This window comes from Hevea brasiliensis, chromosome 2 (assembly GCF_030052815.1).
Source record: "Hevea brasiliensis isolate MT/VB/25A 57/8 chromosome 2, ASM3005281v1, whole genome shotgun sequence".
Lineage (NCBI taxonomy): Eukaryota > Viridiplantae > Streptophyta > Magnoliopsida > Malpighiales > Euphorbiaceae > Hevea > Hevea brasiliensis.
The window spans coordinates 119062107-119132999 of NC_079494.1; the positions used below are offsets into that span (position 1 = coordinate 119062107).

The window sequence follows — 70893 nt, forward strand, 5'->3', positions numbered from 1 at the left end:
GTTTACTTCAACATGGAACACATTGCAAAACTTGAGTTTATAGCACTTGATATTTTGGGCAAGAATTATCGCCATGGATTTTAAATACTAAAATTCACCTAGATGCAATGGGTCTTGGAGACACCATCAAAGATAAAATCAACCATCAAAACAAAACCGTGACAAAGCAAAGATATTCCTTCGCCATCACCTTGATGAAGGATAGAACATTGAATATCTCAATGTGAAGGATCCGCTTGTCCTTTTGAACAATCTAAAAGAAAGGTATGATCACCAGAAAATGGTTGTACTTCCAAAAGCAAGGTATGATGGGATGCATTAAAGGCTACAAGATTTTAAATCAATTAGTGAGTATAATTTTGTTATGTTCAGAATAACTTCTCAATTAAAATTATGTGGAGAAACTATTACTGATAAGGAGAATAGAGTTTTTAGAAATATTCTGAATTGATTTCATGCCTTCTTGTGGCTGAACAAAATAATGAATTATTGATGAAAAATCATAACAACTGACCAAGTGGTTCTATCCCATTCCCTGAAGTGAATGAGGCTTGCATTTACTATTCTAAACGTGGAAAAGGTCGTGGCCCTAGTTGTAACACCCCTATTTGCATAGCCTGGTATATGTTACTGTTCCAGTGACCGATATCGGTCCGGACAATTAAGAGGATTAGAACTATGTTTAAGACACCTCGAAAAGCCCTGAGCGAAAATAAATAGTGATTACCAGATAGAAAAGAAACAAGAGAAAAAACAGAATATAAAAGGTTAAATGAGCCGGGAGTCACAGCGATGGGTGACCTTCCTGAAGTGATCATGAGGTCGCCTAAACTCAAATTTCGACGAAAAATGTGACGCGGTCCTTAGGACTATTAAGTAACACAAAGTGGAAAAGAGAAAATCACAAAAATGAATTCTTAAGCCAGTCAAATAATTAGGTCAAGTATCTGAAAGAAATATTGAATTATTTAAAAACCTGTCAATCAAGTAGGGGCAATTTAGTCAATTGACCCGAGAGCCGACTCGACCTAATCACAAATAAAATCGAATAAAAGAAAATTTTTAGATTAATAATTAAATTAAAGAACTAATGGAAAAATAAATAGAAAAAAAAAAGAAAAAGGAAAAGTGAAAAGTGATGACATCATGCATGACATCATGCATGATGCAATAAATATATAATTAATAAATTTAATTAATTTAAATTTTATGGTCTTCCATAAGACTAAAAACAAAAAAGAAAAGAAAAGAAAAAAACAAAAAGAGTTATCTTCAACCCAAGTGCCATCCTCCCTCTCCACAAACTCCATTAAAGCTCATTTTTTAGCTTGTATATTATAAGATTTCACCATATAAAAGTAAGCCACCATAGTTAAAACTTGTCTAGACAACTTGAAAAGAAGTTTGAGCAAGGAAAGAAAAGAGGAAAAGGAAGGAATTGAGGAAGAGGAAACTCCAAGTTGAGGTAAGCATTAGATTGAAATTTAATGTTTAAATTTATATGATTTGAGTTACTTTAGCTTAGAATTTTAATTTAAAATGAAAAGAAAATTATTGTTGAGGGACCATATGTGAATTCAGCCAGCAGTAAATCTAGGCTGAAATGAGTGATTTTGATGCAAATTATGAAGTAGTTAAGTGTGATTGAATGTATAAATACTAAATATGAATTTAGAATTCAATAAATGTAATAAATTGGTGAATTAGGGTTTGGACCTAGGGTTTTGGAAGGCAAAATGTGAGAATTGGTCAAATGGTGTGTTTGACTTTGTTTGAGATGAAAAATGGTCATTTGTGACCAATTGAGATGCGTTGGAAGTGTTAGAAGTGAGTTTAAATTGATTGAAAATGGTCATGTCAGCAGCAGGACCAAGGTCCCTTTCAAGGACCAAAACTAAAACTTCACAAGTCCAATTGGTGTGAGGTCAATTGGGAATGAAAATAGACACAAAATGAAGCATTTTTCATTTAGGAATCATGCTCAAAAAGTGACCAAAACCTAGTGAACAAATTGACCAAATCCGATTTATGCAGTTTGACTCAGATAAAAATGACCAAATAAACAAAGATTTGTTCATTTGGCCATAACTTGAGCTAGGCAGGTCTAAATGACCTAAAATTTTACCAGTGGAAAGCTGAGATATAGACCTAAAACTTTTATGAAGAACACAAACCCAAATTATGTTCTTAACCAAGTCATTTAGCCACCCAAAATTGGTGACCTAAAACCGCTGTAACTAGTTTGGTGCCCGTAAATCAAGTTAAGTCCAATCCTGCAGGTATGATTCAAATGGCTATAACTTGAGTTACAAAACTCCAATTGGAGTGATTCAAAAGGAGAATAAATTTAAGATAATAGGGAACATTTTCTATGAAGAAAGCTTAGCCAAATTCTAACAAAGAAATGACCAATGGAATAGTGTAACATAAGATACCCAAAATTAAAAATTTGCAAATTTGCCTAAAAGACTTAGAATTTGAGTAAACAATCAAAACTAACAAATTTAGTAACCAAAATGTGGTATGTGGGTGAAGTTGGAATTCCCATACCTATTAAGCCTTAGAAAGTCAACAAATTGACTTGAATAGTATCATGAATAGTAACCCCGAAACACAAATTTTAAAGAATATCAAGTTTAGCACATTACAGCTAGGTATAAGTAGATTTGAATTTATTTTTAGAGTTATGATAAACGGTGTTACTGAAACACTGTGAAACTGTGTGTTTCAGTGGAAAAGAATACCGGGAAAGAACCCGAGACATCGAGTCAAGGCCAAGAGGCGACTCGTATAAGGTTTGTGCACAATTAACTATTTTGTTACTTTTCACTTCTAAATTGATTTGAACAAGTTTATTTTATAATTTATATTTTTTTTTTGTTGAGAATTTTAATTTGTTGAATGAAATTGTATAAATTAAATGTAAATTTTCTTTTGCATTTAAGGATTTATTGCATATTTTTTAGGATTGTAAATTTTAAGTTTGATGTGTTGCTAACCTTGAGCATGAATTTATGATGATTAAATATGTTGATGATTTATAAACACTTTGTAAATAGAAATTGTTTTGAATATGATTTAAAACCACAGTTGACATGGCAAAATATGTTGTGAATTCTCATTAGCTTGTCTAGTGAGATATCTCCTCCACTAGATGGGGCGAGTTCCTTTCTCTCTGACTTGCCAGTTGGGGAAGAGTTTGAATGAGTACTCATATATACTAGCTAGTCTTTGTTCCTCCCTCTTAGCCTCGGCTATTTGAATTTTGGGTCATGCTCAATCAGGTGGAATTGTTGGCAACGCCTTTAAATTATGCATAGTTTGATAAATTGTGGTTGAAATAAATAATTTGTCAGTGATTCAAAATATTTTTGTATTATTTCGGGATTTAAAAGAAATGTAAATAAATAGTTACTATTTGATCAAAATATTATTCAAATGAATAATTTGCATGAATGAAAATATTGATTTCTGAATGTTATGAATTTTGAAGAATTTAGAAATTTTAAATTTTTATTTGTTATGAATTATCAAGCATAACTTGTATTAAGTTTTAAATTATTAGTTTGTGCACCACTGAGTTCACTACTCAGCGATAGTTTTGTATGCTGTCGCAGGTAAAAGAAAATATAAAGCAGCTGAGCAAAATTACTAAAAGGCATAATAGTGAGACTATCTTCGGGTATATCATAGGTATACCCTTGTACTTTAGATTTTGATGTAAATCTGTAATTGTATGTATGAAATTTACTTTGAGCAGTTGTACCAACTCTTTTGTAATATATTTTTGGATTGTAATGAAATACAAATTATTATAAGGTTATTTTGAGATTTTATATATTTATAAAGTTTTGCACTACTAAATTTGTTATGATCCCATGAATGTAAATACTAATTTTGTTACCTTAATGAGAGGTTTCAATATTTGATTTAATTTAAACTGTGTATTGAATTGCTTGTGTTCATTTGTTAAATGAGATTGAATAATGGAGTTGTGATTGAGAAAAATATTGGGAGTATCTTTATTTTCAGGTTTTGAAGAATTGTTTACTCAAAATATTGACGGCACTCTGCCGAAATTTTTATAAAAATTACGGAGATTTTAAATATCTAAAAATTTGATTTATGTTTGGACTTTAAATAAAGGTTTTTAATATCTAAGAAAATTTTTACCCACCAATTTAAAAATGAACGAAAATTGTTTTAAAATCTCTTGTAGTATATTTAATGGGTTACCAATAGGCAAAGTACGGTAATTCATTAGGTGTACTACAAAGATGTTACATCTTACGAGGAGTAGGTGTGACACTGGGCCAGGCCATGGTCATGGTCGTGGTCGAGGAAAAAATATGTATTACAATCATAGTGGTCATAATTCATCAAAGCATAAGAATACATCTCACCACTAGAAGTGAAAAAAGAAGGATGAGAAATAAGAAACAGGACAATATAAAAATTCAAAAGAACTATGCTATCGGTGTGGTGTAAAAGGGTACTGGTCGCGTACCTGTCATGCGCCAAAGCATCTTGTTGATTTTTATCAAGCATCACTAAAAAGAAAAAATCAAAATGCAAAAACAAATTTTATTTGAGAAAGTGATGATACTGATGTTGATATCACACACCTCAATGTAGCAGATTTCTTTGTGCATCTTGAAGGAAAATTTGATCATTTGATTGGTAATGGGAATGTCCGTTAAAATCACTTGAATGTTTTTGTTCTTTTATTTCAGTTAATATTTTCATGTTATTTTTCGTATTTTACTTAAGGTATTTTGTGTCATGTTTTCTTTTAATGATGATATTTTTAATCTATTTCTTATATTGTATTTCTTTTCTTTCACTTTTGAAGATAATATGAATATGAATATTCCAAAGTTTTTGTTTGGATCAAAAATTAATGATGAAGATATGTGTTTAATTGACAGCGCAACTACACATACCATATTTAAACATCAAAAATATTTTTTTCATTTGCTTATCGATAAAGCAAATGTTAACATAATATCTGGTAGTGCAGATTTAATTGAAGGCTTTAGAAGAGTCACTGTATTTCTACCTGAAGGAACAAAACTCATTATAAATAATGTATTGTTTTTTTCAAAGTCTCAAAGAAATATATTAAGTTTCAAAGATATCCAATAAAATGAATACCATATTAAGACCATAAATAAAATGAATGTTGACTATCTTTGTATTACCGGTAATATCTCCGGTATGAAATGTGCATTAGAAAAACTGCCTACTTTGTCTTCTGGCTTGTATTATACCAAGATTAGTACAATTGAGGCGTATTCTATTGTAAACCAGAAGTTTACTAATCCAAACATCTTTATACTTTGGCATGATCGATTGGGTCTCCTAGATCTATAATAATGAGAAGAATAATTGAAAATTCATATGGCCATCCTTTAAAGAACTAGAAGATTCTTGCAACTAACGAATTGTTTTGTGTTGCTTGTTATCAAGGAAAATTGGTTATTAGACCATCACCAACAAAGGTTAGGATTAAATTCGCTACATTTGTAAAACGTATCCATGAGCATATATGTGGACCTATACATTCACTTAGTAGACATTTTAGATATTTTATGGTCCTAATAGATGCATCTTCAAGATGGTCATATGTGTGTCTATTATCAACTAGCAACCTGGCATTTGGAGATTGCTTGCACAGATAATATGATTAAGGGCTTAATTTTTAGATTATCCAATTAAATCTATTCGCCTTGATAATGCTACAGAGTTCTTATCCCATGCATTTGATGAATATTGTTCATCAATTGGAATAACTGTTGAACATCCTGTAGTATGTTCACACACAAAATGGCTTAGCAGAGTCATTTATTAAACGTCTTCAGTTAATAGCATGATCACTACTTATGAGAACAAAATTACTCATTTCTGTTTGGGGTCATGCTATTCTTCATGCAGCAGCACTTGTTTATCTTAGGCCAACGAATTATCATAAATTCTCTCTGTTACAATTAGCTTTTGATCATGAATCAAATATTTCTCATCTAAGAATTTTTGGATGTGCTGTGTATGTGCCAGTAGCACCACCACAATGCATTAAAATGGGCCCTTAGAGAAGGTTGGGAATATATGCTGGGTATAAATCACCCTCCATTATTCGCTATCTTGAATCATTAACAGGAGATTTATTTACAGCTCTCTTTACTGATTGTCAATTTGATGAAACAATTTTTCCAAAATTAGGGAGAGAGAGAAAGAAAATCAAAAGAGAAATTGAGTGGAAGGTTTCATCATTACTTTATCTTGATCCTTATGCAGCTTTATGTGAACAAGAATTTCAAAAGATTATTCATTTACAAAGAATAGCAAATCAAATGCCAGATGCATTTACTAATTCAAAAAGAATAACAAAATCACATATACCAGTTGCAAATGCTTCAATTCATATTGATGTCCCCACAGGACCACCCATTATTGCTATTGCTAATGAATCCAAAGAACACCTGAAGCGTGGTAGACCATTGGGTTCTAAAGATAAAAATCCTAGAAAGAAGAAAACAAAGAAATAATTACAATAGCACTATTGAAGAATCAAATAAAAAGGATCAAGACATCATTAATTATGAAATTCCTATTGAAATAATTCCTGAAGAAATTCATACACCTGAACCTCAAGGAAATAAGGAAAAATAAATAGATTTTGTTAGTGCAGAAAAAAAAATTTAAATCAAATGGCAACAGTAATTAATGATGTTTTTGCCTATACCGTTGCACTTGATATCATGAAAGATAATGAGGATCTTGAACCTCAATCTATTGAAGAATGTCGACAAAGATGTGATTGGCCAAAATATAAAGATGCAATTCAATCAGAATTGAATTCACTTGCGAAACGTGAAGTTTTTTGACTTATAGTCCAAACATCAAAAGGTGTAAAACTAGTAGGATACAAATGGGTGTTTGTGCGAAAACGGAATGAGCATGATAAAATTATGAGATATAAAGCACGCTTTATGGCACAAGGTTTTCCACAACGACCTAGTATTGATTATGAAGAATATATTCTTCGGTTATAGATATAATAACATTTCGATATCTCATCAGTATGGCGGTACATGAAAGTCTTGAAATTCATTTGATAGATGTGGTTACAGCATATCTATATGGTTCACTTGATAGTGACATCTATATGAAAATCCCTAAAGGATTTCAATTGCCTGAAGCATATAAGTCAAATTTTCAGGAAATATATTCAATTAATGTAACACCCCTATATGCATAGCCCTGTGCAAATCACTATTCTGGTGACCAATGTCGGTCCGGACAATTTAGAGGATTAGAATCATGTTTAAGTCACCTAGAAAAGCCCTGAACAAAAATTAATAGTGATTACCCGAAGGTTAAATACAAATCAGAAAAATAGAACATAAAAAGTTAAATGAGCCGGGGGTCACAGCGATGGGTAACCGCATCGGGAAGCGATTGCGACATCAGTTATAACCATAATTTCGTACGAGGCATTGTGACATTGCAGTCCTAGAAAAAATTGCAAAGCTAGTGGAAAAGAGAAAATCACAGAAAAGAGTTGATAAGTAGATCAAATAATTAGATTAGGGTTCCGGAAGAAATACAGAATTATTGGTAAATTGGATTAGTCCGGTGGGGGCAAATTGGTCAATTCACCCCTAGAGGTGACTCATGGCCTAACTGTCTAATAAAAAGTGAGAAATTAAAATTGTAAAATATATAATTAAATTAAATAACTATGGAAAAATAAAAGGAAAAAGAAAAGAAATTGAAAAAAGGAATTATAACATCACTAAGATGAGGTAAGCATGACATCATTAAACATTTTAATTTCCAATTATCTAAATTATGGGATAATCACAAATTAAACAAAAAAAAAAATATATATATATATATAAAGTGGTCTTCTTTCCCATGTTACCGTCCATGTCCCTCTTTCTCATCTCTTTCTTTTTCTTTCAAAACCTCTGTGAAAGTTTATCACCAAGCTTTCTAACCTCAATTTCACCATAAATTTCTTGGGAAAAATAGCATAAATTTCAAATTGAACCTCAAGAGTAAGATTGAAGAAGGAAGAAGAAGGAAAAAGTGAGGAATTAAGGAACTAGAAAAAAGCTTCAATTGAGGTAAGTGTAATTTAATTTCAAATTAATTGTTTGATTTGTGAGAACAAGTTGAAGTTAGTTGAAATTAGGAAGAAAAAATTAAAAAAAACATGCCTAAAGGTTAAGAAGCAAATTCGGCCAGCCTAGTTTGAAGGAGAAATTGATGTATTTTGTTATATTAAAACTTGAATATAAGCTTGGATATTAATATGTATATGACTGGTCACTTTGGTTGACATGTATTGTATGTAGCATGAATTAGAAATTGAGAATTAGGGTTATGACCCTGAGGCTCAAAATGGTCAATTGAGACAAATTAGGATGTGCTTGAATGGTTAGAAGTAAAACTAAATTTGGATAGGTAAGGGTCCAATCCTGGACAGCTTGACTTAAGTCTTTTTCAGAGTCCAAAACTGTAATTCTGCCACTCCAATTGGTGTGAGGTTAATTGGATATGAAAATAGACACATAATGCCACAATTTTTGTGTAGAAACCCTACCCCATAAGTGACTCTAAGTTAGTGAACAATTAGGTCAAATCCGGAATTGGCACACTGCCATCAGACAAAATGACCAAATAAACAGTCTGTTCATTTGGCTATAACTTGGTTTATGAAGGTCCAAATGACCTGAATTTTATACCGATGGAAATCTGAGACATAGCACTACAATTTTATGAAGAACACAAACTCAAATTATGACAATAACCGATCCAAAAAGTGAGCTGCAGTTGGAACACCAAAACTGCTAGAACCTAGAAGTGCCTAGAAATTTTGGGTTAAAACCAATCTGGCCAGTCTTAGGAAAATGACCATAACTTGAGTTACAAAACTTCAAATAGAGTTATTCAAATAAAGAATTAAAGCTAATATATTAATGAACAACTTTGATGAAGGACACTTAGCCAAATTCCTACAGTATTCAGACTAATGGAACAATATAAAACAGTGAACTAAAACTGAAATTTTGGATTTGCACCTAGAGAAATTAGAAATTGAACACTACAAGAAAAAAGGGAATTTGAAACCGAAAAATCGGTTTTAAATCAATGAAAATCGATTTCTAATTGCAATTAGAAACCGATTTGAAACCGAAATATTTGGTTTACAATCTGCTGGTTTCTAAATAAATTAAAACGGATTATGAGATCCGCTTTTAAATTTCAAACCATTTTAAAACAGATATTTCCGCTTTAAAATTAGAAACCGAATTAATTTTGTTTTTAAATCTGTTTCAAGTTAGAAACTGACACTTTTTGATTTCTATTGACCTGAAATGGATTTTCGTTTCTAATCAGTTTCTAACTTGTAATATTAATAAAACAAAAATCAAACATTTTTAAAACCGAAATACATTCGGTTTCTAAATAGAATCGGAAGTTTCGTTTCAAATCAATTTCTAAACATAAAAAGAAAAATCCTTTATATTTTAAAACCAAATGCAATCCATTTTAAATTACTGTAAATTTTTTTTTATATTTTTTTAATATATTATTTCCTATATTGAAGCATATAATAATGCTCAATATCACAATATTTACAATATAGGGGTATCAGATATTAGATATCAATCAATATTTTATATAGATAACATAGTAAAGAATTATGACGGTAATGTACTATATAGAAAAATAAAATATTATAAGAACAAAATAACATAAACAATTCAAGCTAGGAATTATTAATAACATAAACAATTTCCATTAGAACATAGCGTCTAACAAAATTTAGGACATAATAATAAAAAATAAAATAATTGCCTGACATTTGGAACTAAAAATAGCTCAAACACTAAATCCGTTGCTATTCCTCGTCCCTCTAACTCTCTCAAACTTCCTTCCCCTTGATCGCACATGTGGTTTGGTATGGCTGTGTAACACACCAAAAGCTGAGCCAATGTTTTTCATAGTTTCACAAGCATTCTTCGTACTTCTTAGGAGAACCTTTATAAACAATAGAAACAACACTTGAAACAATGTTCAAATATCAGACAACTCATATAATTAATGAGAGAATTTATGAAACCTAGAAAGTAGCAAATAACATAACAATCTAACAATGACCAATGCCTTTGATCTTACAAATACAAAGCAATCCATATATAACAAAGACTATAATAGACAAACACATGGACAAAAAACCCCATCTCATAGTAACTCTTAGTACTGCTATGAAGTTCCTAAAAAGAAAAGAAATACAAATATACAATAGACCCAAAATAAGAACTCACCACTATTTTCTATAAGCTTTGATGTATTCATCCTGCGAGAGGGCATAGAACTCAAGAGCCGCTGGTAATCCTGAAGCAATGACTAAAGGAAACACACATGTAATAGAAATAAGTCCTGAGATGAATTCAAAGCAACCAACAAAAAAGCAGTAAACCCCACACAAAAACCAGAAAGATTTTAATAATATCATTGTTTCAAATACAGATAAAACCTTTGGAATGGAACTAGTGTTGCGCAACTCCTCTGTTTTACCCAACTTGATACCAGAAAAGATTTCATGCATAAAACAACCTACGAATTAAATCCAAAAAAGAAAAGGCAAATTAGATTCTACATTGTGCCCTCTATGGAAGAAGTTAAGAAAAAGAATACAATACTCCATAAATTTAATGCCCTATCAGCCAATAAATTTTAAGAATACTCAATTGAACTTATATAATCTTTCCTCAACCAAATATGAGAGAGGCAGTGTCACACCCTACCCCTCAGTAAGGCATAACATGATCCCGTAGTATACCTAATGAATTACCAACTTCGTCTCATCGATAACCCATTAAATACACTACAAGGGATTTTAAAACTTTTCTTACTTCTTTTGCAGTGGTGAGCACTATTTACAGTGTTAAAGACTTTGGTGGTGAAAGTGAAATAATTAACTCATTTGGTTTATTTGGAATTTCTGTAAAAATTTTGACAGAGTGCCATCTGTATTTTGGATAAAACAGTTCTTCAGAAAACCTGTAAAAAAAGCACTTCAATAATTTTCCAAATCTCAACTCCACATTTTTCTCAACACAATATATTTCTACACTCTAGTATTTATCTACTCAATTTCATAGATATTTTTCAAATTCTGAGATAAGGAAATATAATAAAACTTTTACAAGTCAAAACAGCTCGTAATTATTTTACAACTTCAAGGTACAATTTGAATTTAAAACTGATCAAAACAAAAAACAATATGTACATAAAGTGTCATACATTCTGATTACAAAATGCAAAATATTGGTATACTCATTATACCGAAAAATCTCTCTCATTTGGAGGTATATGCACCTAGTCTGCTTACTGTCTCTCTCTACTGCGACAAGAATTAAAAGCTATCATTGAGACAATGTCTCGATGGTGCACAACATTAACCAAATACAATTTAAATCACAATTCATAAGTCATGTAAATAGTGGATACTTAAAATCATAGTTAAATTCAAGACAATAATGTCAACAAGAATTTAAACTCCATTTGTCAATATCACAATAATTTTCCATAAGTCAGATCATGTTTGAATTCAAAAGACAGTATATGTCAATGAGAGTTTAAATCAATTTTACAATCTCACAATACATAATAATGCAATTTAGTCGAATAATTTAAGAATACAGTGTTGCCAATTCATTCACAACTTAAGCCATGACACAATTTTCCGATCAATGCCGCGTTGTACACCACGACAAAGCAATAACAACCTCACTAATCGAAATCAATGAGGAAGGGGAGCTAGCTATATAATGAGTACTCATCCGATCACCTCAACTGGTAAACCAGAGAGGGAAAAATAAACGATCACGACTCCATAAATGGAGAAGGAAATAAACGATCACAACCCCATAATTGGAGAAGGAATGATACGATCTTTGTCATGCTAAGTGTGAACACAAAATCAATTCCAAACATTTTATTCAAATGATTCGTGAGAATCCAATAAATTTCAAAGTCATAATTTCATTCACAAAATGGCAACACAATTCATAATTAACTTGATTTTCACAAATCACACTAAACTAACTTTCCCACAATTTCAAACCATTTACAATGCTTTTAATCAATAAGTATCCATCAATGTCATTCAAACAATTTTTCTGATTTCAAATCATTCACAATATTTCTAAATCAATAAGTGTCCATCAAACTCATTTACACAATTTAAAACAATAATATACAAATAGTCAATATTTATTTCAATTGAAAATAATTCAAAAGAAACAGTTGTTGTGCACAAACACAATTTAAAACAATAATATACAAATATTCAATATTTATTTCAATTGAAAAATTCAAAAGAAATATTCGTTGTGCACAAACCTCTGATGACTGTCTCACAGTGCGGACTCGGTGTTTCCTTCTCTTTTCTGAGTCTTTAGTAATCGAGAAACACAATTTGAAGTGTTTCAAGATTAAATTAAATTGTCTCTAACGATAATATTTGGTAAATAATTCACTGAACTCAATTTTTCACTTAATCACCTAATATACCGACCCTCGTTGCGTTTTAGGTAAATTAGGTTTTAGTGTCGTTAATATGTCACATTCGATAGGGTTTTAGGTTTGGTATGTTTTACCAAAGTCATTTCCTTGCTTAGTGCATTTTAATGCAAATTGCTGGATTCCGGGACACTGGTTTGACCTAACCGGACGACCTAGTTCCCTCGGTTTTCGGGTCTCGGTCGAAACTACAAACTTGTAGATCTAGGTCTTATGGACCGCGGTGCAAAATTTCAGGTCAATCCGAGTTAAGTAGACCAAGTTATGGTCATTATACTATTGCTGGTCAAATGGTACCATTTTAGGTCAATTTTTGGTCAATTTGGTCAACTCTGGTTCGGCCAGTTTTTGGACCCGAACTTGTGCAAGTTGTTTGACTTGCTTATGGTCATTTCTGGGCTTTGGTGTCTTCATAAGACTTGTAGGTATGGGTCTTAACTATTCATGGTTAAAATTTCAGGTCAATTGGACCTGGTTTGAGTGAGTTATGGCCTAAACACTCACTGCTGCCCAATTGGTCATTTTTCAGGTCCTAATTGCACCTAATCCGAATTGGTCATTTTCTTAGGTCACCTTGCAAGCAGAATTTTGGTATGGTTTCTCAATGAAAGTTGGCACATTTTGTGCCTAGTTTCACCTCAAATTGGTCTCATACCAATTGAGGTTACACATTTAAGGTTATAGGCTAAAATGTACACTGCCCTCACTATGCCTTTCACACCCCACTTCAAACACACATTTAACTTGCAAAGTTTACTTCCATACCCTACCAATCTGTTTTGGTACATTACCAAAAGCATTATCTACTTTACATTAACATTATTTTGGGCAGATTACCATTACCCTCAACACACCAAATATCATTCACATTTACAATTTCTAATTACCATTATAAACACACCTAACCATTACAAATTTTACATACACTTTACAATATCAATCTACATACATCTCATCAACCTTTTAGGTCAATATTCTGCCCATACTTCCTTCAATATATACCATTACTCAAGTGTCCCCAAGCTGCCGCAAACCATTCTTCAACATCAAAGTGCCATCCAATTTACCAATTCCCATCCAAGTGCATAAATCACCATATAAACATGAAATAATTCACTAGGTTACTAATTCATCATGATCAACACCATTTCTCATCAATTATATGCACAAATATCTCATCAAAAACGTGACTCATGGCTGTCCAAAATGAAAACAACAATAACCCTTCAAACTCAAAATTTTCCTTCACCAAACCAACACCCATAACATGAACATAAACTTTAACAAAGAAATTCTCAAAAATGCAGACTTACCTTTAATTGTAACTTGCTAAACCTTCACCAAACTTCTCAAAATTGGTATCAATATCTTCCTTGTGATGTGTAGACCATTTTTCATAAAGCTACTTAAGGGATTGGAGTTGAAATGGAGGGAGGAAATCAAGCTCAAAACCAAACGGCAATGGAGGTTTCAAGGTTCTTCATTTCGGCAATTTTGAGAGGACTTGAGGAAGATGAGATTTCAGGTGGTTAGTGGACCTACATCAGCCATATTTCATGTTTAATTAATCCTATAGTGGTCCACTAACTAAAATTAAATCATATTATAAGTTAACTTTCACTTATTCCACATTTAACCTTTAATTTCTACTATTTACTTTAGGTACCACCAATTTAATTTTTCATTTTATTTTCTAAGTGTAATACTATTTATTTTTAATGGACATTTAGGTCAAAAGACAATTCGGGATGTCAAATGACCATAATGCCCCTGTTCGGGTTGCATTCCCGATTTTTCGGTAACACCGTATTTTGTCTGTTTTTCGATTTCTCACTTTTCTTTGTACTAATTATTTAATTTTTCTTTAATCTTTCTAATGAGATTTATACTTCAATAAGGGTCTATTTATGTCCTAAAAATGTTTTCCGTGGTTCCATGATCAGTGTAATCCAACGATCCACGCCGTGACTTCCCGGTGCGGTCACCCATCGCTAGGTTTCCGGCTCGCTTAACTTGGTGATATTTCTTTGCTATGATTTTTCCTTTGTTTTTCTTGTACTTTCTTTTCTTGTATTTCATTATTTTATGTCTCCTCACTCATATTGAAGTGTAGTTCTAAGCATCCTAGCTGTCCGGACAACATCGGTCACCTGCACAGAACGCACTACCGAACTTAGGGGTGTTACAATTCTCCCCCCCTTAAATAAATTTCGTCTCGAAATTTTACCCCATAGCCATCTTACTATAGTCATACGTTTATTTTCTCCTTTCTATATGATCGTATAATCTTCTTTTTCTCAAATTTGTATAAGACTTTTAACAATCTAATACAATGTTTGATTTGTTTGGATAACACCAATCTCCTCTTACTATTATGCTGTCTAATATTTCGGTTCACGTTGCTTCTTGAATGACCCTTGAGGTCATGTTAGAATCATTCATCAGTCATTGGTCCTCTGACCATTCTAATCCATAGTCTTCCTCACATTCGTAATATTTCTTTGTTACATATGAATCAACTGTTCAAATCTCTACTAGTAACTCTTTTTATCTCACAATATTCTATAACTTACTTCCTTTGTAATCGAATCAGTAACCTTTCGATATTCTAACTTTTGAGTTTTAGATCCCTAAGTAGGATTTTCAAACTTAATTCTAACAATTAGATTCTGTCCTGGCATAACTATACCAAAACAGATGCCGTTGGCAACTATTCTCATCTAGATGTACTATCGGGTAGTACGTAGCTCTACACAATAATCTCAAGTTAGTACTGTAATCTACAGCTTATTCAATAGATCAAACTTTCCTGTCTTTTATCCTTTTCGAATTCACTGATATCCGAACTTATTCTGATTACAATATCCATTAACAATTACTAACAGTAACATCTCTGCCTTCATCTAGAGCAATTCTATTTCTGTAACTTACTTTTACGTCCTCTTGCCTTACATTAAGTAGGCTCGCCAATTAGCTTATAATTTTATGGTGTGTCAGCAAATACTTTTCGCCGATAAACTCTTCCAAAACTAATTTCACTTGTTATCACAATCCTTATCCTAAAGGACTAGTCACTAATGCATCAAAATTTATTTCCCTGACCTCCTGTCCTAGCGGACTTGTTACTAGCACCTCAAAGTCCATTTTTGTACATGGAGCAGCAATGCAATCAATGATGTTAGCACACACATAAGAATGGGTAGAACCCAGATCAAATAACATAAACACATCTTGGTTAAAAGTTGAGAAGGTACCAGCCACAACATCAGATGTCTTGGCCTCTTCTCTCTGTCTCATCGCATAGACTCTGACCGGAGCACTGTCTTGCTCTGAATGTTTCACTGTGCCTTGGCTGCCTGCTGGGCTACCTCTACCCCTGCCTCTACCTCTGCTGGGTGGTTGCGAGCTTCTAGTGACAGGGCTTTGAACTGACCCTTCTGCAGTAGTAGGAGGTGGTCCAACTCTGCGACTACTGGTGCAGTCCTTGGCAAAGTGTCCTATGCCTCCACAGTTATAACAGGCTCCAATAGCCTTATAGCATATCCCACCATGATATCTTCCACAATTTTCACATTGGCGGGAATGGTAGGAACCTCCGGTACTCTGCTGACTAGATAGAGGAGGTTTCTGTCCTGAATGTCTTCCCCTACCAGACTTCTTGTCACCTCTGCTGTGTCCGTCATAGTTCTTCCTCTTTCCAGTGGGACCACTAGAACTCTGTTCTACTGACTTTCCCTCTTCATCTGTCTTCTCTGATCTCTTTTTCTCAGGAGCAGTCTCAAACTCAACTCTTTCCAACTCTAGGGCTTGAGAAACAAATTCAGAGAAGTTAGTGTGTTTGAAGCCGAGCACTTGTACTCTGATACTGGGCTTCAAGCCAGTTTCAAACCTCTTGCATCTCTCCCTGCTGGTAGAGAGTAGACTCACTGCATAATGGCTAAGGCGGGAAAATTCTCTTTCATACTCAGCCACTGATCTGTTCCCCTGTTTCAAACTTAGAAATTCTTGCAGCTTCTGGTCTACATAAGCATCAGGGACATATTTCTGTCTGAATTCCCTGAGGAAGTCATTCCATGTTAGCACTGCAGGTTCTACCAGACTGTGGGGAATGGTTTTCCACCAGTCATAAGCATCCCCAGAACAAAGACACCGAGTATTCAAATCAGCTCCTCTGTGCAATGCGCTTTCTTGAATACCCTATCCATCCTCTCTAACCACTGCTCACCTTCTAGAGAATCTATCGTCCCTTGAACTCAGAGCCCCATATTTCATCAATTTATCATATTGCCTCGTAGGAGACTGTGGTTGTACCACCGTGTCGGTATTGGGACTTGAGTAGGCGCATTACACACCATTTGTTGGAATATTGCACCATCTCACGAGCGAATCGAGCAGAAATCGCAGATCGCAGGCCGTGTTCTTGAACCACTAACATTTTGTAGGCCTGCGGCATCCCCTTGCACCTCAGCCTCAATAGACTGATTGACTGAACGATCACCCTCTTCCATATTCAATGCGAGGATTTTAGCTTTCCTGAACAAATAACACAAGAATATTTACTCTCGTTAGTGTATATTTATACTGTAATGTACTGTATGTATCAAACAATGATATTGTTCATTTGTACTATTCAGAAAGAACATTGAAATAACAGGTGTATACAGTATTTAGAAACTTTGCTCTGTTACCACTAAAACATGTCACACCCTACCCTCAAGAAGGCATAACATGATCCCGTAGTATACCTAATGAATTACCAACTTCGCTTCATCGATAACCCATTAAATACACTACAAGGGATTTTAAAACTTTTCTTACTTCTTTTGCAGTGGTGAGCACTATTTACAGTGTTAAAGACTTTGGTGAATCAAGTGAAATAATTAAATCATTTGGTTTATTTTGATTTTATGTAATAATTTTGGCAGAGTGCCATCTGTATTTTGGATAAAACAGTTCTTCAGAAAACCTGTAAAAAAAAGCACTTCAATAATTTTCCAAATCTCAACTCCACATTTTTCTCAACACAATATATTTCTCAACACAACAATTTATCAACTCAATTTCATAGAAATTTTTCAAAGTCTGAGATAAGGAAATATAATACAGCTTTTACAAGTCAAAACAGCTCGTAATTATTTTACAACTTCAAGGTACAATTTGAATTTACAACTGCTCAAAACCAAAAACAATATGTACATACAGTGTCATACATTACAGTACAAAATGCAAAATATTGGTATACTCATTATACCCAAAAAAATCTCTCATTGAGGTATATGCGACCTAGTCTGCACGCTCTGTCTCTCTACTGCGACAAAGAATTAAAAGCTATCACGAGACAATGTCTAAGTGGTGCACAACATTAACCAAATACAATTTAAATCACAATTCATAAGTCATGTAAATAGTGGATACTTAAAATCATAGTTAAATTCAAGACAATAATGTCAACAAGAATTTAAACTCCATTTGTCAATATCACAATAATTTTCCATAAGTCAGATCATGTTTGAATTCAAAAGACAGTATATGTCAATGAGAGTTTAAATCAATTTCACAATCTCACAATACATAATAATGCAATTTAGTCGAATAATTTAAGAATACAGTGTTGCCAATTCATTCACAACTTAAGCCATGACACAATTTTCCGATCAATGCCGCGTTGTACACCACGACAAAGCAATCACAACCTCACTAATCGAAATCAATGAGGAAGGGGAGCTAGCTATATAATGAGTACTCATCCGATCACCTCAACTGGTAAACCAGAGAGGGAAAAATAAACGATCACGACTCCATAAATGGAGAAGGAAATAAACGATCACAACCCCATAATTGGAGAAGGAATGATACGATACTGTCATGCTAAGTGTGAACACAAAATCAATTCCAAACATTTTATTCAAATGATTCGTGAGAATCCAATAAATTTCCAAAGTCATAATTTCATTCACAAAATGGCAACACAATTCATAATTAACTTCGATTTTCACAAATCACACTAAACTAACTTTCCCACAATTTCAAACCATTTACAATGCTTTTTAATCAATAAGTATCCATCAATGTCATTCAAATAATTTTTCACAGTTTCAAATCATTCACAATATTTCTAAATCAATAAGTGTCCATCAAACTCATTTACACAATTTAAAACAATAATATACAAATAGTCAATATTTATTTCAATTGAAAATAATTTAAAAGAAACAGTTGTTGTGCACAAACACAATTTAAAACAATAATATACAAATATTCAATATTTATTTCAATTGAAAAATTCAAAAGAAATATTCGTTGTGCACAAACCTCTGATGACTGTCTCCCTGGTCTGGACTCAGTGTTTCCTTCTCTTTTCCTGAGTCTTTAGTAACTGAGAAACACAATTTGAAGTGTTTCAGTACTAAATTAAATTGTCTCTAACGATAATGTTTGGTAAATAATGCACTGAACTCAATTTTTCACTTAATCACCTAATATACCGACCCTCGTTGCGTTTTAGGTAAATTAGGTTTTAGTGTCGTTAATATGTCACATTCGATAGGGTTTTAGGTTTGGTATGTTTTACCAAAGTCATTTCCTTGCTTAGTGCATTTTAATGCAAATTGCTGGATTCCGGGACACTGGTTTGACCTAACCGGACGACCTAGTTCCCTCGGTTTTCGGGTCTCGGTCGAAACTACAAACTTGTAGATCTAGGTCTTATGGACCGCGGTGCAAAATTTCAGGTCAATCCGAGTTAAGTAGACCGAGTTATGGTCATTATACTATTGCTGGTCAAATGGTACCATTTTAGGTCAATTTTTGGTCAATTTGGTCAACTCTGGTTCGGCCAGTTTTTGGACCCGAACTTGTGCAAGTTGTTTGACTTGCTTATGGTCATTTCTGGGCTTTGGTGTCTTCATAAGACTTGTAGGTATGGGTCTTAACTATTCATGGTTAAAATTTCAGGTCAATTGGACCTGGTTTGCGTGAGTTATGGCCTAAACACTCACTGCTGCCCAATTGATCATTTTTCAGGTCCTAATTGCACCTAATCCGAATTGGTCATTTTCTTAGGTCACCTTGCAAGCAGAATTTTGGTATGGTTTCTCAATGCAAGTTGGCACATTTTGTGCCTAGTTTCACCTCAAATTGGTCTCATACCAATTGAGGTTACACATTTAAGGTTATAGGCTAAAATGTACACTGCCCTCACTATGCCTTTCACACCCCACTTCAAACACACATTTAACTTGCAAAGTTTACTTCCATACCCTACCAATCTGTTTTGGTACATTACCAAAAGCATTATCTACTTTAAATTAACATTATTTTGGGCAGATTACCATTACCCTCAACACACCAAATATCATTCACAATTACAATTTCTAATTACCATTATAAACACACCTAACCATTACAAATTTTACATACACTTTACAATATCAATCTACATACATCTCATCAACCTTCTAGGTCAATATTCTGCCCACACTTCCTTCAATATATACCATTACTCAAGTGTCCCCAAGCTGCATAAACCATTCTTCAACATCAAAGTGCCATCCAATTTACCAATTCCCATCCAAGTGCATAAATCACCATATAAACATGAAATAATTCACTAGGTTACTAATTCATCATGATCAACACCATTTCTCATCAATTATATGCACAAATATCTCATCAAAAACGTGACTCATGGCTGTCCAAAATGAAAACAACAATAACCCTTCAAACTCAAAATTTTCCTTCACCAAACCAACACCCATAACATGAACATAAACTTTAACAAAGAAATTCTAAAAAATGCAAACTTACCTTTAATTGTAACTTGCTAAACCTTCACCAAACTTCTCAAAATTGGTATCAATATCTTCCTTGTGATGTGTAGACCATTTTTCATAAAGCTACTTAAGGGATTGGAGTTGAAATGGAGGGAGGAAATCAAGCTCAAAACCAAACGGCAATGGAGGTTTCAAGGTTCTTCATTTCGGCAATTTTGAGAGGACTTGAGGAAGATGAGATTTCAGGTGGTTAGTGGACCTACATCAGCCATATTTCATGTTTAATTAATCCTATAGTGGTCCACTAACTAAAATTAAATCATATTATAAGTTAACTTTCACTTATTCCACATTTAACCTTTAATTTCTACTATTTACTTTAGGTACCACCAATTTAATTTTTCATTTTATTTTCTAAGTGTAATACTATTTATTTTTAATGGACATTTAGGTCAAAAGACAATTTGGGATGTCAAATGACCATAATGCCCCTGTTCGGGTTGCATTCCGATTTTTCTGAATAATCGTATTTTGTCTGTTTTTCGATTTCTCACTTTTCTTTGTACTAATTATTTAATTTTTCTTTAATCTTTCTAATGAGATTTATACTTCAATAAGGGTCTATTTATGTCCTAAAAATGTTTTCAAGGGTTCCCCGGATCATCAAAGGTCCACGCCGTGACTTCCCGGTGCGGTCACCCATCGCTAGGTTTCCGGCTCGCTTAACTTGGTGATATTTCTTTGCTATGATTTTTTCTTTGTTTTTCTTGTACTTTATTTTCTTGTATTTCATTATTTTATGTCTCCTCACTCATATTGAAGTGTAGTTCTAAGCATCCTAGCTGTCCGGACAACACTGGTCACCGGTACAGCAGAACGCACTACCGAACTTAGGGGTGTTACAGGCAGCAATTTTAGTTTCATGGAAAGATATGCTACCCATTTACACCAAAACAAAAAGACAAGCTGCAGGTCTTACCCAAACCCCAGGAATCAATGGCCCATGGGGGAGATTTTCTGATTGCAACCCAGTCAGACTTAGCCAACTCATTGGTTTGTATTGTGGTCCAACAAGCCATTCATATTGCTGATGGAAAAAGAAACAATATCGGATTCTTACTAAATAGCTAGTGTTGAAAGAAATCCACATGAATCATCCAGAATGAATGATAGCAAGAAATCATAGTTTAACATTCATCATCATAAAAAATTTATGTAGTTGAGTATAAGAAGAACACGGAATAAAAATTTTATATAAAAATTAAGCGAAGAAATAAAAAATAAATTGAATTAATGTAATTGGGAAGGAAAAGAGTTTATGATGTTCTTCTGAACATAGTCATCAGGGATTACCCTACTCACAATTGTTGCTTAAGTAGTAAATTCAAGATAACTGCATATGCCATGCAGAAGTTAAAAAGAAATTGCAATAAATTGCTGACTCCCAATTAACTCTGTGCGCGTGTATGTGTGAAATACCCAGTCAATGACTAGTTATGACAGGAGCTTGAAATATTAACTTGTGGATGAACATAATGTACAAATCATCATGCAAAGAATGATGAGTAATGCATTAACTAGATTTATGTAACATACGAAAAGCATTGAAATTTGAAACCTAGAAAGGAGCACAAATCCAACAGATTACTAAAATTATACCTTTGTGTGCCTTCTAAACCTAGCTTCTTGATCTTCTCAGATAGTGGCATAATAGGTTTAGTTACCATATACAATGTAATCCTTGAGGTAAAACCATCAAAAGTTTCAACCTCAGTACTATATAGAAATGATATAATATTTGGATGCTTGACTTGAAAGGAGCAAGAGCAGCTTTTAATGTTTATTGGCATAATTCCAATAAGTAGAAAGACTGCATATGCCAAAAGCTATAGCACTCAAATACAACAATCCTCATCAAGAAGCATTCAAAACAAATTAAGTGTAAAAAGGGAATTTAAATGGTGCATCCAAATGACACCACTATTATGTAACCCATTTCTGGGTTTGCCTTTTGCTTCCTTTGCAACACAACAGATTGAATTTTACAAATCAGACATTCAAAATCAACCATGTCGTTTCCTAAATGACATATTTCTTTCTAAAGCAGTGAAATTGGAGGCTTGTCATTTAAAGAAAGCTCAAAACTGAATTCAATTAGAAAAAAAATCTTACCTCTGTGATTCAAATTAAGCAAATTGTCGTGGGTTGTAAAGAAATGATGGAGAAATTTCTGAAAATGGGAAGAGTTAGGGTTTCTTGGCTTTGATTTAAGAGAAAAACTCACTCTACGTGGCACCTCTCTTATCACTATGGTATCATATGGTGATGCGAGCAGTATAACGACTAATATCACAATGAAGTTTCTTCTTTTTTTTTTTTCTTTTAATCGAAGATAAGTTTCATTGTCAGCCCAAGGTTACAAAGCCAGATCCAACAGCAGCTCAACCACAAAGAAGAAACACAGTGGACTAGAGGCCCTAAAGAATTAAGCTAGCCCTAAAAACAGATAAGTCCCAAGTTCATCACACAAGAAATCCTAGGCTACCAACAGAACCATGAAGAGGTAGCGATCAAGGTGCCACCCGGCTCAGATCACATGCGGAAGAGGAAACATTGACACCTAGTTCCTGCAAACACCCAAGAAAAGCCAACAGTCTTCCAAGACATAACTAGCAGTAAGTAACTCTGTAGTAAGGAACTCACCTAGGACGGCAAGCACAAAACATAACTATGTAGTAAGGAACTCACCTAGGACGGCAAGCACAAAACATAACTATGTAGTAAGGAACTCACCTAGGACGGCAATCACTGACCATCCAATTCAATTGACTAGCAGACACATCAAGTGCCACCACTGCCTGCTCCTAATACTAGCAATGAACTTTCTAATTTCCTTTTTCTTTCCACAATTAGTCACATATTTGGTTGATATCGAATGGAGGAAAACCCAGGATGGAAAACCCGATGATTGAGGGAGATCTCAGATGAGGAACGTCATTGGGTGATTTCGGTGATAAATCCAGTGGAGGAAAGGTGGTCACAGTTCTAGTTAGGGTAAAGGGGCTTTATGGAGAAGGAGTAAGAGGAGATGAAGAGGATTTTGTAGGGCCTAATGGAGGCAGAAAAGGAGAGGATAGCAATAAGAATTGACAAGAGAAGAAGGCACTTTGGTTCTGGTGAAGCCATTGAAATAAAGGAGAACGCCAAAACGAGAACGAGCTTGCTTAGAATCAGAAAACCTAGAGGGAAATCTAAATTCCACAAATAAAAGATAGATTAAGCTTGAAACCGAAATCGGTTTCTAAATATAATTGGACAATCCTTTAATTTTTGAAATCGAAAGTAATCGATTTTTAAATATAAATAAAAGAATTAGAAACCGATGTAAATCGGTTTCTAATTTAATTTTAAAATATACAGTATATAAATTTTGAAACCGAAAGATATTGGTTTCTAAGTTTAATTTAAGAAATTAGAAACTGACAAGAATCGGTTTCTATTTTAACTTTAAAATTTAATAAATAAAATAGAAATTATATTGATTTTGAAACCGATAGAAATCGGTTTCTAAATATAATTACATTACCATTTTACTTTTTGAAACCGAAAGTAATCGGTTTCTAAATAACTTAAGGAATTTGAAACTAATATAAATCAGTTTCTATTTTGCCTTTAAAATTTACTAAATAAAATAGAATTATATTAATTTTGAAACTAATATAAATCGGTTTCTAAATATATTTTAATTTTTGAAACCGAAAGTAATCGGTTTCTAAATTTAACTTCTAGAACTAGTTTTGAGCCTTCAAAATAGAAACGGAAAATGATTATGTTTCAGATTTCGGTTTGTAATCGATTTCTAAACTGATATTAAATTTGCTACCAAATCAAGCCGTTCAATTTAGAAACCGATATGGTTCCGTTTCAAAATTCAGTTTCAAATCAGTTTCTAATCGGTTTCTGATATATTTAACATATTCTTCTCAATTTCCATTTCAAAATCCGTTTCAAATTACAAACCGACATAAATCCGTTTCTAAATTCAGTTTTTGTTTCGATATTTTCTTGTAGTGGAATTGGCAATCAATGCCAACAAAATTGACACCCAAAATATGGTATATGAGTGCAATTAGAATTAATAAACCTATTAAGTATGGAAACCTATTAAACAAATGATTTATATTATTGACAATGAATATTTTGATTTTTAAAATTTTGATGAATTTCAAGATTTCCAAATTATTTGCTATAATTTTGTTAATGTATATTATATTACATTTTAAACTATAGTTGTGCACCACTTAGTTCACCACTCAGCGATAGTTTTGTATGTTGTCGCAGGTGAAAGTAGAGCAGTCGAGTGAGATTTTCTATAGCTGCGCCTTGAAGACACATTCGGATTAGCTCCGGGTATCATAGGTATACCCTTGTACATAGATTTTGATATATGCATGTAATTATATATATGTAATTTATTTGAGCAGTTGTATAAGAACTTTTGTAATATTATTTTGAGTATGTAATTAAAATGCAAATTATTGTAATATTCAAATTTATTTTTGAGTTTTGTAATTAATGTAAATAATTAAATTTTTGTATTTGGTGAATGATAAATTATTTCCTTTTCTGAAATGAGATGTTCAGTGTCGGTTTAAAAATGTGCTGAGGTGATTGCTGCAAATGATTTATTCATTGTTGGGATTGAATTGTGTGGAGAAATAAATTTTATTGGGGTTCTGGTCGTGTAAAAATATTGGGAGCGTGTTTTTTTTCAGGTTTGAAGAACTATTTTCTCAAAATACAGCGGGTATTGTGCCGAAATTTGGAAAAAATTTTGTAACACCAGATTTTAATCGAGAATTTGATTTATGACTTAGTGTCAATTAAAGCTTTTTAATACTCGATAAAAATTACCCACAAACTTAAAAATAAACGGAAATTGTTTTAAAATTCCTTGTAGTATATTTAATGGATTACCGGTATGTGAAATAAGGCAATTCATTAAGTGTATTACGAGATCATGTCATGCCTTATAGAGGAGTAGGGTGTGACAATTAAATTACAAAAATCTTTGTATGGTTTGAAGCAATCTGAGCGCATGTTGTACAACCGCCTCAGTACATATTTAATGAAAGAAGGCTATATAAATGACCTAATTTGTCCTTATATTTTTATAAAGAAATCAATATATGAATTTGTTATCATTGCTGTATATATTGATGATATAAATCTCATTGGAACTCCAGTAGAGCTCTAAAAGGCAATAATTTTTTTGAAAAAAGAATTTGAGATGAAAGATCTTGCAAAGATAAAATTTTGTCATAGTTTAAAAATTGAACATTTAGCACAAGAAATTTTTGTTCATCAATCTACCTATACAGATAAGATCTTAAAATGGTTTTATATGGATAAAGCCCATCCATTGAGTACTCCAATGGTTGTTCGATCACTTGATGTGAATAAAGACCCTTTTTGGCCTCAAGAAGATGATGAAGATATTCTTGGTCCTAAAGTACCATATCTCAATACAATAGGCGCACTTATGTATCTTGCAACTATTACAAGACTAGATATAACATTTTCAATTAATGTGCTTGTAAGATATAGTTCCACTCCTACTCGGAGACATTAGAATAGAATATAACATATATTGCGATATTTAAAAGGAACAATTGATATGAGCTTATTTTATTCTAATAAATCTAGACCAGAGCTAATTAGTTATGCAGATGTAGAGTATTTATCTGATTCACACAAAGCAAGATCTCAAACAAGTTTATTTATTCACTTGTGGTGGCACAGCTATATCATGACGATCTGCAAAACAATCTATAGTTGCTACTTCTTCAAATCATACAGAAATAATAGCAATACATGAAGTAAGTTGAGAATGTGTTTGGCTTATATTCATGACTCATTTTATTTGAGAGAAGTGTGATTTATCTTGTAATAAAATACCTACAATATTATATAAAAATAATTCAGCATGTAAAGCCCATTAATAAAATAAAATATATTCCACTAAAGTTCTTTTTCATACATGATCTTCGGTCTTAATATATACTATTATTTTTATAACAAAATTTATATTAACGAAAAAAAAAATAATAATAAGTCCAAGCATCGCTATCGGTCAACTTTTAAAAAGGTCATCATCAACACAATTTCTTGGAGGGTCACCCTGGGCTTGGCTTTGGCTCTTCCTTCCCGCGGACCATTTCCATGATCTGAGTTCTTTCTCTCCTTTTCCCTTTTTCCTCCGAGGCGCAGACAATAACTGCCATTGGAGTCTGTGTCTCTGTCCACGAACTTTCTTCAGAGGACAAAATTTTAACTTCAAATTCAATCATCAAACCATTCCCTCGCATATTCACTCTTTCCTTCATCATCCTCTGTAAATGAAATTGAAAGTGAGTGAAAGAATTGCTTCTAGTTTTCCGTTTTCTGTTTTAGCTACAGTGCAACGCCGCCGCTTCCCATCTCTTTTTGCTTTTAGTTTCTGTTTGCTTTCTGAGAAAATGTTATCCCAACAACGACAATAAGGAAAAACTACAAGAAACGACCACGTTAAAAATCCTGTTTTTGTTGAGTTGACTGGTTGACAATTCTTTTGATTTTTTTTTAAAGTAAATAGAATAAACTTTAAATTTCTCATATTTTCTTTGCAACCAAACAGAAAAGTTTGATTTTCTTTTTGGACTTTTAAACTCCAATTTACTCGGTAATACATTTTGTATTGCAGGTTTGGCTTTTTGAATCGAGCGGGAGTAACTATTCAAACTCATGAGTATCAAGGGAAATAAATTTGTAAGGTTGGTATCTTTATTTGAATCTAATTATCTATGTTATAATTTATGACTGTTTTCAATGCATCAAACACTACTCTTGATTCATGTTTTGATCTAATGAATTAACAGAATTGGCTTTAAATTGCTGGAACTGTAAACTTTTTTTCTTTCTTCTCTGTTTGGGTGCAAAAAATGCATAATCAAGTGCGTGGAGATCATAGGCAGCATCTTAATACTTATCAATTCTGATCGAGTTACCGAATTTTTAGTCTTATTCACGGTATTGGATTGTTTTAAGAACAGAATTATTGTCCTTGGTACACACCACTTTACAATTTTTGGTACACACCACTTTACAATTTTTTCTTACTTGTTCTCGCCCAATGCAATTTTCTGACCTTTTCTTCAGGTTTGAAGACTGGAATTCAGAGATATCCTATAGTTCGGAGCGGCAATACTCCGTTGATGATGGATTTTATGCAAGAAGAGTCAGACCAACTATAATCGTGGTTTGGGATAGCATCCTCCGGCACTGGGAGACACGTTCTGACAAGTTCAGAAACCTGAGAAAACCATCAAGCTTCCACTCTGGGGGTGCTCAGACAGCAAAAGAATCAGGCACAAGAAAGAAAATTCTTGATCCCCAGGGCGCTTTTCTCCAGAAATGGAACAAAATATTTGTGCTAGCCTGCGTGGTTGCTGTGTCCATAGACCCCTTGTTCTTTTACATTCCGGTGATTGATGGCAGCAACAAATGCCTTGATTTGGACAAAAAAATGGAAACTACTGTTTGTGTTCTTCGAACCCTCATCGATGTTTTTTATATACTTCGCATAATTTTTCAATTTCGTACGGGGTTTATTGCCCCTTCCTCCCGTGTATTTGGAAGAGGCGAGCTGGTTGAGGATCCTAGCATTGTCGCTAGAAGATACATGACCTCCAACTTCATCATTGATGTCCTATCAATTCTTCCACTCCCTCAGGTAATATGTCCTTTTCTTGCTTAGCAACACTAATTAAATATGCATGTTGCCTACAGCAATTTGAGGCAATTCTCTTTGTTTTGCTCAGTTGATAGTTTTAATCATCATTCCTAGCTTGAAAGGTCCCGTTTCATTGATTGCCAAGGACTTGCTGAAGTTTACTGTTTTATCCCAATATGTTCCAAGATCTCTCAGAATCTATCCTCTGTTCCAAGAAGTAACTAGTAGTTCTGGAATACTTACTGAAACGGCATGGGCTGGAGCTGTTTTCAATCTCATCCTCTATATGCTAGCCAGTCATGTGAGTTTGATTTGATATTTCACAATTACAATACTTGACACCTTTCCAATTTTTCATTACAATAAAAGAAAACTGTTATCTAACAGATAATTGGAGCCTATTGGTACTTGATGTCGATAGAAGGCGAACATAGGTGCTGGCGTAGATTCTGTAAGGCTCCTCCGTGTATTTCTAAAAACTTGTACTGTGGAGAACACGAAAACAGTTCGGCAAACTTGAGTACATTTCTGAAAGAATCTTGCCCTTATATCAAGCCCGATGAAATTAAAAATTCAACTGTCTTCAACTTCGGAATATTCATTGATGCTCTAGAATCTGGTATAGTGGAATCATGGGATTTTCCAAGGAAGTTCTTCTACTGCTTTTGGTGGGGTCTGCGTAATCTGAGGTTTGTAAATGTACAGCTGTCTCATATGTTAATTTGCTATCTGCATGACTTTCTCCTACAGTTCTAGTCTTGTTCCTTAAACTGTTCTTAATCGTCCTTTTACAGCGCTCTGGGCCAGAACCTCAAGACAAGCACTTATGTTGGGGAGATTCTCTTTGCAGTTTTCATATGCATTGCTGGATTGGTTTTATTTTCGCTGCTTATCGGCAATATGCAGGTCATACTTGATTCCCTTATTCGATGCTTTTCAAATTAAAATTTTGAACCTATGCAATGATCTATTAACTTGAGCTTTTGACACTTTTCCACATTCTTGAAGGTCCTTAACTAATGATGTATTAATTGTTTTCTTATTGTACAGAAATATCTGCAATCCACAACTGTTAGAATAGAGGAAATGAGAGTGAAAAGGAGAGATGCACAGCTGTGGATGGCCCATCGTATGCTTCCTGAAAACCTTAGAGATGGGATAAGGAGGTATGAGCAATACAAATGGCAGGAAACCAGAGGTGTGGAGGAGCGGACTTTAATCCGTACTCTACCAAAAGATCTCAGAAGGGAGATAAATCGTCATCTTTGCTTCGATCTAATCATGAGAGTGAGTTCTCTCCTCAGCCTTGTTTTTATGATATGTACTCTATAAAATTGGTCCAACAAATAGGTAAAATATATATCAATTCCGTAGGTGCCAATGTTTGGAAAAATGGATGAGCAAATACTGGATGCAATATGCGACCGTCTCAAGCCAGCCCTTTACATAAAGGATAGTTACGTTGTTCGCGAGGGGGATCCAGTTGATGAGATGCTGTTTATCATGCGAGGTGATCTAGTGAGTGCGACAACGAATGGTGGGCGAACTGGCTTTTTCAATGCTGTTTATCTCAAGGGTGGAGACTTCTGTGGAGAAGCTCTTCTTACATGGGCCTTGGATCCCCATCCTTCTTCCCATCTCCCTATCTCAACTAGAACTGTACGAGCTTTAACGGAGGTTGAAGCCTTTGCTTTGGTGGCTGAAGACCTGAAATCTGTTGCGTCTCAGTTTCGCCGTCTTCACCACAAGGATATCCAGCACACATTCAGGTGAGTCTTGATATATAGAATTCCTGAAGTAAACTTTGAGCTTAATTTTGCAAGCAGAATTATATCAACAAATATTTTTCCTTTGAAATTTAACTGATGACATTTGCATGTGATTATTCGTTCATCTTGGTTTCAGGTTCTTCTCGGTGCAGTGGAAGACATGGGCAGCATGCTTCATTCAAGCAGCCTGGCGTCGTTACTGTCGGAGGAAGCAAGCAAATAGTCTACGCCAAGCGGAAGACAGATTGCAAGACGCTTTGGCAAATGAGGCTGCAACTACTCCTAGCCTCGGTGCAGCAATCTACGCATCACAATTTGCTGCCAATGCATTAAGAAATCTCAGGCAAAATGGGGGACGCAACTCTAGACTGCCACACAGATTGGCACTGGTGCCTCAGAAGCCAGCTGAGCCTGATTTTTCTGCTCACCATCGCTAGAGACCTTGAATACTCCAAGTGAATTTATCCTTTAGTTTTTGCTCATATTTTGCAAGTTCAAATGCAGTTGTACATTAAGCGTAATAATATCGTGGTTGTAAGTTTGAAGTCGATGTATGTACATCTTAATTCTACAAGCTTGATTACATATTTTGTTGGGATTTGAGGCTGAGCAGACTCTGTTTAATTTGTTAAGACAGTTTTTTAAGTTGTTAATTTAAGGTTGGATAGGAATTTTATTTTTTGCGAATGCAAGGCTCCAACATTTTTCAGAATGATGAAACCAAAATAGTGGATCAAATTCTGCTGAAAGAAACCAATTTGAGAACGAATATTCCTATCCTAGCTTCAAAAGCCTTTGTTAATTGTTACTTACCTCAAATCGTGAAGTGGAAAATCTCGAATTTTGTCTTATCATTGGCAGTAGCTAAATAATGCATCAACTATATATTTATTTGATAACCACAATAAATTTTGGCTGCGAAACAGACAATTATAAGAAGATTGCCACAGTACATGGCTGAAATTCTAGGACACAAGCATGAAGTTGACATTTGCTTCATTTGCTGTGCGCTTATTCTGTATTACTAGCAGTTATTTCAGTAGAACTCTTCCTGCAACATTATTTACTCCTTAAACATGCAGCAAATCCGAGGCTTAAAGAACCCTGCACCAAGAATGAATCCTTAAATATTTGATAATATATACAGACAAGAAAGAGAGAGAGATATATATATACACACTTGCTGCAGTTGGTGCCTGGATCGACCGGGGGAAAGGTAAAGGAAAATCCACATTTCATGGGAAGTCCAGGAATGCGACCAGCATCATATTTTATGTTTGATAATGCTTTCTTAACACACTCGCACACAGCTATCCTATCTTCTTTGGTTTTCACAAGGTCAGCAAGTCCGTTCACTCCACTACAACAAGCGGGTGAAGGTTCGTCTGTTTTGTCCTGTACATAATCCAGGCATGGACTTAATGAAGCAATCACTTTGGAGCACACAATTTGTAATGGCACAGATATAGCTGGTTTTGAAACAAGTAAGAGTAGGATTAATAGCCCAGCCAGGCGAATCATGGTCTCTGCCCTTGACATGGCTCAAACAAAAATGTATGCTATAAGCTTCAAATCCCAGTTGTGGCTGAGGCAAGCAAATTAGAAAATTTATATACCTCAAGAAGTTTTGTTTGGTTCATTTTCTTTTGTTATCACGAGGGGCTTGTGACTTGCAGATTGTTGTTGCTTCCTGCTTACTTGCTTGACTAAAACAAGGAACCACAATGCACGAAACTCTGATTATATACTTGCCATTTCCGCAAGGCGAAATTGAGTACATGGCAACTATCCAAATTGTCCCAGTTATAAATCTACAAACTCAGTTATCTCGGTAAAAGAAATTATGAATACAACCAGCATCAGATGTGATTATTTTTGCAAATATACAAAAAATCTAACAGAGAAGAAAATGTTTCCCATCCTAATCTTGTATCCAAAAATACAACGTCACATATAAAATGTGATTAGGATGACTTTAACTGTACCTATTTCTATTCACAAGTTAGTATGTTAACATAAATTGCAATTCTCTATCATAGTTTCACGGTTTTGATATGTGTCGAGATTCAGACTTGGAATCAGCACCACGCTTTCCATACGAAACTAACTGCTGGAACTTCAACACGTGAAGAAACCATTGCATTAAGAGGCTAAAAGTTTGTATTTCCAGCAAACCAATAGAAAGCCCATTTCAAATCGCAGAGAGTGTACTTGAGAGCTTTGGCCCAATTCTCATGCTTATGGAAAATCAGGGTAAGAGTAGGGGTGGCCACGGTCCGGTTTTGAATCGGAATCGAATCAGAATCGGTTCGATCAAAATCAGACCAAAACCGATCAAAATCGGAATCGACTTCGAACCGGACCAAAACCGTCCTTTTGCTGTTTGGTTCAGGTTCATATTTTTTAAGAACCGTGAACCGGCTGTTCCAAACCGGATTGAATCGACGATTTCAAACCGGATTAAACCGGCAATTTAAATATAAAAAAATTCAATAAATATGTTACATCACTCCTAATTTATTTATATATATCATTAATTCTCTACACAATTATTCTCTGCATTTTCTTCAATTCTTAATATTTTTTCAATTTTTCTCAAATTCTCTAAATAATTATTTTCTACACTCATTTTAATTTCCAATACTCTCTTAATTTTCCTACTTTATTATTTTATATACTTACTGAAATTTTCAATACTATATCAATTACTTTGTTATTACTTTAAATCCTCAATAAAATTTCTAATACCCTCTATTTTAATTTTTTTTTCTTTTATATTTTTTAATTATCAATTATTATATAATTTAAAAAAAAAGGACAAGTAATAGAATTAGAAAATTTTATTCCTCTAAATCCTAAAAGGATATTTAGGCAAAATTAAGTTCATACATTTTTTTCTAATTTCTTTAAAAAAAATTAATTTCATCTCTAGTTTTTTAATCAAATTCAAGTCTTTATTTATTAAATTTTTCTTAAAAATAAATTATTTTCTTTCTTTTTTTTTTCCTTTTTAATTTTGATTGAAAGATTTCTAAGAAAAATTAAAATATTTTTACAAATATAACTTAAATTTTGAATCAATAAAATTTTTCTCTAATTTTTTTTGTCTAAGCTACCCTTAAACCATCCCTAAACCACTTCCAAACAGTCCTCTAAACTGTCTTGAACCGTTCTTTTTCGAACCGCCCTTCAAACCCTTTTAAACCGAAACTCAAACCGAAACTGGCGGTTCAGGAACCGTCCTCCGACGGTTTGATTCAGGTTTATGATTTCATTGAACCTAAACCGACGATTCAAGAACCATAACCAGCGGTTCCTGAACCATAGCCACCCCTAGGTAATAGTGTGGTTTTCCACTTTGTCATTCTCAATCCTGCAAGAGTTATTTGACGATGATTATTGGAAGCATGCAGTAAGCCTTGCTTAAACAATCCGCCTTTTCTAAACCATCTATTATTGTAGATTGTAGTAAGTGATGGAAAATTCTAGGCCTTTTCCTAATACAGCTGAAAATATTAATTTAACTGTACCTCTCATTTGTCCATTGATTTGAGAAATATAATACTCTCCAATATATACCAAATGCTATCACAATCTAACAGCAAAACTAGAGGCAACTAGGTAATCAATGAGACATTGAAGACTCGAACAACTTTTAGTCACACCTGAAAACAAGCCATTTTAATTACCAACTACAAGACTTATATTGTCTGCTAGAATATATCAAACAATTTCATGCCACTTTCCACAAACATTTACCTCAATTATTACCTAGATCTTGAATCAGAAAACCACATTAATCTGAACAAGATTTCTCTTTTGGCAGGTATAATAAAAGACGAGTTGGAAAAAATTATTAGGCAAACATAGAATATAACTAATATGAAACTCCTCCGGCGTATTTCTTAAAGGCAATAAACTTAGTTGTATGGAAGTTTGAATCATTTCTCTGGAAGAATGTTGTTTTCTTGATCCTTCAAGTATGCAAACTCAGCAAAGTCCTTGAGGCATATTAAGAACAATGTCATTGCTTTGTCATAGTGAGTACTCCAAAATAAGTTCACGGGATCAAACCTGAGAAATATATACATGTATGTAATATGTTAGTTAACAAAATACAATAGGCAGTTGAAAAAATAAAAACTGAGATGTAAACCATATGGCAGATGCATGATCATGCACTTCCCATCTGACTTCCCACAAAATTAAGGACGCATCAATCAGATAATATTACTGATGATTTGAGGGAATGACCTTGATTCAGAGCTACAAAAACCCCTTTTGCTTTAAGAACCAAAACGCTAATCCTTTTCTCATATAGATGCTCATGTGAAGAAAAAGAGGGACTTCAACAAGGGTGGGAAAAACTGCATACCAGATATAAAGTTTTTATATACACACACACACTTGCTTGATATCAAGAGGGCTTATAAGAAATTACTTATATCAACAAATTATAGAAGACAAACGTGTAGATGGCTCATGGATAAAGGATAGTGAAATTTTTGCTTGAAATATTGACACATTGTGTGGAGGAGAAGACAAGCTTGGCCCCAAGCAGCATTTATCTCATCCCATTCAACCTGAACATTTCCAGAACTTCATAAGCAATACCCATGATAATCACAACATTACAGAATAAGTCCAACAAAGGGAATTTCAATTTTATTAAAGAATAATTCCAAGAAAATGAGTGAGAGTAAGATGAGTGTGAGAACTAGGAAGTTGTCATCCCACACTCTCTATCTTGTTTGCAGTAGAGCAAACTAAAGAGGGCAGAAGAACAAATTAAAATGTCATTGCACAGGAAGAATAAACATTAATATCTGTGTAAAATATAATATTAATGGTAATCCTTAATATCAACTTAAACATCTTATCAGAGAAGCATTTGCTGTATGTGATTAAACCAAGAGGATACGTTATTGGACTTTTCTTCTCTTCGGGGATATATTCTAACCAGGATTGCTTTATAAAACCAGCCAAATAAATCACCATCCTTTCCCTCTTTCCTGCTGGTTGATCAATGACCAACAGACGTGAAGAGCATTATTTTTGCACATCATGCCTTAATATGGTTTCCCAGTAGTATCTATAAATATGTAAATTGACCTATATGCCACATTCCATACATTGTCTTACAGGATAAATTTTATTCAGCAGATATGAAATCAACTTGTAATTCCCAGATATGAAATCAATTTGCTGGTTTGGGCTCAGCTAGATTGATGCTGCAATGGTAAGTTAACCATCTATATTTATCCTCCCTATTTACCATGCTTATATTTAAAAACCAAGAGAAAAGGAGTGAAGAAGAGGGAAGAGAGAAGGCCTATGACAGGTAGGAATTCTTGTTAACTTGTAGCCTAGAATGTATTGTTGGTTGATGATACAGTGCATTGTTTTCACAAATTTCCAGTTGCGCATTCCATTTTTGGAAGACGGAAAGAGATAGAATAATAATTCGCCAACAATAGACAATTGCTATAAAGAAAGAAAATGACAGTTGTACATTTGTCTCTTTACCAGAATCTTAGGAAGTCTTCCAAGCCGAAAATTGTTTATTGTTCCAAACTCTCCGTCATGGTGGATGGGGAAGGCATCATTGAGTACATTAGTTTGCTTCAACAACTCCAAATGCGCTTGTGAAACTTCAGTCTTTGCTAGAATTGCATCTCTCTCTTCCTGTTGACCAGCAGATTTTTGTCAATTGTGATGAAAATATAGTAAAGGGAGTAACTGCAAGAACATGTTGATTAATTCCCATAAATTGCTCCAACTTTGTCACTAGAGGGAGAATATGAACATGACATTCACCTACAAGGTTATTTATCCAAAAAAAAATCTACCTACAAATTTTGGATCAAAATGCCGAAATTAATTTACCCATAAAACAAGGAATTTTGTTGAACAACTGTGCATTCAATGCAATTAGCTTGGAAGAGAAAAAAAAAAAAGCAGAAAACAAATAATCAACAACAAACCTGATGTGAAATCAATTGAAACAGAAAATTATTGAACTCCTGCCAATACCTGTTACATATTGAATTCAAAGAAACATAAACAACCAACCATCAGGACCTGAAAGTTGTTAAATATAGTGCATATTTTGCTGAAACACATATTGGACTGAATTGTAAATCCGTCATAGAAAGTTTGGATGGGGGAATATCCAGTCACAGGCGTTCAAGTAAGAACATGCCAAATATTTCCAGGGAGGAAACTTACCTCTCTTCCAAATCTATAAAGCGCGCAGATTTTAATTCCAGTTCCTTCAGTTCAGCATTAACTTCTGTGTTTTGTTCTCTATTTCCTCAATTGCTGCTTCAAGTTTTCTCTCTTCTTCTTCAATCTAAACAGCAATGGAAATAAGCATATCAAATTCTTTACACCAGTTGGAAAATATTATAGCGCACAATATTATAAAGTCTGAAGCCAAGACAACCTCAGAGGTGCAAAGGATATGCACCACCCGGAAGTAAATTGAAACATTCCAATTTCTGTGATTTATTCATAATTTTATAGCACAATAATCCTTTCCGGCATGTTTAAAAATGATTGAATCAGGGTCAATATACGAAAAATAAATAATAAAATATTATTAAAAATAAAAATATAATAAATAATTAGACTCAAAGAAATCTAATACCTTGAAAATTATAAAAAAAAATTATTTTATTTTGCATTGATAAAGTTCATATCTCTATATAAGCAACTCAAAATCATTTTATCACATGTAAAATCATATCATTTCATATTGATAAAGTTCATTATTGAAAAATTGAGTAAAAAATTTTAAAATAGATAAACTTTTGAATGCACAATATGATTTTTTGTCTCAACTAACTTTAAATTTTATCAAAAAGAGAGTTGAGAATTAAATTTATGAGGGGTAATATATATAAATATGTATATGTACAAAAAAAAATTTTAAAAAATGAGGGGTCAATTACCCCTCCATTTTTTGCTATAAATCCGCCACTGAGTATGCACCTTAAGTTCCTGCTTAAGAAAATCAACCACACTAAGAACATCTTGTGTTTCCCCCTCCAAGCGCTGAAGGCAGTCTTCATATGCTTCAATGTCTCTGTTTCCATCTGCAACCTCCTTGTCAAGTTTATCAGACAACACCCTTATGCACTCAAGGCATAAAGGTGCTCAACCTGAAACACAAATTGAAACACACTAACACGGGGATCATGATTTGAATACCTTAATGACAACCTTCAATGTAGCTAATAGAGTCTAACCAAGCATTTGAAAACAGAAAACAACATGAGAAAACAAATAAAAATATTTTTGATAATTTTTATACCTCTGCCTGGTTGTAGCAATCTCAAAAGCACGTTTCAAGACAGTTATGGTAGACTGAAACCCAGTATTGTTGGGCTGCAACTGGCCATTTGGTCCTCCTAGTGACGGTAAATGCGTCCCACCTCCATCAGGTGCAGGCTCAGATTTATATACAACAACAAAAGACTCTTCCATTGCCCTTCCAGACTGGCCCGTATGAGGCTGAGCAGCTCCATTACGAGTACGTGAAGGGCCTCCCTGCACCTGGGGTCTTTGTTTTGGCAACACAACAAAAGAATTGTCCATTCGCGTTGAGCCTAGCACACTGTTGGCCCCATGCATTGAAAAGCCTTGCGTCGCTGGAAGCATAACATGATAAACAGAGAAAGCATCTAATGCCCATCACTAAAAATGTGTGTCAAATTACTGGAAATTTTACCAGATAAAAAATCCTAAACAGATATCACATATTATAAACATTAAAAAATAAACATAAAACGAGGAGCTCAAAATTCCGAAGCATACAAATAAACTCGCTGCAAACTAAAACCGCGTCCCGTTAAAGTTTCACAGTTCACAAAGAAGAGTGACAAAAATCACAACTTCCTGTTAAAAGATGTAGTTTGGAAAACAATTTTACAATCAGCAGGCAGACTGATCAAAAGAGCAACAAAGATCCGATTCCCGTCTACAATTGACATAGAATCATAAAGCAATTGATGATTTCATAATTAAAGAATAAAATAAAGTTGGCAGAAGCAATTGAAGAACAGGTTTCAGTAATCAATAGGCGCAAATTAGAGAAGGGAGTCATAAAATGCATAAGATATCAACAACAACTAATGATTATTCAGGAATTTATAATGATCCTAATCATGACTAATAAAAAAGGTGAAAAAAAAAGGACAGGAAGGAAAGTCTAACCGGAGCGAGAAGAGGAATCGTTTATGTAGGAATCGGCACCGGTGATGCAAAGGGAATGGCGGCAGTTCTGTTACCCCCATCGAGGAAGATTCGGATCCACAGGCAAGGTCCGACCGTTGTCGGCCATGTCTTCTTTGTTCATAAGTATGGCATTCGATTGCTATATTCGAGATACCTTTAGCACCAAGCAAAGGACCACTGTCTCCTTTTCTTCGTTTCCCTCTTTGCCGAGCTCACATAACATCATAACAGTTCTGGGTTGTCCTGTTTGTTTCCCCAAGAGAATTTGGGTGTACGCGAAAGGGTTCGGATCTGGTTCCTCCCCGAGTCGCTGAGTTGGATCCTATCCAAGTCAACGTGTAAATGGGAAAAAAATTTAAAAAGAAAAATTCTGAATTTATATTTTTCTTAAGTCTTTGACATGTATTATAGATTAAAATATAAATATATCATATTTTTAATAAAAATAAAATTAATAAATATAAAAAAATTTTATAATAAGTAAAATATTTTATTTTATAAAAATAAAAAATGCTTTTAAGAATTTTAAAGTTTTTGAAAAGATATATTATTTTTAGTTTAAAATGTTTTTTAATTAAACAGAATAAAAGAGATGAAGTTCAGCCCAGAAGTTATTGTTCCGTATCAAAAGTTAAAAGCCCAACATTGGCCCAATCATTGGTCGGTCAAGATCCTACGGGGACTTAGGGCTCTATTTAAGCCCCAAATTCATCTTACTTAGACCGTGTGCTCTACGTTCTCTCTGGTTGCTCGTCAATTTTGCAGGGAGAAAGGGTAGATTCTCCAAAGACGACAATGCAGGATAGCAGTAAGTTCTTCCAGATATTCGTCAAGCTTCTAGATGGCAAAACAGCAACCCTTAGATTCACGGCTTCGCAAGTTGATGGGCTCGCCATTAAGCGACGGGTCTTCGAGATCACCAAAATCCCCACTCACTGTCAGCGCCTTATCTACAGCGGGACACAACTCAGTGAGAGTTCCGTAATCTCCAGTCCCGAATGCACTGTCCACCTCTTGCTTCGCCTCCTTGGCGGCAAGGGTGGGTTTGGCTCTCTTCTGCGAGGAGCCGCCACCAAAGCTGGTCAAAAGAAGACCAACAACTTCGACGCATGTCGTGACATGAGTGGGCGGAGGCTGCGCCACGTGAACGCTGAGAAGAGGTTGGAGGATTGGAAAGCTGAGGAGGAGGAAAGGAGATTGGAGAAGATTGCGGAGGAATTTATTAAAAAGAAGGCGAAGAAAGGGAAGAAGGGGGCTGGGGAGGGAGAGGCAGAAAAGTATGTGGAGAAGTATAGGAAAGAATCCGCCAAGTGTGCAGCGGCGGTTGAGGAGGCCGTTAGAGAGGCGTGTGGGAATGGGAACGGAAAGCGGAAGCGGAAGATGCCAAATGAGGGATTGGAGGCCAAGAGGTTGAAGATTTGGTGAGTATCTTGTCTTAGGGTTTGGAATGATGTTTAAATATGCGTATAGTCGTCTGTTTTGACATGGTTAGTCTTAACGATTGATCCACACATTCACTTCATTATTTGATTCTTATTTTAGTCACTGAGGGCCTCAACAGAGAGAGGAAAACGGATAGTTTTGTATGTGTGTTTTGAGTTTGAAAATTTGGGAAGGGTTTTAGGGCAATTGAATTTTTAAAATCTATTTTATTATGCTTTTAGAGTTTTTTTTAATAATTCATTTGCTGTTGAACGCTGATTGTCCATAATGGTACATTGGCTGAAGTATTGTCTTGTTTAATTTGCACAATATGACATCTGTTTTCTGGAAGTTCAGTTGTAGGTAATGAAAATTGCATGCATGTGCATAATTTGTTTCACTTCTGTGCTTTAAATGAATATGCTCTGCTTTAACCATGTATTTCAAAGAGTTGATTTATTTGTTCATGCCTTTATAAATCCTTCCTTCTCTGGGGTGATAGGGATTGGATTTCTGATTATTGACTTTGTTTTCTTAGGATGGGGAAGAGAAAATTGGGTGAAAGTGACAGTGAAGATACGGATGAGGATAGCAGTGATGAGGAAAATGAGAAATCTATTGTTCTAAATAATGAAAATCATTCAAATTGGAATAACGAAGCTGAAGGGGGTTCAGAGTCAGTTACTGGTGGGAAGCAAGATGGAGAATTCTCTGGTGGTGTCTTATGTGAGATTGGTTCTGAGGGAGAAAAAGATGCTACTGTGGAGCAAAATTTGAAATCTATCCCTCAAGAAGAAAATGTTCCCAGTGAAGACGATGGATTGGCTGAACCAGAGATTCATGAGGAAGCAGTACTACAGAGTTGTGGTGTAACTTGCATGGGGACTGCTGAGAGTTCTGGAATTGATGCAGTTAAGGCTAAAAAGCTGGATAATGTTGGATCTGACTCTCAGCCCTATGTTACAACTCCAGCAAGTGGGGATGGTATTGAAAGCAGGCCAATTACTGTTGAAGCCATCTCTGACTTCAAATCTGCATCTAATGGAGAAACTGTTGCAGTAAATGTTAGGGACTCTGATTTGGAGAAGCCACTGAATTTTGATGACTTCAATTCAGCAGCGGAGATGGAGGTATGCTAAGTTTAGCTTCTTGTGTTTTATTTATACTTGCAATTCGCGTTTGATTATCTACGTGGTGTTTGAATTATATTTGGCTGTTGTGGCAAAATTTGCATTTGTCAGCTCAGCTGAGATGGCTAATTTTGACTAACAATGGATTTGGTTCTTTATCATGGTTTGTATCACTTACTTGGCAAAGTTAGGAGCTCCATTTATTGTATAAGCAGTTTATACTCTTACTGACATTTGAATCAACATTTTGTACCTTTAATCAAGTAGGACTTGAAAGCAGCTAGATAAGCAACTGTGAATTATGCATGATGATTTTAGTGGGCTGCAAGATTTTGTATAACACCAGGATTTTTATTTTAGGATATTTGAAAAGGTTAGCACTTGGAAACCCATGAAAGAGAAAAAAAAAAAAAAAAAAAAAAAAAGAAGAAGAAGAAGAAAAGAAAGAAGGATGTGTGTATATGTATGTTAAATTTTTAATGGAGTCTTACCTTAGGAACGTGAATGATGAATCCATGATATGGTATGAATAACTTGTTAGGATTGTGGTTGTAATGCATTATTAATTTTTGAAGACAACATCGCCAATCATTTATGGTACTCGTTTGCCTTACCCTACCCATTTGCTGTGATAGGTTCTCGGCATGGAAAGGCTGAAGAATGAACTACAAGCACATGGGCTCAAGTGTGGGGGCACTTTGTCAGAGCGTGCTGCCCGGCTTTTTCTTCTAAAAACTACTCCTTTGGATAAGCTGCCAAAAAAACTGCTTGCTAAGAAATGAATCTATGTAGTACATATTATCTGATTAACTGTTGACGCATATATTCCCTTCAAATGTATAGTTTACTTGTAGTGCTTGTAATATGTTGTCAACTCCCGTTCAAAAAAATAATTTGCATGATGGGGATTTTCTATGACGTCATAATATTTGGTATCATATATGCCTGCAATGCATATTTTGTGGCATAAATTCTGGAATTTTCAGCATCAATGGAATTCGTCCACGAATGGTTTGTATGATTATTGGTCTTTGCAGCTATTCTTGAGTAAGTCGGTCGTGGTGGATTGTGTTTCATTTTTTAACTTGTATTAAATCAAATTTGGAAGAGTATGGTAATATATATAATGGTAATTATAGTTATTGACTTTGTACCCCTTTCAAGAGGGAAATATGTACAAAACAATCAACCAAATGGAGCGAGTGAGAAGTGCTTCTGAAGCACATGCTTCTTCCTTTTATCATTCACTTTCCCTTAATATGATATGATTCTTAGTAGTTCTCTGGAAATTTAAATTTCAGTAAGAAAATATAAATTTAAGTGAGAAATGGAAAGAGAATCAATTTATTTCACACATTTTGTGATCCGATGTGACCTGGTGATGGTGAGTTTCGGCAAACTGGACAAGAATTGTTCATCCGTAGCCACTTATCGATACAACCTACGTGGAACCAATGGTTGCATGCTGGTATGCATCTAAGTGTATCCTTGCTACAATACTCTGATAAGCATATGGCACATGTGTTATTATTGGGCCCTGTGGGCAGTCGCATGCTTTCTCCGAGGACCACCTTTTCATAGGATTCAATGGTCGCTTCATCCAATCCCACCATAGAAATGGTAGGTTGTGGGGATACCGTTGCTGTGTCGGAAGTTTGATTGGCTTGAGGCCTGGTCTGCTGAGGCCTCCTGTCAAATACGAATGCGAAAGTAACGATCCCGGCAGCAAGTACAATAGAGGGGATAGCAACGGACAAGCAAATCACTCTAAAAATTTGGAGGGCACTGGTCGATCTGCCTGAAATTTGAAGCTGTCAAAATATTTGATCTATACATGAATGTTGATTATGCTAATTAAACACTATATTATATAGTTTTGCCCAATATTTTAACTTTTTTTTAACAAGATTTTAGTTGAATCGAACTAATAACTCCCAACATCTTAAAGGAGTCGATAAATCTCAAGAAGTTTATAATGAAATGTCAACTTCTAGATCAAACAACACGCTTGACAATTCAGCTCGAACCTTAATTATTTCCATCTAGAACTACCACACCACATCATTAGTTGCCCAATATTTTTACATTACTTCTCTGAAATCTGATATGCATTTCTTTGCCACAAAAACCAAAATGGTTAATTAGCAACTCCATAAAAAAAGTCGAGACATACCATTCAGAGTATAACTTCGGGGCTTAATTACATTTTGAATGACAGAAAATGTTTCTGGGGAACTATATGAAATGTTCATTCTCGCTTTCCAGAGTTGCTATCAGTTGACATTTTTGTCAATATTTAATTGTCTAATCTAATGCCATTTGCTTAATTTGCAGTATTATCTAGTTAAGTCAACTACACACCCCTTCAAACAAGATTCGTATGTCATGAATCATGTTATTTATATTACTCGCCTGTTCCAAAATCACTAATTAAAAAAAAAAAAAAAAAAGAGAGAAAGCATGTGCAAAACCAAAGAATTTCCGACTATGTTCTCCTGTTCAACAGCTATTGGCTACCCAAAGAATATTTTGACTCAGTCAGACAGCTGCTATGCAGTCTCCCCTCCTTATTTTTTTTCCATTTTATTTGCAGTGGCAAATAAATAAAAAAATAAATCCAATATTTTAGTATTAGAGTCAATTTTAGCCACACTTTCTAATTATATCAATTCTAAGATCAAATCTAACTTTATAAGAACATGTCATGCTGCTATCATCTTTTTGTTATTATTTATTTTATGTACATTATTTTTTTTTTTTTTGTTTTACTCTTATCTGTATCAAATAAAGAAAAAAAAAAAAGAAAAGAAACTAAAACATGAGAAGATGCATGTGTCAGTTTGATAATTTATATTGTCTTTTATTTTAAATTTTAAATAATAATTTAAGCAACAAATTAAAAATGGAATCATCAGACCCCTCTCATCCAAATCGGATATGTTACTTACACATCTGATTACAATTAATATCAACATTCCTAAAAGTTAAAGATTAGAATTACCAAAATGGAAATGCAAGGCTAAATTTGATAAAAGTACTGGAAGTGATAAATTATTATTACCTGTATTAGAGTAATCGAAACAACCAATTTCTCGAGTATTGTTTGTCTTGAATCCACATATTCCACCTTGTTGTTCACACTCTTCACAAGCAGGAGAATACCAAGTGAGCCGAAGATCATCCTGAAGTGCACTGGAGAACTCTTCACCATATTGAAATGGCCAGGAAACAGGAATTGGCAATGTAATGATAATCCTGCATGATGTGGACAGTGAATCAGCAATGCTCATGGAAGCGGTCGCTAAAACTGAGGTTGTGGAATTGCTAAGACAATCAATTGTGGTGAGACGAGACTCTACAATCTGGGTTGGGCAGCTTAGAAAGGTGTAGTTGTGGTAAGCTGCAGCAACAAAAGGAGAACCTGAAAGATTGAAGCTCAGGAGACGCTTAGGAAGGCAATTATCAGAGTCATAAACTTGTATCTGTTGTGTGAGATAGTTGATCCCACGCACCAGAAAATCTCCAGAACACGGAAGTTTCAAAACTGTTTTGCTCTGATTATTGCAACTTAGATTGAAACCAGGATAACCACAATATTGGGGTTGCGGGCCTTCAAGTCGGAAGGGGAATCGGACAGAGATGTCATCCCTACTGCAACTGGAGATTGGGCAATATCCTGAGGCATGGATAATAGAAAGAAGAAAGAAAAGAAAGAAGGTTTCCAAGTTGTCCATAATGTTGAAAAGGGGTGATTGTAGAAATGGTAGACTTCTTATAATAGGAGGCTGCTTTATTTATTTTTTTTTTTTTTTTTTTTGAGCAACAACGGTTTGAGACTTCATTATAATATTGAACATTTCTAAAGTCAGCCTTTACGCAATGGCTTGTAAACAAAAATTGCTTCTAGTTTAGCCTAAGGCCACAACTAATTATCTCCAGTGCTGACAAATTAGCCTCTGGATGCCATGTATAAGATGGCCATTATTAAATCATCAAAATATATCTTAAAGACTGAGAAAGGAAAAAGGTTAAAAGTGTTAAACTTGATGACTGCAGTCTGCAAATATGGAAAAACTACAATACAGAAATGGAAATGTTTCTCTTCAAGATGATCTGTAAACTCCCTTTGCCCTCCCTCTACTGTTTAAGCAATCAACTGTCTAGATCATAAAATAAAAGCGAGTACCTTATGCTTATGACATTAAATAACATTAAATTCACTGTTCTAAGGAATACTGGTAATTTGAGTGGCGATTTGGTTATTACTTCCAACCTTATGGCTTTTTTTTTTCCTTCTCTTCCCATTAAACGACGTCGTCCTTAAAGGCATTTGCTTTTTTTTTTAATCCTTCCCCTGCATGCTGAATGTTTCTCCATTCACTAGTTGAGGCGCTCTTGGAAAAACGACGTCGTTACTGAGATCTGCTTGCCGTTTCCATCGTTGCTCTTCTTTTTTTGCTGCTTTTTTTTTTTTTTTCCAAATTTCACTTCATCTCCTATGACTCGCTTGCAATTTGGTGACAAAGCATCTCCTTCTACACCTTTTTGCTTCTTCAAATGGGTTTGCTTCTTCTTTATTTGATGGGTAACAGTTGATTTCTATTCTTTTTCATTTCATTAGCTTTACCCTTTTTTTGCTTTGGATACGGATTTTCCCATGCCGAATAGTGAGGCCACTATTCTTCTTTTGAGCATGCTCTTGCTAATCATTTCATCTTTCACGCTTTTGATACTATGTTTGGTATGTTTCTATAATTGTTTTGTACCCTTTGACATTTTAATTTCTTCTTAAAATTTTTATTAGTGTTTTTGTTTTGTGTTTCTGTTGTTGGGTTTTTGGTTTTCTTCTTTCAATTCTCGGTAGTCGGTATGTCATGCATTTACCTTTCTTCATTGTTTTCTTATAGTCCTTAATTTTATATATTTAGTTGATTTCTTTTTTATGATGTTTTATTTACTTATTTGATTTTTCTGAGTTATTCGATTATTGTATGATTTTGATTTGTTGATGTAGATTTTATTTTGGGATTCTTTTCCTTGAATTGTTGATCTTAGTTTGATTTTGCATTGTGTTCACTGTAAAACTGCCCATTTTCCTTCATGATATATTTTATTTGTGAAATCAGTTGATCTGTATTGGTTACTGTTATATCAAAGCATATGTATGTTTCTTCCACTATAAACAGCAAAAGAATAGCCAGTGGAAAACAGCTGATATTTATTGAATAATCTTTCCTTGAAGTATAACATTACCTTGCATGTCTAAACAATTGCCTTATAGGCTGGCATTATCTTTGGACCAGCTGTCCTTAGTTGCAACGAAACATTCCTGGACTCAGTTTTTTAAGCAAAAGAGATGTGGGTTCTGAGCAACATTCTTTGTCTTTCTTATGGCTGTGAAAACACATTAATGCTGCGTAATTGGCACAATTGTGCATTGGCCTCAACTGGTGCTTCCAATTAATTATTTATAAATTTTGGAGTTCTAGAGTTAATTATAACTGTAATCTTTGACTTTTTTTTTTTTTTCAATTGTTATGATCCTTTCCTTTTTTAACATTTTTCTATTTCTTCTTTATCAGCTGGTTTCATTTTTGTATGCTGATAAATTTGATTGTATTGATACTTTGTGCATCCAGCAACAACAGAACTCCAATTCTGGCTAAGCCTTGAGCATCCTCCACCAAGTTATCTCCGCTGAAGGGCCTGATGCACTCTATAGAGGAATGGGTGCACTCCCAGCATCAATCACCTTTCAGGTAATGGATCTACTTGAATTGTTTTATTAGTTTCTCTATTTTTAAAGTTTTGTAGGAATCTCCCATGGAAGATACTCATTTCATGTGCAAGTTTATTATGGTGTATTCAAGATTAAATACCTCATGATTTCTCATGTATGTATGTATTTGCCCTTTCATCTTATTGTGTCCTATCCCTCAAAGAGAGATAATACTAAAAGAGTGAAAGCTCTGGGTCTCATGGTAGTGGGGACCTTGGGGTACTTCATATAGGTAGGACTATGGTTTTAAATCGCTGTCGCGGTCACAGATAACGGAAATGGCCCTGTAATGGCCGTAACGTAACAATAACGGCCTGGTGCTACGCAACTTTTTTTTGAAAATTTTGTAAAGTTCATGAAGTGAGTAAAATATATATATATATATATATATATATATATATATATATATATGCCCCCTGCCTATAACTGCCGTTACGTAACGGCCGTAACGGTTGATAACGGCTGTTACCCGTTACGTAATGGCCATTACACCCCTAATTTTTTTTCGCCATTAAATAACGGTAATATCGGTAACGGTAGTTAAAAATTCCTGTAAATAATGGTCGTTACGTAACATAACGGCCGTTATTTCATTCCATGGGTAGGACTATTGGTGATTGCTAAAATATATATATTTATTTGTGTTTTTGTTGATCTGCCTATTCTACTTGGAGTCCAACCATAGTGGCAAAAACACTAATACTTAAGTGCTTATAGAGTCAGTACTGTTTTTGGTTTATTTATTATATTTGATCTGCCTGCAGACATTAAATAAAGATAGATAAATTATTTTGATGATCCATTTAATAATAGTAAAAATGGTAATAGCGTGAATATAGACTACAGAGCAATAGAAAAGAATGTAAATTATACTAAAAGGATTAGATCTTTAGAAGTAAAGGAAGCACTTAAGAGAATGAAAGTGGGTAAAGCCTGTGGACCCGATGAAATACTAATTGAAGTGTGGAAGTGTTTGGAAGATATGAGAGTGGCATGGTTAACTAAATTATTTAATAAGATTCTAAACTCAAAGAAAATGCCTGATGAATGGAGGAGTATTTTAGTACCTATTTTTAAAAATAAGTGAGACATACAGAGTTGCTCAAACTATAGGGGAATTAAACTCACGAGCCATACTATGAAGTTGTGGGAGAGAGTTTTGGAACATCGACTGCGTCATGATACTTCTATCTCTCCCAATCAATTTGGCTTTATGTCCGGTCGTTCAATTATGGAAGCGAACTTTTTCATTATGGAGAAATATAGAGATGTGAAGAAAGATCTACACATGGTTTTTATCGATTTGGAGAAGGCTTATGATAGTGTTCGAATAGATGTCTTATGGAGAGTGTTAGAACGAAAGAGGGTATCTATTAGGTACATACAAGTGTTGAAAGATATGTATGAAGGAGTAACTATTATTGTGCGTACAGTGGGAGGGGACACAAGAGATTTTCCTATCTCAATTGGTTTACACCAAGGTTCAGCTGTAAGCCCTTACCTTTTTACATTAGTTTTAGATGAATTGACGAAACATATACAAGAGAGTATCCATTGGTACATGATGTTTGCAGATGATATAGTTCTGATAGATGAGACGCGAGAAGGAGTCAATAGAAAGCTAGAACTTTGGAGAAGTACTCTAGAGTCAAAGGGCTTTAAGTTAAGTAGAACGAAGAAATAATACATGCATTGCAAGTTCAATAAAGGCCGAACTAGTTATAGGGAAGGAGTTAGTTTGAATGGAGTGGTACTGTTCCAAAGTAATCACTTTAAATATCTCGGCTCATTTCTTCAAGTAGATGGGGGATGTGAGGAGGATGTTAGTCATGGGATTAAAGCCGGATGATTGAAGTGGAGACTTGCTACAGGAGTTCTATGTGATCGCAAGATTCCTAATAAGTTGAAAGGAAAATTTTACCGTACAGCCATACGATCGGCCATGTTATATAGAGTGTTTGGCACAGAAGGAATCGTATGTGTCTAAGATAAAAGTTGCGGAGATGAGAATATTAAGGTGAATGAGTGTCCATACTAGACTAGATAAAATCCATAATGAGAGTATCAGAGAAAAAGTAGGAGTGGTGCCAATTGAGGATAAGTTGAGAGAAGGAAGATTGAGGTGGTTTGGTCATGTGAAGCGTAGACATACGGAGGCTCCAGTTAGACAAGTAGAGCACATTAGGTTAGAGGATAGAAAGAAAAGAAAGGGTAGACCTAAACTGACTTGGAGGAGACTAATACAACATGACCTAGAAGTATTACACATTTCCGAGGATTTAACCCAAAATCATTTAGAGTAGAAAAAGAGAATCCATATAGCCGACTCTAAATTTTTGGGATAAAGGCTTAGTTGAGTTGAGTTGTATTGTATTTGATCTGCCTGCAAGAAAACTACAATTGTTTGCTAGAATGAGCATAGTATGTCAATTGACTTATATGAGCTTAATCTAAACAATAGTTTTTTGTCCAATCAGATAACAAGATGCTTAAGATCTGAGAGGAATGTCAGCAAGGTCAAACCTGGTGTTGCTTATCCTGTTTTAACATCAAACACTCCCAAGGAGGTTGTGGTAAGTTGATTTAATTCTTCAATCAGTTTTTGGATTCCTGTCTTGGATCATTGTATGATATTCTTCACATTCAAATTTTTCTAACATTCGATGATTACACAATATGGAGACTTAATATGGTATCTACTGTTATTGGGGTGTTGCTGACACTTTATTTGCTAATCTTTTACTTATGTTTTTAAATCTTTATATGCATTTCCTATAGTAGATAGATTGAAATTTTATATTGTTCTCTTCAAGTACAGCCTGATAAAGTATGTTCACAGCTTGGTTTATTCATAAAGCATGTAGAAGGACATTATGAGTACTTCCTCAAACTACTTTAGATGTAAAATTTAGAAAGAGAAAAGAATATAAGACTACTATTAGTTGTTGTTGTTATTACTATTAATTTTGTCTTTGTAGTTGTATTTATTTTTACAGTTTTTTGGCTCATAAATATAGCAATTTATGACCAACCAATTAGATCTGCAGGCATGAGATTAGTAACCTATCAATCTTTCATCTTTTTTAATCGTACATGTACAGATGAATGAAAACACAGAAGATGGCATAGAAGGGAAGAAGAACATGAAAGGAGCAGCAGGTAGTTAAGATTGATATTAAATTGTTTCAAGTAATTATATTGATCTTATTGATTGCTCTTGCTCATGATTTTCTGTGTTTTTGTCATCTGGATGTTGCTTCTCTGGGCTTGAAATTTTTGGCCTGGAACAGTGTATCTTGGTAAGTATACCATTCATGCACTTCAGATTGAAATCTATCATTTTTATTGTGCAGTGAAGTTGTAATCTAAATTGGATAATGTTTTGTTAATTTGAAAGGAGCTTATGATGAAGAAGAATCTGCAGCAAGAGCATATGATTTGGCTGCTCTCATCTACTGGGAACTTCAAATTCCACAAATTTTCCAGTACAATCTGATACTTTCCATGAAATTTTCCAAGTTTATTCAATTATGTGATGGTCTATATCTGTGTATGTATGTATACATATAAATGTAACATTCTTTCTTGGGTTTTGATGTATATACCATATAGGTATCTGAGTATGGGAAAGAATTTGAAACAATGAAAATTCTAACAAAAGAGGAGTACCCGGCCAGTCTAAGAATGTAATTATTCCCTTGATATCCCTTTTTTTCCAGATAATTTTACTACTATTATGTTCGTAATTATATATTAATTTGAGTAATTGTAACTTTGCACTGCAGGCGCCATCACAATGGAAGACGGGAAGCAAGAAGAGGGAGAGTGGAAACTGGAAACAAGTATCTCTCTCTAGGCACTTACAGTGAGTTTAACCGCCTAAAGCTATTAATTATGTATTATGGGTTGGGACATTAATAAAAATTTAATAAATAATTAAAAGAAATATATATAAAAAAAAACTATTGAAAGAGATTAGAATTTAATATATATATATTATTGCAAATTCATCTTTTAGTTTTTCCTATATGGTAGCTTTACCCTGTTCTGGCAATAGAAGGAAAAGGAATATAACAGCTTTTAAGTAGCCACAATTTGATGTTTTATTTAATTTTTTTTTTTTTTTAGGTGAGTGAAATTATGAAGAAAAATAAATTTATTATTTTTTAAAATATTGTGCTCTCCTGATATATTCAGGTCTTCTTTTAGAATTTCTTGCATTCTTTTTAGTCTTTGATGATTAAACACTTTTTGGTCCTGTAATGCTAGAGAAAGCAAAGAAGGGGAACTATCATGTATAAACTCTCTGTGAACGTTTGTGTCTACTATTATTTTTCAGGATCTATTTGATGTTACTACGACCTTAAGTTTATATGGAGCTGTGTAATATTGGGTATTTATTTGTCTTTACCTCGATTTTGTAGGATGTATGTGCTTATGTAATAAGTTCTTGAAGGGAGATGGATTGGTGGACACTGAGGATGTGATGATATTTATAGCTTGAGTTTAATAAACTCATATCAACTATAAATTCAATTTTCTAATTTAGTCCGTGTTTTCGTTTTTCCAAACGGCATATAAGTTTTTTATTTATAATTTGAACCATTTGAGAAGTGAAAGAAAATCAGTATTCTGGATTATTTCTTCTCATATCCTACATATCTCAACCAAGCAACGTGGCAATGTAGCGTTTGAAAGTTGAAGGAAAAAAAATTGGTTTAAAAGAAAATTTTAAAACACAACAAGTAATAAATATAATTTAATAAACAATTAATGTAATTTAAAATTATATTTACATTAAATATTTAAATTTTATTCACTTTAATAAAAAAAAAAATCTATAACCATTACTATAGTTTTGTAAATTTTGACTACTAATATATATTTAACTCAACTAAACTTTTATCCCAAAAATTTGGGGTCGGCTATATGGATTTGCTTTCTCCACTCTAAACGATTTTGAGTTAAATCCTCATAAATGTGTAATGTTTCTAGGTCATGTTGTACTACTTTTCTCCAAGTCAATTTAGATCTATCTCTTTTTTTCGTTCTATCCTCTAAACTAATATGCTCTACTTGTCTAACTGGAGCATCCGTATGTCTACGTTTCACATGATCAAACCATCTCAATCAGCCTTCTCTCAACTTATCTTCAATTGACACCACTACTACCTTTTCTCTAATACTCTCATTACGGACTTTATCTAGTCTAGTATAGCCACTCATCCACCTTAACATTCTCATCTCAGCAACTCTTATCTAGTCTAGTATGGTCACCTTAACACTCACTACCATATAACATAGTCGGTCGTATGGCTGTACGGTAAAATTTTCCTTTAAACTTATTGAAACTACTAATATATATAAAACTATAATTTCTTTTATATGAATAATTTGTATTTTAAAATTTTCATTATATAAAATATTCAATTCTATTTATTTTAAATATAATATATAAAAAATGTGTGTATATTATTATCAAAAATATATTTTATATTTAATTAATAACTTATATAAATAAATAAACTAATATAACGAATATAATTTACATAAATTAACCCATTTTAGTGACAACTCGACATGGTTGGTCTACATTTAATATTCTACGTAAAAAAAAAAAGGAAATTAAATAAAATAAAATTTAAAAAAATCAATATATCTGAATTGTTTCCTTTTCACTTTCCATATAAACAAATATAGGTAGTGTCGCAAGAACTTTGCAGTCGCTAGACGATTCTCACCAAAGTGAGAAAAGTGAGGAGACGTTACTTTAATTTTGAGGGAAATTAAAGAAAATCGTTTGTAAAAATTGAAATCCACTTTGAAAACAGAGATTCTAGGTTCGGGGTTCGTATACGGGTGGGAAAGGTGTTAGGCACCCAACCTCATTCCTCAACGAGGGTAAGCAAATTTAATGTTGTGCTTTTTATAAATTGATAATTTAGGGGTTGGAATGATGATGTTAATCCTTTGTACGAATAAAAGGAATATTTGACATTTCACTATTTTGGGATTATCCAAAAACACAAGTACATGAGATAACCCTTCAATGAATAGGTGTTGTATAATGAATTTTGTTGGGGGTTAATTTGAATACTGAAGTTGTGATATTTTAGTTTGAATTTAAGCTAAGAGAATTCGGGTAAGGACTCTCTCCTGATCTATTCTGTTAAAATTCAGCGGATTTCGGGTAAAGACTCTCCCCCGATCTCCACATATTTTATTTTTTAAGATTTTTGCCTAGAATTCGGGTAAGAACTCTCCCCCAATCTCTTAATATATTGTGTTAAAAATTATGTTGAGTTCGGGTAAGAACTCTCCCCTGATCTCTTAATATATTGCGTTAAAAATTAGACTGAATTCGTGTAAAAACTCTCCCCCTATCTCTTAATATATTACGTTAAAAATTAGACTGAGTTCAGGTAAGAACTCTCCCCCGATCTCTTAATATATTGCATTAAAAATTAGACTGAGTTCGGATAAGAACTCTCCCCCGATCTCTTAATATGTTGCGTTAAAAATTATTAGACTGAATCTCTTAATATGTGGCATTAAAAATTAGACTGAGTTCGGGTAAAATGTAACAGCCCGATCCTTCTCCAGTTAGTATTGTCCGCTTTGGCCCATGGGCCAAAGCGGACAATACTAACTGGAGAAGGATCGGGCTGTTACATTTAGTGGTATCAGAGCTGGACTCCCTCTAGTACGGTGTGTGGTGCGAGGACGCACCAGGCGGAAGCTGGTGGGCTTGTCACGACCCAGGGATGGGGTTGGGACGTGCTTGTTCAACCAGCCACGACCGGGTGAAAACTTCGTGTCCCACATCGGAAACGGGAAGAAAATATTTGGGCCATATATGTGGGAGCCTTCCTCACCTGGTCAGCGCGCTTTTGGGAATGAAACCTCCCAAGGGACAAATCCGTGAGGCCCATGGGCCAAAGCGGACAATACTAACTGGAGAAGGATCGGGCTGTTACATAAAAACTCTCCCCCGATCTCTTAATATGTTGCGTTAAAAATTATACTAAGTTCGGGTAAGAACTCTCCCCCGATCTCTTAATATGTTTATTGGAATGGCGTTTTATAAGAACTTTGAAACTAAGGATTCGGGTAAAGGGTCCTTCTTGACTCCTTTTATATGGGAACGAAGTACCGAAGACACAGGAAACTCCCATGTAAAGCTTTTCCTGGCCTACGGGACCTTATAACTAGATGGTAGATGAAAGACCGAACTCCTTGCCAATCTTCCGCATGATCGCTATATCAGAACTCTTTGATTTGTGACATCCGATCTCTTTTTAGTCGCTCGCCTAGGATCCGAACTTATCTTGATTCCCGATCTATTGTCTTATTGCCTGGGTTCGTTTCAAGGCTCGATCTCACAACTTATTTGTTTGACCTCATCTTGTTTCCGACCTATTCGACCTTTGCTACACCTATCTTCTTTTATCATTTTTTTTTCCTTTATTCAGACCAAAAACTCTCATGTTAAAATACTCCTGCCTATATTCTCTAGAGTATTTATGAGTCGCCTATGACTCGAATGTCTACTCTCAAAAAGAATGAAAACTAGGTAATGATAAATGGAGTTTACGAATAAATAGAAAAAGAAGGCACAGGAAATAACTACGGGCCTAGATAACCTATTCTGAGATTCAATGTGACTGGATATAAAAGAAAATTTAAAAGAAAACTGAAAAAAACAAACCGAGGGTATTCAACAAAATGACAGTTTAAACGCTTACATGTGGAAAGTTGATGTGACAGGCGAGCTAACTCCGATATCCACAAATCTTGGAGAGATGAAAGCTGACGGCCGAAGGTCTTAAGCTTACCCGAGGTAATGGGAATAGATTGGAATGTGGTTGAGCTCGGAGGGTAATGCACAGATATTAGGGCGGTGGGAATGAGGCTGAGTGAAGATGGTTTCACAAGGTAGTGCGCAGGTACTAAAAATGAAAATCTCAGGATTTAGAGCTCCCTTTTATGAAATAGTTCAGAAAAATGGTTTCTAAAGTTTCTCAATACTTTGAAAACTCTGAATGACAAGCAGCAAGACTGAATCAAAGTCCAGAGTCTTTCCACGATAATCACTTTCTTCTCCCCTTTCTACAGTGTTGCATATAGGTATTTATAGGGATTGAGTGTCCAAAATGAAGGGTCAGGATTTTATTAGGGGGACACAGAAGGCTAAGATTCAAAAGGACATAATCTGATGTCTGAGAATTAAAGAGAATCAAAATAAAGGGTCGGGATTCTGTTCAGAATATCTGTCCTTTCTCCCCTTAATCCAACGGTCAAGGGTCTTGCCTTACGAAATGGATCCAAAGGCTGGGAATAAAAGACGCCAAATCTTTCATCTGCTTTTGATCTAAGGGCTCCAAATCCATTCTTACAATTATAATCAACGGTGTAGATCAGGATGTACGGGGCTGCTTTAACCGTTTTGGCATCTGGCGGCTAAGAGGGTGTCCTTGTGAATGAGATGTGTGGTGAGGATCTCATCATGCCTGCAATGCTTTAACTAAGTCAGATCTAATGGTGGGGGGAAGCTAATTAAAGGCCATGATTGGTAGTTATTAAACTCCCTAAGTTCTCCGATCTTACAGGTCGTTCCTTGCTTTTCCGATCTTCCCATTATGACCATCCCCTTTTAGGGTCATTATTTCGATCTCTATTTCTTGCATCGGGTCCCCTCTTATTTCTCGATCTCTCTCATTCCTGATCTTTCCCCTCTATCTAACTTGCCTTGGTTATTTTTTTGATCTCTGATAAGTGTACTCGATCTTATCCCTAGACGAATCGTCATTCGCTGATCCATGATTTTGGAAATTTGTTCAATTCGATGACCTTAGTTGATCGATCTCATTTATCCGATTTTTTTACTATGTTTCTGGAACCTTCTTGTGACGTGTCAAAGAGGCGGCCCGATCCCGCTAACCGATGCGTTACTTAAGACTCCATGAGCATTTAATGCTCATACGGGTATAAATAGGGGAAAGGTGAGTCATTTGTTTCCTTATGTCATTTTCAAACCTTTCCCTAGCAATTTCAACACTTCCTCTCGCTTTCTAAAGTTTTCAGGCGCCGATTCACACTCCGATAAAGGTTTTGATTTTTTCTCAATTAATTTTCCTTTTTATTTTGTGAAAATGAGTGGTACCGAGGGTCAGAGAGCAGCGAGCCCGCCTTCCATCAATATTTCATGGACTTCAGAAGAAGGCGACGCAACTAGACTAGGCGGATGATCCAGCACAGCCATCATTCCGGTTACTAGTCCGGCTACCAGACCGAAGCGAGGAACGTCTTCGAGAAAGGAAAACCTGCTAGTTGATGAGCTACCGTCAGTCTAGAGAGAAACCGATCTCCAATCCATAAGTTAGGAGTACAATCTACGGATCGACTCTTTTGAACTGATCAGATGCCATGGCGATCTTCGGGCCGATCACTTCTTTGAAGAAGGCGATCTTATCATAGTGTACGAGGAGCAGCTGAAGGCCGGGCTCCATTTTCCCTTGGATGGATTTTACAAGGCCGTCCTAAAGTTCCACCATGTCTCGGTAGCTCAAGTGCATCCGAACTCCTAGCGGACTTTAGTAGCCTTCAGAGGCCTTTGCTGAGCCAAGAGACTGGAGCCCACGATTAAGGTCTTTGCCGAGCTGCATAGGCTTTCCTGAAGAAAGGATGATGAATTTTGGTTCTTTCAGGCAAAGCCGAACTGCGAGCTTTTCAGTGATCTCCCTTCTTCGCTGAAGAACTGGAAGGATCGATTTTTCATCCTTAGGAGCAAGGATAGAAACGGTTTTGAGGGGATCCAAATAATTGGAATTATTTGGTCCCCCAACTACCTAAGAAGCTTGCTTTAAATGAAGACGAAGACGCCATGGTGAAGGAATTAAAAACAAATGCGGCGACCCATAAATATTTGTGCTTAGATGCGGTGATGGCCGAACTGAAATGGTGGATGATGCGGCTGATCTCCTTCGAAGATTACGAGTTTCAGCTTTCTGACCTCAGTCCTGCTACCAGTATAATCCAGATCTCTAGTCTCTCAACCTTAGCAAACTCACTGACTTCTTCTTTGTGCAGGTATGGCAGGCGGTGACGCTTCCAAAGAGAGCTGCAAGCGAAAGAGGGAGGTCTTCCGAAAGGTACGAGCAATGAAGGAGGCCACTGCCACCGCTGCTCAGACACCTCGCCAAGACATGGTAGAAGCACCGAGCTCTCCTCTTGGACCTCAGGAGCAGTCGGTCTCAGAAGTAGAGGTCGTCGTCTCTCCTCCTCAGCAGATCGAATGTCCGCCTCCTTCGATCTCTTCCAATGCAGAAGGGGAGTCTTCTGGCCCTACTGTTAGAACGCTCTCCCGAAGGGCTCAACTCCTTATCCAATCGCTGGAAAGGAACCGTTCCACCCGAGGGAATCCTGGTCTAGCCAAGGTCATTAGCGCTTCCATCTGCTTCCAAGAAGATCGAAACCAATTGGCTAAGGAGAGTATTGATGATATTTTAACTTAGACAATGAGTTTGGGCTTGGAGGCTATTGCAAACTAACACGTGATCAGAGAAAAAGCCCATGTCTTAAGGAAGAAGATTCTTAAGGCAGTCCAAGATGCTTCAGCTGTAAAGGCTCAGCTCTCCTCTGCCAATGATTACATCGCCAAACTGGAAGATCGGGTGAAGTATTACGAAGAGGGATAGCCGAAGTGGAACTGGAACTTAAAGCCTCACGGGCTGGTCGATCTGCCGATCTCGCTCATTTTTCTGAGGAACTTCGGGCGAAAGAGGAGGAGCTCCAAGCAAAGGAGGAGGAGAGCACCACAAAAGAGGCTGGGGCATATGTGAATGCCCATAACGACCTTTTGTCCGAATTAAAGAAGCGTTATCCTAAGGAGGACTTCTCCTGGATGGATAAGCTCATCCTAGAGGCCGAAGAGGATAGCGATGAGGAGCCCGAGGGCGAGGAGAGAGAGAGGGATGTAACTGGGGCGCAGGGCGGAGAAGACCCCCCTCGCTAAGTGACTTGTATATATTTTATTTTTGAAATGAATTGAAGTCTTTTATGTTCAATTGCTTGATGAGATCGGAAAGCATCCAAACCAAACTGTCTGAGTACTTTATTGATTGAATCTAGTTGAACATTAAACCTGAGGGCGACTATTAATCAAAAAATAAGAGATTGGAAAAATATTACACGCGAACATGAGATCGAACAGAGCCATGACTAAATACCGGATGGAACTTTAGAATATTAGAATTGCAAAAATTTGACACTGACTTGAACTTTTAAGGTCGGAACCATTATTAGACCAGATAAGAAACTTAACTTCATTTTGAGGAATATCTGGGGAATTCACACGGGAGGCCCAATCACAACATTAGTTAAATGAAATTCTGCGATATTTGTACATAGAGAGATCGGAGAACAATAGCAGGCAAGGTCGGATGGTCCGGAGACCCAATATTGACTCGAACTCATCTGATAAAGACCAGGAGATCGGAAGACAATCTAACTTGAGCAAGAGATCAATTTGCTTCAGGGATGAGCGATTAGCAAGTTTGGAAAATAAAGTTTCAATTTTAAAAGATCCTTGCCTTTGAAGGTAGGCTAAAATATGGTGTCTACAGGTAATATAATTTTTTCACTACATTATTAATATATCATTTAAAAGAAAATATTATGCAAAATTTTTTTATTAATTTAATTCATATTAAAAAAATTGCGTACCTGCAACATCGTGCGGGTACACCGCTAGTGCCGGCAATATTTATACGCTCTTAAGAGCGAAATGAGGTATTAAATCTGCACAGTTCACCCTTTCAATTACTTAGCCTTTCATATATTCGTCTCTGTTATGTATCCTTGTGAAGTTTTGTCATGGTGAAACTGCTGGGAATGCTTGGTATATCTAGAATTACGACATCGTAGAGGAATTTAATTTTTCTTTGGTGAAAGTAAACAAATTTGGGCTAAAAGATGTAAAGATTGTAGCTGAATTACAGGAGCTGCTGAGAGATTCTAATTGAAACAACTTCTCCGTCCGGAGAGATTCTCATCGTGTTGTACTTTGTGAGAGGCGCTGCTTCCCCCATCAAGGAAAAAAAAAAAAAAAAAACAAGTAACAAGAAGCTAAAAAAACTTCATTCATTCACAATTGAGATAAAAATCTAATACAAGCACTCCCAGGTACCTAATCAATCATAGACGCGATTGGTGATGACAAGTTTTTATGACAGGTAGCAGTTTAAGCGATCTAAATCTTATACATATTGGGAAGGTTTACCGTCGTTGACTTCTAAGTTAGTGTTGATTGCAACTGAATGGAAGGTGATCATGGCATTTGGTTGAAAATCATTCGGTTCTCCTATCTACCACTTGAGATTAAGGATACCTCGCAATTATTTGGTTTATTAGCTGTCGCTAGAAGTTTTTAGCGGACATGGACCAGATCATTGCTTGCTTAGCTTAAATTAAAGGAAAAAAGAAAAGACATAATCATAAAATCAAAGAGTCGATGATGTTTAGTTGATATTGCTCCAAAATTTGAAACAAGTAAAAAAGTGTTAAAGACAATCCTAGGATGTTAAACATCAGGAAATGCCAAGTCACCAGACGTTCCCTACACAGTAAGTCATAGTAGGATATATACTCTACATACCATTAATTGGTTTCCGCTACAACACTACTTCGTTATTCTATGCGATAACCTCTCTCATGCAACGAAACTTCTTACATAACAGGTAAGAAGTTCTCATATAAATACCTTGGTAAAAAAGAAGAAACTCCAAACACCTTAACAAGGGGTAATCGTAACCCCTATAACATTTAATTTATTAATGTTATTTGGATATTTAAAAAGATTAATTTAACTTTTCGATCTCATTAATATTTATATCTTTTTTTGAGAATCAAATATTAATCTTAGAGCCTAGTTAATAATAATCCTCTTTAAAAGTTAAAATTTACAATGATAATATCTAACTCTTTGCTTTTTTAGCCTCCTACCAAATTAGTGTACAGTCTTTGAGGTGTTTGAGATCAAAAATACCACCTGATGCTGCTTTCATAGGTTTTTCAATTTTATGATTTCAAATCAACTATTATCGATATGCTTGGTAGAAAGTTAAAAAATCCAAACAACATTAATAAGGGTTTAAACCTTTAAAGAGAGTAATTATTAATCTAGTCTCTCAAAGTTAACATTTAATCTCTTAAAAAGGTATAAATATTAATAAGATAACCTGATCTCTTGTTATTAATGAAGGGTTAAAAATTATAAGGGTAATAATTATCTTTATTAACCCCGTACCAAATATTTTTCATCCCTGTTTATATGATAATTAAAAAAATTAAAAAAAAAAAACAAAATGACTTTTTAAGTCTGGACAATTACACATATAGTCAAATAAGCTCTCATGAATTTAGTTGATCCATTTAAGATTTTAACAATTACCTTTATATTAAAAAGCCCTTGTTAATCTATTTCTTGAAAATTATTATTATTATAGTCAAACAAGTCTTTGTCAATTTAGTTGATCCATTTAAACTCTTAACAATTACTTTTGAGTCAAAAGTTAAAAATTTGAGCCAAATAAATCTAATCTCTATCATATAACTTACACGTGATTGATGGACGTTTAATTAATAACTATTTTTATTGCATAACTTAAGAGCTAAACTCTCTATTGTTCTTTCATTCTCTCTTTACGACTTAATTCCATTAATAGAAGACAAATGATAAAAAATTATGCATTGCTATTGTCATTCAACATGTTTAATGCTGAATTCAATATTTTTCTGCATGTTGCTTACCGGATGTAGAAGAGAACCTAACCTAGTGGCACTGGACATGCTAGACTCACATTCAATGGAGAACATACAATATCGAATGTGGGCTTGTCAAAGCAAATTTTTAATTCATATAGGGACTTAAAAAGATCATCTAAATTGACAAGCACTTTGAGGACTTAAAAGGGCTTTTTGTAAAAAAAAAATAAAATAAAATAAAAAGAAGAAGAAGAACGGAAATTGGCGAGTAGAGTTTATTATCAAATTACGCTGTTTGCATTCACGAGAACTTACTCGATGTTTAATTTTGGAAACGATCTTACAAGCTGTTCTCAAACTAAATTCGGAGCAAGGAAATCAAGATTATTTATATCTATAAGTGATATTAATCATCATCAACCTGTTTGGCAGCTGAAAGAAAATGTAGGAAATGATGGAAATTGTAATTAAGAAGAAGAAGAAGACCTGGATTTGAAAACTTACTTGAATTTGTTTTTCTCAGTAACCAAATGGCGGATAAGAAATTGAAGAGAACTGCATCTAGTTTTCAAATTCATCTAACAGAAACAGGGTTCATCAATGCACAGAAAACGTAATTTTGAAGCCAATGCTTTTTTTTTTTTTTTTACCAAAAGTTTCCAAATTAAAACTTCCTTTTATAACAGCCTAACTATACGTGTTGCAGACGAACCATTCAAAACTTCACATGATCAACAACAAGCTACGAATCCAAGTCCTCAATTAACCGGAGCTCATCTCAGAATCTCACGAAAAATAAAATGCTTAAACGGACGATCATCGACTCCGAAATGCAAAATTCAATTCTAATCACAAAATCAAGCAATTAATATTATTGAAAAATGAAGATCCGAAATCTAACTACAATTCTTATTCGCATTTCTCGTTAAAACTGCTGTAGAAGTCCAACAGATATCTATGTAGAGCAAAATGCAGAAAAGAGTATAACCATAAGCAAGTTCGTGTTTAATTCGTAGAGAAATTGGAATGCTGTTTGAATCGAAGCTGAAATCTGCGTTTGAAGAGAGAGAGAGAGAGAGAGAGAGACCCGTTGAAAGAGGAGCGAGGATTGCGTGATAGCTTGGACAAGGCGATTTGCAGCTGCAAATGGACCTGCCTCCTCTCAATCGCTTCCCCATTTCCTCTGTGTTGCTGAACTGTGAACTTCTTTGGATCAACTTCCATTATCTCAAACACTACGCTCCTCACTCCTGAGCTATTTATAGGCACGCACACTTCTCAGATTCAAAAAATGAATTAAGGAGCTTTTCTCTCTTGATTGTTAATGGGCCTATCCGCTTAAATTAATAGAATTGAGCCCAGTTTATCGACCTTGTTAGAGATGGCTTTTCTTCATCTTTACAAGCGGGCGGGTTTCTGTCCTCAGGGGAAAATTTTCTCTCATATTTATCAAAAATTGTAAATTAACTTTTTATTTCTAATTTAAAATAATTGCATATCTCTCATATTTCATTTCGTTAACAATCTTCTAAATTAAATACATTTCTATTAATGAGAGTTAAATGATTAAAATATTTTTAATTTTGAATTTCAATAAAAAATTTATTTTATTAATCAAATGAAACTCAAAGGATACAATTATTTTAAATTAAATAAATAAATTAACCTATTAGTTTTAACAAACTTCAATAAAAATGGCAATAGGGCGATCGGTTGAAGGAATCGCTACCTTCATCTTATTCCCACAACTGGTGAGGGATTAAAATCGGGATGGAAACTTCCGTGCCAAATGTAGAGGCAGGCTTTTGTGTGAATTTTTTTTTTTTTTTTTATCACTACGTAATATAAATTTATTTATTAAAATATAAATTGTAATAATATACATTTTTTTTTATTTAATATGCATATCTATACAAATTCAAATATTATCTAACATGTACTAATTAATTTTTTTTTTCACCTTATAATAAATTCTTTTTATCTTTCAAATATAGAGAATAAAAAGATTTCGAAGTTTAAACCTTCATCTACCAATTTTAAGAGAGCTACTTCCCTCCAACGGTATAATCCATTGCCCATTGTACCTTCAATTAAAAAAAAAAAAGGAGGTTAGCTGGTACGTAAGATACATGACCGATATTACCCTTTAATATCAGCATCGCCCACTCAGAATTTTTTTTTTTTTTAAGCCCACTCTGAAATTCTACATTGATCAAATCATCGCAATTACTAATTTCCTTTTAATAAACTGAGGCATATCCACACGCATCTCTTTTCATATAAGCTTGAGGTATCAGCTCAGTATGTTTTATACTCTCCGATTGGCACATGGTTGAATGAAAGTTATCATCATAATAACACTAGCAGTGGAAAAAAAAAGATAAACAAAAAAAAAAAAAGCAATCGAATTTACATTTTATTGCACCCTAAAAATTACATGGCTTTCAGAATTATCAGAATGGGGGGAAAGGAAAAAAAATCCCTCTAATTAAAATTGGTTTCTTTCAAAAAAAGAGATTTCCTCTTGGGTTAGAAGATGGATGTGGTGCTTTGATAGACAGTAAGATACAAGATGTGCAACTTAATTCATAAACTTTCGACAGTTGGGAGCTCCACATAAACAAGGGACTTTCAACTCATCATGCTCATCTGGATCAAACAAGTAATCATACCTGTGAAGCATAAATTAAACATAATTATTCCTTGACAAAGCCCCAATAAATATTTCAGAATTAGTAAATTTAATAATAAGTTGATTTAGTTGCACAGAGAAATTGAGGCTTTAAATCATACGTTAGCTCATCCCCTGCAGAGACACTAGTTTTAGCAATAAGAACTATACGGTTCTCCACGTCACCAACACTCATTATCCTTGCATAGCAGTTGGGCATACACTGCAATAAGAAACAAATACTTGCCATTAGTACACAAGTAAAAGCATAACTAAAACTATGTACGGTAGGATGTAGTATAAGTAAAAATAAGTAATGAAATAAACAAAATAATAAATGATTATATACATTTTTTAATGTACTTTATATCAAACAAATTTTTTTTCTCGTGCAACCAAACAAAGTAATAAGTCATGTAATGTACTTGTAATTGCAGTACAAGTTTGTCATGTCCTATCAAACATAGTCCACAAGAAATCATCCCCAGTATTGAAGAAGACACAATCAATGAACAAATTTCATATATTAAGAGTCTATGTAATATGTTAGTTAGAGAGTATTAAAAATTAATTAAAAGTTAAATTTGACAAGTTTTACTCATAAGAACTCCAAAACAATTAAATAACTTTTTCAAAAGTATTTAAAATGTTGCTTTTCCAAAAAACACTTTTCTAACCTTCAAAACTCAACCCCAAACAGAGCCAAAGTTCATTAGAAGTTCTAAATCCAGCCCAAGACCAATTGACCACAAATCGTTTTCCTTTTCAGGGTCAAGAGAAAAACTGGCCACAAAACTAAGGATTGTGATTCAGGGTCCACCACTGGGAGCTAGCTAAAATGATGGCACACCCAAGTCCCTGGAGGTTAGACCAATGGTCTAAAAGCGTCCTATTGTAAAAGCCAAAAGAAAAGATATTTTCAAACACACAACCAGATGAAATGTTTTCTTCTTTAACAAGAGCTTACCGAATGGTTGATCAAGCGAGCTATATTCCCCTTATTGGTGGCATCAATGACTACTTCCTCACTGATCTTGAACAACTGCATTGAACATTTAATTGAATATTAAGAATCACCATTTTATGAAATCAACAAAAAGCAGCAACCATTAGAAATGGACCTGCCTTAAAGTGCAACACATGATGCAGAATAGATAAAAAAATTTAGGAATCCCCAAGCACAAGCCTTAATGAATCATTGTTTGCTCCCATTACCTGTTGTTCTGCTGTTTGATGGTTCTGACCAGTGGCACTGGTACACTATAAAGAAAAAGGGTAAAAAGGACCAAAGTGGCATCTTCCTTGCCTGAACTAATCTATCCTAATCTATCTATAGCTTAGGTCACCAATTATCATTCAGGAGACATGTAGAATATTGGTGGCAAACTGACAAGTTCATATGCTAAATATGTAAAATAATACAAACTATGGAAACAAATATGGCTGCCCATTAATACACGTAAAAGAGCATCGAGAAACTCACATAGCAATCTTTGCCTTGTAAAAGGTATTGTGCCTCCCTCAGATCTGCAACACTCCGCCTCACCTGCTCACCACGATACTCGATGATCTGAAGAAAGGCATGTCATTTATTCAAATAAGGAACAAAGACAGCTCCAGCCCAGCAAACTTCAAGAGACAATAAATGATAAACTTCCAGCCCAGCAAACTTCAAGAGACAATTAATGATAAACAAATAAATTAAGTACCATTTCTCCCTCTTGAATGTTACGGCGTGCAAAGAGACCCCATCCATGTATGCCAGATTTACCAAAACAAACCCGGTGATTTTCAGTTTTCTGAAGGCACAAATACATGCCAATCAGATACGAAAAATACATCAACTAAGAACAACCATCTCAAGAGGAGAAAGGCAGTTTACCTGCAAATGGTAAAGCCGTTCCTTAAATGAAGAGAAAACAGTAGAATCTTCTATTTCCTGTAAGAATACAACATATGCACCAACCGTTATGTGAATACATCAAAAGGAATGATGTAATTGGCTGTCCCATTCAAAAATCAGCATTTCTTTTTAACTTTCAAAGAGTATCTAAATGCACAAAATCTTTAAAACTAAGGAAGACAAGAATATTACTTTAAAGGTGCTCAAGCTACTTATTGAATCTAAAGAATGATGTCTTGGTCCCATCAGTCGGTGGTATATTGGCTCCCGTTCAGCCTTCTAGCAAACAAGAATAAGACTAATAAGATGACAAAGAAATCTTAATTGATGATATCATATTGATAGCAAGCTAACCATAAGAAACTTTGGGCTCAACCTGACCAAAGACCAAGTCACAATCTTTGCTGGTAGTGTACAAATTTGCACATAGATAACTGAATAAAAAAAAAAAATCACCTTATTGTATGATCTTTTAAAAGCACGGCATCTCGCAGCAGAGAGAGGCTCATACTTATTAGTCTCTGAGGTAGAGGGTTCAGGAAGTTCCATTCTCTTAGATGAAACCAACCTTGAACCACTGAAACACCCATTCTGATTCTGAAGCAAGCTCCTGGCAGCAAAAACCCCTGAAGCAGTACGCACAACTACAACAGAATCTGGACTTGGTGTCCTGCATCAAAACCAAGGAAGCCAAAAGATACGAATCAATATACATGGTGAACTCAGCTGCAGGACTAATTTCAATCCAAGGGGAAAAGACTAAGAGAAAAATGATAAGGCAAACTGATGGGGCACAAATTCTAACCTGTGAACAGCACAGTATACTAACTTCTTTATATCTTGGATCCCATTCTTCTCTATGCAGTGCAACTGAAAATTCAATGAACGAAATTAATTAAATCATATTGTGTTAGTCATATAGACAAAAATGATTTAAGAAAGACACATTATATAAACTTACAACACTACAAAAATGAATCATGTGGTTATTGCAATACATATACCACTTAAAAAGTAAGTATTTTGTGAAACACTAGCTAGCTCCATTCCCTGCAAAAGAGTTCTCACAACTGTTTTCTTTTTAAATCAATAAGAACTTACTTCCATGTAATATCCTGCTCTCGATGCACACATTGCATGAAAATAGGTGGCACACTTGCAACACTGGATGCAGGAACCATGTGTCTGATTGCAGATAACACAACTCTGTACTCCATGCAATTAAAGAAAAATATTTAGATAACAGGCACAGTTAATTTGTATGGCCTCCTTATCAACTTAATGGGTATCAATTAACATGAAAAGAAACAAAACTGAGACACAACTATCACACTGTAGACAATTGTCCCAATAATAAGTAGACAGCCCGGCTATATGAAAATCAGAATCCTAATAAATGTGGATGTTTGCCACAGGATACACTAAAATGAGAAAGATAATTCTTGATCTTGAGCAAGGTAACAAAAACATTGTATTGAATAACCATAAAATACCTTCAAAAATGTAGTTGATGGAATTCTTAGGATTCCAGTAGCAGGTTCCATGTTTTCATGATTTAAGAAACCAACTTCAGGTCGAAACCAGGCACATGTGACGTGAACCCACAGCATCTCAATATCACTTGGCTTTAAAGCACCTCCTGCAAAAGTAGCTTCCATATATAAGAAAAACTAGCTTCCAAACAAGAACATAATACCAATAGAAGGCAGTCCAATTTATAAATGGAAGAACTACTTCACACACAAATGCTTAGGATATTTCATCAAGACTGAGAAAACCATCATCAGCCTTGCAGCCAATAAAAAGTCAAAAGCCAAAAGGAATCCTTTGATATGTGGCACTGGATGAGAAAAGCTAGATTCAAAATCACATTCCCATTAGGGGACCATAGATTCTAAACTATTTCAAAAAAGTAAGCCACCAAACTATTTTTTGAACCATGCTAAGTGAAGTAAACTTAGAGTTGTTAAAAAAACCTAGTAAAGTAAACCAAAAAAAAAACTAAAAGACAACATGGCTAAGATTTCTCAGGGCACTAATCTAAAAAACATGCCTTTGAGAGGACAAAGGCAACACTCCCTCTCAATATCAGGAGTTTCACATGCTCTGCACACCCATGAAGTAAGATCTTCAACGTTCCTTGCTCCATAGCATTCTTGGTGGACAGCTATTTGACACCTGAACATAAAAGTCTTTCAGGTAAATATACTTTTAAGTACATAACTAGGACCTATACTTGCACCAGCACATGACCACACACATAAGACAAAGCAAGCAACGGAAACCAACAAATGATGTAACAACCTGTTGCAGATTATAATTTTGTTAACATCCCAATCTTCAACCCATCTGCAAATAGCACATCTTTCTGTTGTCCATTTTGCATACACAGGCTCATACTTTTCTGTTCCAGTGAAATAAAAACATCCTATCATTCACCTTTTCATTAGTAAAAAACAATGAATAAGAAGACAAAAAACAAAACTTTAAAGCCTCCAACAAGTTCAACGAAGGAAATAGTTACCTTGCAAAAACGAAAGTAGCTTCTGCTTATCTAATTTAGCAGGATCAACACCATGTTCATTATACTCAGCAATCTGCAGCATCTTTATTGTCAATATAAACAGCATAGGAAACATATACACATTAAGATTAACAAATAAGAAAAAGAAAGATCAAGAAGATATCAAATCATTTTTAACAGAGAACTGATTAAAGTTAGAGCATCGGAACATACCAGTTACCTTTTCTTTACATTGTAAATTTGTACATAGAATGTTAAAGCCTTAAAGGACCTTCATTAGAAATTAAGGGCAGACACCACAAGGATCGCAATTGGGTTTTTATACCAATATTTGACAAAGAATTTGATTGAAACATCAAGCAAATATTCAATTCTCCATTTTTCTTTTCTTTTATTTTCTTTCGTTCCTTGTACGTGCTCAGCATTAAATGAGGTTAACTTTTGCATCAGCATTCAGAGTGTTAACAGAAATTCAGGACAATAAAATGTCTTCAACTTAGAATTAGCATTGTAACAACCAATGCAGTAAGCAAAGAGCATTGTAACATTAGAACAAAAAAAAATTCCAAATACTAATAATACCACAAAACGCAATCATATATTGAATGGAAAGTGCCAATACAAACCCATTTTTCCAGCGGCAACATTGTATCCTTGACTTTCACACTGTACTTCCATTTTTTAGCTCTGCACCCTGTGTGTCTTTCCCATTCGCTAGGTGTTTGCTTCCGTGACCCACACGAACCGCACTTGCACACAATTCTACAAACAGACAGAAAAGGACATAATGAAATTTATAATTGGTAGAATGGTGGGGAAAAGAGTTCATATAGACTCTCTTTTCCATATAAACAAATCAATCAAGTAGCATTGCCTAATAGCAACAACTGAATTAGATATGCTGATGATACCTAAATATGCCTTATAAAAATAAATATTTCTATCTACTGAATACATGGAAATTTGCATTGATATTTGAAGGGGGTTGGAAGAGAGAACATAGTAGTTCATTTATAACATGCATATCATTTAACAAAGTTTCAAGGCTTACGAATGAAGTTTTGGAATATATGTTCCTTTCATCCCATTGCACACCACAGTTACTTCGTCAGGGGGTATAGCTTGTCCTTTAGACCTGATAGAAATCATATTATTAAAATTCAAACCCCCAGGAAAAAGAGGGGAAAAATCTTCAGTAAATCTAATATGTTAAATAAAGAAATAGATATGGTTGAAAAAAATTAGAAGTATACTTGACTGGCGGCATTCTTCTCTCTAAAGCAGATAGTTCAAATTTAAACTTTATTTTGCAATCAGGACAATAATAATCACTGTTCTCCAGATTCTTCAACCATAAAAAATAAATAAATAAATAAAAAGTTAGCCTCCATATTCAATTAATTACAGCAAGTTCACATAAGAAAAAACAAAATGCAGGCCTGTAAATGTGATGCATAGCACACCTTAAATAGTTTGCGGGAAATGTTGTCACACTCAGCATGCACCCAAACATTACAACCATCGCAACATACCTAAAGCAGAAATCCAGAAAGTTCAGTCAAAAGATCTATCAAATCATTCTACTGCTTTATGAAGAAAGCAACCTCAACCCTAAATGAAAGTTTGAACCAACAAATAATCTCACCCAATTTCCACCATCTGAATGGTGCCAAATCTTATTGCATATGCCACAACATTGTTTTGACTTTCTTAACTGCAAGAGGGATTAAAGCAAATCACTTTCAAATAGAAAATTACACAGAGAACACAAAAATAGAAGAATAAAAGAATAAACAATCCAACATGAGGCATTTCTTATGAACCTTAGCACAATGTTTGCATATACGCTCAGTTTGAAGCATTGAGCCCTTCATTTTCTTGATAGTTTTGCAGGGTAAGACCAGGTTACAACTGTCACAGCGCCTCATTTCCTTGTAACATGTATCCTGCATAATTAATTTACTGAATGAATTTCAATAACTGAACAACCATATAAGCATCTTGAGCTGAAAAGTTTAACTTATCAAAAAGAAGTCATAATCCAATCCTGGGAATAAATACTTCAAGAAAAAATGATTTCCTACAGTGACATGAATGCAGACGCACATTTTATGAATTATGGAAGCAACTTGCCCGCCTAAAACCATAAATAAAAGTTCCTATCTAGACCTCTAATCACACAACCATTACCCAATATTTTTTTACATCAATGGATGGACAAATCAGGCTACAAATAGGCTTCTTCAGAAGCAAATTGCTTTTTTTCTACGCTAACACAAATTTGCCATGCGACAAAGTTTCCCAGCGCTCCATAAAACTCCTGATGATTAGAAGTAGCAGATAGTTCAAATTTAAACTTTATTTTGCAATCAGGACAATAATAATCACTTTTCTCCAGATTCTTCAACCATAAAAAATAAATAAATAAATAAAAAGTTAGCCTCCATATTCAATTAATTACAGCAAGTTCACATAAGAAAAAACAAAATGCAGGCCTGTAATTTTGATGCATAGCACACCTTAAATAGTTTGCGGGAAATGTTGTCACACTCAGCATGCACCCAAACATTACAACCATCACAACATACCTAATGCAGAAATCCAGAAAGTTCAGTCAAAAGATCTATCAAATCGTTCTACTGCTTTATGAAGAAAGCAACCTCAACCCTAAATGAAAGTTTAAACCAACAAATAATCTCACCCAATTTCCACCATCTGAATGGTGCCAAATCTTATTGCATATGCCACAACATTGTTTTGACTTTCTTAACTGCAAGACGGATTAAAGCAAATCACTTTCAAATAGAAAATCACACAGAGAACACAAAAATAGAAGAATAAAAGCATAAACAATCCAACATGAGGCATTTCTTATGAACCTTAGCACAATGTTTGCATATACGCTCAGTTTGAAGCATTGAGCCCTTCATTTTCTTGATAGTTTTGCAGGGTAAGACCAGGTTACAACTGTCACAGCGCCTCATTTCCTTGTAACATGCATCCTGCATAATTAATTTACTAAATGAATTTCAATAACTGAACAACCATATAAGCATCTTGAGCTGAAAAGTTTAACTTATCAAAAAGAAGTCATAATCCAATCCTGGGAAAAAATACTTCAAGAAAAAATGATTTCCTACAGTGACATGAATGCAGACGCACATTTTATGAATTATGGAAGCAACTTGCCCGCCTAAAACCATAAATAAAAGTTCCTATCTAGACCTCTAATCACACAACCATTACCCAATATTTTTTACATCAATGGATGGACAAATCAGGCTACAAATAGGCTTCTTCAGAAGCAAATTGCTTTTTTTCTACGCTAACACAAATTTGCCATGCGACAAAGTTTCCCAGCGCTCCATAAAACTCCTGATGATTAGAAGTAGGAAAAAATGTGAGAAAAAGGGTTCTGAAGAAACTTGCCTGATACTGAGCACAAAAATCTTGATCTTGACTTGAAATACTAGCCTCTTGGAACCCACTGAGGTGAACTTCTGGATGTGCACCATGCGCAGCACCACTCCTAGTGCCCAGGAAACCACTT

At 34.7% G+C, this 70893-nt stretch overlaps 6 protein-coding genes and 1 long non-coding RNA gene across 11 annotated transcripts in view; 3 read left to right on the plus strand and 4 right to left on the minus strand.

Moving 5' to 3' along the window:
• Window positions 1–26563: 26563 nt before the first annotated feature.
• LOC110653322 (cyclic nucleotide-gated ion channel 1) lies at window positions 26564–30510 on the plus strand. The gene is made up of 9 exons (XM_021808906.2): window positions 26564–26782; window positions 27115–27184; window positions 27570–28143; window positions 28232–28444; window positions 28531–28832; window positions 28938–29049; window positions 29194–29430; window positions 29518–29912; window positions 30049–30510. The coding sequence occupies exons 2-9, from the start codon at window positions 27156–27158 to the stop codon at window positions 30347–30349; spliced, it is 2163 nt and encodes a 720-aa protein (XP_021664598.2). The 5' UTR covers window positions 26564–26782; window positions 27115–27155; the 3' UTR covers window positions 30350–30510.
• Window positions 30511–30773: 263 nt separating this feature from the next.
• Window positions 30774–31507, minus strand: LOC110653330 (non-specific lipid-transfer protein-like). The gene is made up of 2 exons (XM_021808919.2): window positions 31093–31507; window positions 30774–31016 (listed from the first exon to the last, which is right to left on the minus strand). Exons 1-2 carry the CDS (start codon window positions 31449–31451, stop codon window positions 31007–31009), a joined length of 369 nt encoding a protein of 122 aa, XP_021664611.2. The 5' UTR covers window positions 31452–31507; the 3' UTR covers window positions 30774–31006.
• A 2058-nt stretch (window positions 31508–33565) lies between these two features.
• LOC110653830 (beclin-1-like protein) lies at window positions 33566–37511 on the minus strand. The gene is made up of 7 exons (XM_058143183.1): window positions 37228–37511; window positions 37137–37147; window positions 36906–37069; window positions 35439–35597; window positions 34382–34495; window positions 34167–34279; window positions 33566–33986 (listed from the first exon to the last, which is right to left on the minus strand). Exons 1-6 carry the CDS (start codon window positions 37509–37511, stop codon window positions 34238–34240), a joined length of 774 nt encoding a protein of 257 aa, XP_057999166.1. The 3' UTR covers window positions 33566–33986; window positions 34167–34237.
• Window positions 37512–38860: 1349 nt separating this feature from the next.
• LOC110653343 (uncharacterized) lies at window positions 38861–41716 on the plus strand. Its single transcript, XM_021808937.2, has 3 exons — window positions 38861–39571; window positions 40111–40702; window positions 41338–41716. The coding sequence occupies exons 1-3, from the start codon at window positions 38946–38948 to the stop codon at window positions 41482–41484; spliced, it is 1365 nt and encodes a 454-aa protein (XP_021664629.2). The 5' UTR covers window positions 38861–38945; the 3' UTR covers window positions 41485–41716.
• Window positions 41717–42023: 307 nt separating this feature from the next.
• Window positions 42024–44462, minus strand: LOC110653354 (putative RING-H2 finger protein ATL21A). The gene is made up of 2 exons (XM_021808948.2): window positions 43764–44462; window positions 42024–42500 (listed from the first exon to the last, which is right to left on the minus strand). Exons 1-2 carry the CDS (start codon window positions 44434–44436, stop codon window positions 42052–42054), a joined length of 1122 nt encoding a protein of 373 aa, XP_021664640.2. The 5' UTR covers window positions 44437–44462; the 3' UTR covers window positions 42024–42051.
• A 605-nt stretch (window positions 44463–45067) lies between these two features.
• On the plus strand, window positions 45068–51121 carry LOC110653362 (uncharacterized). 3 transcript variants are annotated; one of them, XR_009146072.1, is made up of 8 exons: window positions 45068–45569; window positions 46342–46461; window positions 48959–49054; window positions 49583–49780; window positions 49879–49966; window positions 50094–50167; window positions 50267–50346; window positions 50906–51121. It is a non-coding gene; the product is annotated as an uncharacterized LOC110653362 (long non-coding RNA). The 3 variants fall into 3 exon arrangements; XR_009146073.1 differs by having other exon boundaries at window positions 45068–45287; XR_009146071.1 differs by lacking the exon at window positions 45068–45569 and having other exon boundaries at window positions 45589–46461.
• Window positions 51122–62639: 11518 nt separating this feature from the next.
• The window catches only part of LOC110653380 (histone-lysine N-methyltransferase ATX3), a 10045-nt gene continuing 1791 nt past the window's right edge, over window positions 62640–70893 (minus strand). Inside the window, exons 3-23 of one of the 3 annotated variants that reach the window (XM_021809001.2) lie at window positions 70773–70893; window positions 70223–70345; window positions 70045–70113; window positions 69863–69931; window positions 68597–68688; window positions 68395–68478; window positions 67970–68105; window positions 67344–67416; window positions 67124–67223; window positions 66873–66997; window positions 66313–66458; window positions 65921–66025; window positions 65625–65689; window positions 65276–65489; window positions 65012–65098; window positions 64799–64855; window positions 64626–64715; window positions 64400–64486; window positions 63884–63958; window positions 63039–63139; window positions 62640–62917 (exon numbers count right to left, since the gene is read on the minus strand). The exon at window positions 70773–70893 is cut by the window's right edge and continues 78 nt beyond it. In XM_021809001.2, coding sequence (XP_021664693.2) covers window positions 62827–62917; window positions 63039–63139; window positions 63884–63958; window positions 64400–64486; window positions 64626–64715; window positions 64799–64855; window positions 65012–65098; window positions 65276–65489; window positions 65625–65689; window positions 65921–66025; window positions 66313–66458; window positions 66873–66997; window positions 67124–67223; window positions 67344–67416; window positions 67970–68105; window positions 68395–68478; window positions 68597–68688; window positions 69863–69931; window positions 70045–70113; window positions 70223–70345; window positions 70773–70893 — 2110 coding nt within the window. In that variant the 3' untranslated portion in view covers window positions 62640–62826. Of the gene's footprint in view, window positions 62918–63038; window positions 63140–63883; window positions 63959–64399; window positions 64487–64625; window positions 64716–64798; window positions 64856–65011; window positions 65099–65275; window positions 65490–65624; window positions 65690–65920; window positions 66026–66312; window positions 66459–66872; window positions 66998–67123; window positions 67224–67343; window positions 67417–67969; window positions 68106–68394; window positions 68479–68596; window positions 68689–68806; window positions 68876–68988; window positions 69058–69166; window positions 69290–69862; window positions 69932–70044; window positions 70114–70222; window positions 70346–70772 lie in introns of all 3 variants that reach the window. The other 2 variants (XM_021809009.2, XM_058140859.1) reach the window with 2 other exon arrangements.

Bases quoted from the DNA above. Each gene is read 5' to 3' on its own strand.
- LOC110653322 (XM_021808906.2), top strand. From the start codon at position 27,156: ATGAGTATCAAGGGAAATAAATTTGTAAG. The intron at 27,185-27,569 runs GTTGGTATCTTT...CCTTTTCTTCAG, and splicing joins AAGGGAAATAAATTTGTAAG to GTTTGAAGACTGGAATTCAG. The intron at 29,050-29,193 runs GTCATACTTGAT...CTTATTGTACAG, and splicing joins TGCTTATCGGCAATATGCAG to AAATATCTGCAATCCACAAC.
- LOC110653330 (XM_021808919.2), bottom strand. From the start codon at position 31,451: ATGTCAAGGGCAGAGACCATGATTCGCCTGGCTGGGCTATTAATCCTA.
- LOC110653830 (XM_058143183.1), bottom strand. From the start codon at position 37,511: ATGGACAATTCTTTTGTTGTGTTGCCAAAACAAAGACCCCAGGTGCAG. The intron at 34,496-35,438 runs GTAAAGAGACAA...GGAAATGTTCAG, and splicing joins GAAGACTTCCTAAGATTCTG to GTTGAATGGGATGAGATAAA. The intron at 34,280-34,381 runs GTTTGTCTTCTA...TCTGGTATGCAG, and splicing joins TATCCATGAGCCATCTACAC to TTTTTCCCACCCTTGTTGAA.
- LOC110653343 (XM_021808937.2), top strand. From the start codon at position 38,946: ATGCAGGATAGCAGTAAGTTCTTCCAGATATTCGTCAAGCTTCTAGAT. The intron at 39,572-40,110 runs GTGAGTATCTTG...TTGTTTTCTTAG, and splicing joins GCCAAGAGGTTGAAGATTTG to GATGGGGAAGAGAAAATTGG. The intron at 40,703-41,337 runs GTATGCTAAGTT...TTGCTGTGATAG, and splicing joins ATTCAGCAGCGGAGATGGAG to GTTCTCGGCATGGAAAGGCT.
- LOC110653354 (XM_021808948.2), bottom strand. From the start codon at position 44,436: ATGGACAACTTGGAAACCTTCTTTCTTTTCTTTCTTCTTTCTATTATC. The intron at 42,501-43,763 runs GTAATAATAATT...TTCAAATTTCAG, and splicing joins TTTCGATTACTCTAATACAG to GCAGATCGACCAGTGCCCTC.